Below are 72089 nucleotides of genomic sequence, written 5' to 3'. Positions count from 1 at the left end.
TCTTATGCGTACTATCCCGTACACTTAGCGTACAACCATCGAAAAACTGACACATATCTACGAATTAGATTTGACCATTGTTACGCTTCAAATATAAAAAGGCATCCGAGTACAACGAAGAATCTCTTGATCACCTAATCTCCTGACGAACTTGATCCTTTGATTTCTCTCTCTCTCTATAACAGTTAAGCATACATTTTATGCGTTGAGAGAAAATCTTTTGTATTACCTGATTTTGATGGAGACTTAGATTTTTCGATTCAAGGGCTTAGGTAGCTTCACATAGCTCCATGAACATTTATAACATCATCTTAAGGTATCAATCGACCTAAGTGATGATCAATTTGTTTAAAATAGTTTGTAGCAAAAAATTGGGATTTTAGTTTTAAAGATGTTTTGAGGTGAAAGAAACTAGATAATAACTTCATTATAACTCATATACTTAATTTATAGCAAAACAAGAACACTAACCGTTCGTTTGGACCAAATCAAGAACTCAAATATTTCAATTATTTTAAAAAATTTGATTTTGATCAAACATGATCAGGATGGATCAAACATGATCAAAACTGTTGTCTAGAATTATTACAATAATGTTGGGAAGTTTTATATGTAACTGTTTTTGAGAATTAGCCCAAGAACAGTAAACCCGATTTTTGGATTTTTCAAATTTTAATTTGAGTTTTTCTGTTTAAGGTCGATTGATTGATTCTAACCTAAACAGAAAGTTTGAAAATTATCCTAGAATCGATTTCCAATCCTAAAATTCAACAATTAGACAATATACAAACTTATGAAAATTAAAATATAAAAATTTCAATTTCAAACTGGAAGTATGAATTAAAGGGTGGTTGGAAGTATACCAAGGACAGGAGAACACTACTTAGACCTTAAGGAAGTTTTCTGGATACTCGGATCCAAGTTTTAAGGCCTGTAGAGAAAATTCCGAAAAATTAAGAAGCTTTGAGCTTCATTGACGAATTTATGTATTTTTCAGATTGGAAGCTTGAGGGTGGATATCTTGACTTTGGATTTGTCCGGGGAGATTATTTATAGTCTCCCGAAGTCGTTTGATCCATCAAAGTGGATCGAATTAGTAAAAAACACTCAATTGTGTTTTGATTGTTTTTGGTTCAGCTGGCCGGAATAGGGATGAATCATCCCTATTGCTGTAGAGGAAATGATTACTCTAGTATGGTGATTATTTCGTCTTTTGAATTAGCCGTTTTGGTTGAATGTGGAGAAAGTTCCATCAATGAAAAATCAAAGATGGGACTTCGTCTATATCTTTTATGACGTCGTGACGTAGAAGACAATGGCGCCCAAAACGATGCAGTTTCGAGTGCAGACGCAGAGCAGTCCGATAGCCTTCCGTCTGTGTTCGGGTCGTTCTATTGTGTTCTGGATGACAAAGCTAACGTCCGCGTTAACCGGTCATCTACAGCTCGGGAACGTGGGTCTTAGGCTACAACGGGCTACGAGGGATGCTTATGGGCGTTGGATGAAAATCCAATGCTTATCTGATGGTCGTGGTTTCAGCTGTAGCCATTCTACAGAATTTCGACTACACCCGATTACAAAATTTATTTTTTATTTAAAACCTTAAGGGATTGTTTGAAATTGATTTTTATTTCACCTTTTAGGCTTTGATTTTGATAATTTTAAATACACAAAATAATAAAATAAATATGGCAAATATTTTACCAATATATCTTTTTATTTTTTGGTATATTTAGGATTAAATAAACAATTTTTGTAGATTAAATGGTAACCTTTCATCTTAAATTATTTATTGTTGCTCTCTTAATTTTTTCTAAAATTGTTTTTAGATAAAATTACTATAACATTTATTTCAAATAATTTTATATTTTAGTTTGGCCATTTTCCTTAATAATTAAGCCGAATAATTAAATCTAATGGATTGTTTTAATTAGATTTTGACATTTTAATTATTTTAATTTTATTTATGAGTTTTTTAGGATTATTTTTGTATATTTAAATTATTTTTGTGATGTATATATATTTTGATTTTAAGAAAGTGACTATTTATAGTTTATCATTTCAACTAAAAGAATTTTAAATTTACCGGTTCAATTTCTGTTTTTTCAGCTCCAGGAAGACTTACTTGATTTGAGGAGAAATCATTTCTTGAGCGTAATGCTATTTGATCGGGATCATATAGGAAGCCGCTAGGTTTAGTTGGCTAAAATCTACACTTTCGAAACCAGTCTTAGCTCAAGTTCTTGGATCTTCGAGCACAAGTTCATGCACCACCCTTATGTGAGAGAGTAAAACTTATTAACAGAATAAAATGATAGTGTTTTTTTTAAGAGGGACCTAACACTTTTGTCCTCGTATAGAAAGATGGTTAGTTTTCTCTCTTAAACTCATAGAAGCTACCATAAGTTATATGACAGATATTTTTGTTGTTTAACTAATTTAGTTTAAAATAGAAGTTATTTGATGTGAATTAATTTTATGAAAATTAAAGGAGAACATGAAACTCACCATCGTTATTTTATGTGGGTTATTTGAATATTTATAAAAAATTAAAAATCACAAGGAAAAATTGAACTTAGGGCAGAACAAATGATTTAAGAAATTCTAGTGCAAACTAAACTAGCAAATAAAAACAAATTATTACTAGACTAAACTTTGATAATATTTCAATCTTTTAAAAGAAATAGTAACTTTTTATTAGGGGTACTGTGTTTTAAGATAAAACTATATATATACATTGTTCAGGGTTCAACTTCTCCCAAATGCATATTTTTATGGACTTTTTTCTAAACTAAACTTAAGTCCACCTTTATATTAAATTCAGGCTCACCCAAACGTCTAGAAACAGTTTTGATGACTAAATGAAATGAGTATAAGCAATATTGGAATGACTTAGATGTGTAATAGACTTTGAATCTAAAAGAGGAATAAAAAATTTGCAATTGTGGATGAAGAATATGACTAAGACGATCTTTGAATTTCGATAAATGGGAAGCCCATTTTTTGTTTATAATTCGGTTGTACATTGAAATAGAATGTTTTCTTAATCTAATTAATTTGAAATTTTGACAAGTTATTAAATAAAAATTTAGAAAGTGTTGAATCTAAATTTTATTTTCGAAACAATTTTGATGTTGAGAAGATTGATGCTAGATTTTGATATTTTGATACATACATCATAGTAGAAATTGGTTTCTAATATCTTAATATCTTGGTCAAGTTACTAAAAGTAGTCTTTCAAAACAGTGTTTGTAATTGTCTTTTGGTCATGGTCAGATGGTCTAATGATCCAAATGCCTTAAAAGTTATCAAATCACAATTCAATATTTTGTCAACTATGAGTGAACATATAGCTGTTTCTAATTTCAGTATATTGAAGAGTCGATTTTGGTAAGAACTCAAGTGTGACAGATTTGAATTTTTTTTTTTTTAAATTTGTCAACTTATCTTTCAATAAGTTTAATACTTAATTTCCTCTTCATAAAATACCTCAACTTTTGCAAACATTAAATTAATTTTTTTTTCAATGATGGAGTGCACTTTGCACAAAACCTAGTTAATTTGAACTTCAAATTTATCTAAACATAAAATGTGATAGAACATATTTCCAAATTTGAAATCTACTTTAATTTGATGTTTCTGCTTAAATGAGCTGGAAAATGGTTTGTCCTTGAATGACTATATTTTAAATTTTTGCATTTAAATTAAATCTAGAGGGTTCAGAATCGAATTAGTTCTCAAATTAACTTCAGGAAACTATTTATTTTTTATTTATTCTCAATCTAATCTAACCTAACCTATTTTATTATTCATACACAGTTAGTTTTTTTTTTTTAAATTTATTTCTTTACATTTAAATTAATTATTAATATATTTAAATTATTATTTTTATAAATTTAATTATTTATATTTTAATATTTATATATATAAATTATTATTTTTATAAATTCAATTATTTATATTTTTGATATATATATATACATATATTTAAATTATTGTTTTTTATAATTTGATTATTTATATTTAATATATATTTTAAATTATTATTTATATAAATTTAATTATGTATATTTTAATAATATTTACATTTCAGTTATTATATTATATAGCTTTTTATGTTTCATTAAATATTATATAAATGAGAATAATTTAAATATAAGGACAAAAAACACAAATTAAGTGTCACAAAACAAAGTCGAAACATAACGAAATTAACCATTCGAGAAACAATAATAAAAACATAAGTGTTAGATTAAGTTAAAGAAAAAAATGGGGAATTAATATTAAAAGAGAAATCATTAACTAAGTTGAATTAAAAAAACGCTTTAATTAATTAAAATGAACTTAGGATAATAAAAATCAATACGACATGTATAGTTTTGATGATGCGTTATAAATGAATAAAACTAAGTTCTGCAAATGTTTAATGCGCAGGTAGAGCTGAAAAGGCGCTGACAGCAAAACTGACGTCAGTAGAGCTAAAGAGGCGTTGGTAACAGTAGAGTTGAATTTAACATGTTGGCAGCAAACTTGCTTCAACAGTAGTGTTAAAGAAGCACTAGTAGCGGGCATGCTCCAACAGTAGTGTTGAAAAAGCGCTAGCAGCACCTTGCTCCAACAGCTGTTTGAAAAAGCGCTGGCAGCAACCTTGCGCTAACATCAGTTTGAAGAAGCACTGACAGTAGTCTTGTTCAAGCAGCAACTTTGCGCTAACAGTAGTCTGAAGAAGCGCTGACAACAGGTTTGTTCAAGCAACAGTCTGAAGAAGCTCTGACAACAGTCTTGCTTCTTTAGCACATCGAGTAGCGAACATCAATGTTGCACCAACAGCTGTGTTGCGCTAACAGCCGAGTAGCGAACAGCAGCGTTGCACCAACAACTATGTTGCGCTAACAACAGAGTAGCAACAATAGTGTTGCGCCAACAGCTGTGTTAACTATCAGCATACTACCACATCAACTTAATACGCCAAAATATACAACTGCCACATACACGATTATTCCACTAGCCTGTGCAGTACTATCCAGTACACCACGTTCTAACAAATATTCCGCGCACACAATCCCGTATGCCCATGATCTAAAGATATTATTCTTATGCGTACTATCCCGTACACTTAGCGTACAACCATCGAAAAACTGACACATATCTACGAATTAGATTTGACCATTGTTACGCTTCAAATATAAAAAGGCATCCGAGTACAACGAAGAATCTCTTGATCACCTAATCTCCTGACGAACTTGATCCTTTGATTTCTCTCTCTCTCTATAACAGTTAAGCATACATTTTATGCGTTGAGAGAAAATCTTTTGTATTACCTGATTTTGATGGAGACTTAGATTTTTCGATTCAAGGGCTTAGGTAGCTTCACATAGCTCCATGAACATTTATAACATCATCTTAAGGTATCAATCGACCTAAGTGATGATCAATTTGTTTAAAATAGTTTGTAGCAAAAAATTGGGATTTTAGTTTTAAAGATGTTTTGAGGTGAAAGAAACTAGATAATAACTTCATTATAACTCATATACTTAATTTATAGCAAAACAAGAACACTAACCGTTCGTTTGGACCAAATCAAGAACTCAAATATTTCAATTATTTTAAAAAATTTGATTTTGATCAAACATGATCAGGATGGATCAAACATGATCAAACTGTTGTCTAGAATTATTACAATAATGTTGGGAAGTTTTATATGTAACTGTTTTTGAGAATTAGCCCAAGAACAGTAAACCCGATTTTTGGATTTTCAAATTTTAATTTGAGTTTTTCTGTTTAGGTCGATTGATTGATTCTAACCTAAACAGAAAGTTTGAAAATTATCCTAGAATCGATTTCCAATCCTAAAATTCAACAATTAGACAATATACAAACTTATGAAAATTAAAATATAAAAATTTCAATTTCAAACCTGGAAGTATGAATTAAAGGGTGGTTGGAAGTATACCAAGGACAGGAGAACACTACTTAGACCTTAAGGAAGTTTTCTGGATACTCGGATCCAAGTTTTAAGGCCTGTAGAGAAAATTCCGAAAAATTAAGAAGCTTTGAGCTTCATTGACGAATTTATGTATTTTTCAGATTGGAAGCTTGAGGGTGGATATCTTGACTTTGGATTTGTCCGGGGAGATTATTTATAGTCTCCCGAAGTCGTTTGATCCATCAAAGTGGATCGAATTAGTAAAAAACACTCAATTGTGTTTTGATTGTTTTTGGTTCAGCTGGCCGGAATAGGGATGAATCATCCCTATTGCTGTAGAGGAAATGATCACTCTAGTATGGTGATTATTTCGTCTTTTGAATTAGCCGTTTTGGTTGAATGTGGAGAAAGTTCCATCAATGAAAAATCAAAGATGGGACTTCGTCTATATCTTTTATGACGTCGTGACGTAGAAGACAATGGCGCCCAAAACGATGCAGTTTCGAGTGCAGACGCAGAGCAGTCCGATAGCCTTCCGTCTGTGTTCGGGTCGTTCTATTGTGTTCTGGATGACAAAGCTAACGTCCGCGTTAACCGGTCATCTACAGCTCGGGAACGTGGGTCTTAGGCTACAACGGCTACGAGGGATGCTTATGGGCGTTGGATGAAAATCCAATGCTTATCTGATGGTCGTGGTTTCAGCTGTAGCCATTCTACAGAATTCGACTACACCCGATTACAAAATTTATTTTTTATTTAAAACCTTAAGGGATTGTTTGAAATTGATTTTTATTTCACCTTTAAGGCTTTGATTTTGATAATTTTAAATACACAAAATAATAAAATAAATATGGCAAATATTTTACCAATATATCTTTTTATTTTTTGGTATATTTAGGATTAAATAAACAATTTTGTAGATTAAATGGGTAACCTTTCATCTTAAATTATTTATTGTTGCTCTCTTAATTTTTTCTAAAATTGTTTTTAGATAAAATTACTATAACATTTATTTCAAATAATTTTATATTTTAGTTTGGCCATTTTCCTTAATAATTAAGCCGAATAATTAAATCTAATGGATTGTTTTAATTAGATTTTGACATTTTAATTATTTTAATTTATTTATTTATAAATAAATTAAAATAATTATTTTAATTTTATAAATTAGGTAGATAATTTTTTTAGTGCTTATACAAGTCTAAATAAACTTGGCCGAACTCAATTCAATTCATTTATGTATCCCACATTTATTACCCTTTATATATCTTGTTAATGTTACATCAAAATAAAATTTTGGAGAAGAGGCATGTATACGGTCTCCTTTTCGGAGTATAGTTAAACAACCAATCATTCTAGAATCTTTTCACCAATTTTATATCTATTTTATTTTTCGATTTGTATAGTAGGAAATTTGAGAACTCAACCCTAAAAATTGTTTCTCTCATTTTTTCCCCATTCTTTAGCTCTTTCTTGTATGATTTTTTTTATTGCTTATCTTATTTATCTCACATAATTAAGAATAAAATATTTAGCTATGTATTGATAAATTAGAAAACACAAATGAAAGCATTATTCTGTATTTACAAAGTTAAATAGAAGTAGCTTAAATTTAACATCTATACAAACTATCAATCTCTTAAATTAAAATAAAAGAGAAAATATTATAAAGATGAAAGATGTCAAAATAAAAAGTGCCTAAAAATGACACAGGTAGCTAAGCGGCTATTCAAACGAGTTGAAGTATGTCAATTATCATAAAAAAAATTAATTCACGGAAATTTGCCAAAATGATCCTTAAAACACGACAAATTCCAAAAATAATCTAGCTTCATAATGTTTTGCAATAATAACCTTTTGGGCCTGGAAAATGACCAATTTTCACCTAATATATTTTTCTTCTTTTCTGCTTCGTTTCTTTTTTTTTCTCTCTTCTTCTACCCTGACCAACAACAACCGCTTCCCCTCCCTGTGACTATCCCCGAAGCAAGCACCCGACGACATCTGCATCATACGCAACAATTGTAGCAAGGCGATATTACGAGCATTTATACATAGATCCTTCAAATTCTTTATTTTCGAAAACAAGCTCTTGGAGACGACGACGCAATGTAAAAAATCAAAACAGGTTTCTAGGATTGAACCCTGGCCACTTGTATGATATGCAAAATTAATTACTATACTACAATCACTTTTCTATATATTACGTTGAACGAAAACTAAACATTGTATCGAAGAAAATTATACATTGCACAAGCTATTTCATTTTATTCCACCAAACAAACTTTCAAACCACGAATAAGAAGAATATGGAGGAAAAAAACAAGGTGAACACTACCAAAAAAGACAGAACACGATGTAGAGTCAAGACCCTGTCGCATATGAAGAAAACTGTTCGTTGCCGCGCCCACAATGAATCTTCCTTGCAATCGGCTAAAGAGAAGAGAGAAGGAAGAGAATAAGAAATTAAGAAGAAAAGAAGAAGAAAAATGGGAAAAATATAAGACATTTCACAGCCCTAAAAGTTATATTTAAAATAAAAAATCTTTTCTTAGGATCATTTCCTCAAATTCCCCCATTATTCTCCTATATTCAGATATGAATAGTTTAATATACAACTCACAAATATCATTAATCACATTATTCTACAAAATATTATTATCAAAAGACATTACTAATAACATTATTATTAATACTTTAACACAAGTAACACCCACATAAACCACATTAATAAAACTATAAAAGCATTAGTAACACCATTATTAATCACAATAGTACTAACAAAATTTTCTAACATATGAACATTTACTCAATTTAAGCCAAATATATTACCCATCATTTAGATAAAATAATCATCCTCCCTTAACCCTCTCTAACATTATTTCTATCGTTGATTTATGTAAGCCTTAGTGAAACTCCAACTACGGTATATTATGACTTTTGATTGACGTTGAGTTGTATATATCTTCGTTTATCAAAGGATTCACCATGTTCAAGTAATGGATTCACACAACGATCTCTATGCATTTTTGGCAGGAGTGTTCAACTAAAAAGACACGGTTGGAGGTTATCGCATTCAAAGAAGCTATTAATGTTAGCTCTTTGAGAATGAAGGTGGTACGGAAATTTGCTATTTTGAGATTCATGACCGAATTGTATGAAGACGCACAAACTTTGTAAAATTTTAGGTGAAATAGATTATATGATAGTTGAAATAATGTGCTGGATGACCTCTCTTTCAATAGTTATATACTTATAGTGGAACAACTAAGGTTGTTTATTGGTTCGGTTTTCGGGTTTTCGAGTTTCTTAGTTCAGTTCCTTAATTTTTTTAAAGTGTATTCGAAAACCGAACTGAATTCGATTTTGATTTTCATCTAGAATTATAATAATACGAGTTTGAACTGAATTTGATTTTTTTTTTATTTCTCTTAGTCCCAATTCAATTTTCAATTCAAATGATACGAATTCAAATCAAAAACTGAATTCTAAACATACTTTTTTAATTAACTCATCAAATCAATATTTAAAAGTATCATTCAACTTCATTATCAATTTTGTGAGTTATCATCAATCAAATAACGAAAACAGAATCTTGGCGACGGAGACCAAAGATGACAACACAGAGAGGTTGATGTTGTGTGATTTGAGAAGAAGAAGCGGACAGTAGATAGAATAAAGGTGAGTGTGGTCTACTTGTGCCAGATTAACTAAAACAAAATAATTAAAACAAAAATGAATTTATTTTCTAACTCGAAAATCGAATTGAATATTTTTCAGCCGATGAATTCGAATTTGGTCGAATATTCAATACTTACGAACTACTTTGGAACAATGGTTATTTACCTACTTCATTTTTATTTACTAATGGATTATTAAGGAAGCATGTGAATAACTTTAAAAAATAGTTAATCAATTAATATATAAATGAAAATCGATAATAAAAGACTAAAAATTGAAGTAAAATAGATGGACAAATTCATTTTGTTAACTCGTTGAGTTTATTATGAAATTCTTCTTATAGGAAACTTTAACCTCTAACTTTGCGAAGTCGAAGTTCACTCAATAAACAGAATAGAAGACATTCTAAGAGAGAGAGGGCCAAATTAACAATACTTATGATATCTTAACGGTGGAGTATCATCCACGACCTTTTACTTGTGGGTTTTCAAATCCCCACAATGATCAGTTTTCTTCTCTATTCGAAGCCAATCTATCATTAAATATGTCATGTTCCCGATTAATTACGATAATATCAATTAATCAGAAATTGAATAAGTGCAAAAAGAGATTAGAAATACAGAAAAAAATTGATAGAGAAGAATTTAGAAGAGAGAAGATGCCTATAACTAACCCTCAATGGATTTTTTAGACAAGAGAGAGAGCGTGTTTTACATAAATTTCAATCTTCTTCTTTTCCAATGTTTACGACAACTTTTATTCTATTACAAATTAATTAAAAGTAAAACAGTTAAAAGCTCCAATCATCTTTCGCCAACCGTCCACCAGTCCTCAACCGCTTTAGACCTTTATTCCCTGAAACCAAAATACCGTAGTCGTGTACGTTACGTTCACGACAATCCTCACCTCTTAAAAAATGTCTAACCCCCTCTCAATTACCAGCAAATTGGTTCACCACAACCTTCACCTCTTAAGGCTCTTAAGGAGTGTCTAACTTTCTCTACACGAGTTTTGTACATTTTATCACTAATAAGATAAAAAGAGAAGTTAGAGTTTCTTATTAGCAAGCGTAAATAAAATATAATGAAAGAATTTATATAGTTAGTGATTACAATATACTGAAGTGTTAACATACTATAATACTCTTAATTGTTAATAAAGATAATTAAAATAATATATATATAACATCTCCTCTCAAACTCACGATACAACAACAATAAACATTAAGAGTTTGTTAATCAGAAAACGAAAACGCAAAGCGCTAATTTAAATATATCAAGTACATCGAAAAAAACGACCCATCAGTCTTTTTCAAAATGCACACTTCTGCAATGACTCCATTGTGACTCAAGAAACGACAGTTCTCCATTTATTCCCCAGTACCTCGATGGCGTTGCTCTACGCTGATATCACCAACAAAATATAGTATATCTATAGAGCATAGAAGAAGAACTACAGCGTTTATAGAACGCTTCTCAATGCATCTCAACCTCGAACGACCATAAAAGAGGTTGAAGAACATCAAACAAGGAGAATATGAAAAATTCTTTGTGTTTATTGAAAGATGGAAAGTTATCGCCGAGGAAATCGATTCTCTCTCGAGCGAACAACGAATGATCGATATGATCTTAGAAAGTATTAATGGACGATATTCTATAGGATTCGTCGTCAACACCTTTCAAAATATGATGAAGTTACTGAAAACTGGAACAACCTCGATGGCGCCATTGAGAAAGAAATGAGAGAGGGAAAGCAGTCAAAGCTACCCCACCCCCAAGTCGTTTCCCAAGAAAGGAAAAGACAAAAGTGCATTAGGTAACCACTTACTGGAAGGAGCAATCGCCTCAAAGACGAGCCCAAGTAAGCCTTCACAGACAAAGGTAGGTACAACTACCCCTACCAAGACCACACCTCCAAAGGAACCTAGAGCTCCTAGAGTCTTTGTCCACCTAAGAATTCCTTTAAGTCAGGTAATGAAGAGTCCTCCAGCTTTTCATTCTTTTAGAGAACTTCCAGCTATCAAGGAGACGAAGAAATATAGATTCTCCAGGAAAAGAATCTTATCAAACTTCTCTTGCCAAGAAAGGACATACCATTCTTGAGAAAGTATGAGAAAGCTTGGTACGACTACCACCAAGCAAAGGGTCACGCTACTAATAGTTGTAGCACTCTCAAACATCTGTTCCAGGAGATAGATTAGAACGTGATCGCCAAACCAGAAATAGCCAAGAATCCGTTACCGGATCACCAAGTCAACATGCTCATAACCGACGAAGTATCCTTTGATATGGATGCGTTACAGGTCCTAATCCATGACGCCAAACCATAAATTAACATGATTGATCATTGGCCAAAAGAAGTTCAAAATCCATTCCGGTGAAACTTCTAAATGGTGGAAGTCAAAATGATTGCCCACATCTACGCCTCGATAGACATCGCGACAACACGTGGTAGAACATATTTTCAACCCAATTTTATGAAAACCACACCGGCTAATGTGCCATCTACATCCCATCCATTGGTATGGAAAATAGGGGAAGACAAGCCTAGAGATCTTATCATAGGATACAACCTCCTAAATCAACTAAAAAGGAAAAATGCTAACATTTCTATCTGGGAATCCTGATGTACTCTATAACGCACATGAAAGCGGTCATCAATTAGTTATGCAAGGCTAATGTCTTTGCCAACACTACCCCAGAAGAACTAGTATGTATCATATCTTTTAGTTCTCAACATAACATGATTGACTTTGAAGACAAGAATCTTCCGACAGCCGAATTAGATCATGATAAATCCCTCTACATTTATGTCCGAATGGAGGGAAAGACTGTTTCAATGGTCCTAATAGACAATAGATCTGCTCTCAAAATATATCATTGGCAGACTCTTGAGAGGTTAGGCGTATCCCAAGACAAGATCATAACATCTCACCTATGTGTCAAATGCTTCAACAACTCTCACCGTGAGATAATGTGTTGTCTCACGTGCACCGTCTGAGTGTCCGACATACCCTTCCAAGTTAATTTTTGCGTCATCAACATGCAACATTCCTATAACTTGATCTCAGGAAGACCATGAGTGTATCAAGCCAAGGCTTTAGCCTCTGTACTTCACTAAAAGCTTAGGTTCATAGCCAACGACCATGTTATCATAGTCAACGAAGAAACTGACACCATAATAGTCATTGGGTATACCCATATTGACACCCTTGAGGTTGAACTAAGTGGGTTCAAGATATGTCCGATTTTCCCAAAAGATAAGAAATCTTCTAAACACCTTGACTTTAGTACATTTAACCTCCCCTCCATTAGAATGATGCGCATAATGAGATATTTCCATGGCATGGGCTTAGGCCCAAACACCAATGGTATGCCATCATTCCCATAACCATGTTGTAACATGGATCGCCATGGTCTAGGATACGTCCCTACATGACTTGAAAAAATTCACAAGGAAAGGATATCTAAACGACGCATAGTTGTCCACCAACCTTGAATGGATAGTTCATCAGCGAGGGACAAAGCATCCTATGCTTTGACTTCTCCGAACCCTTTACTAATCCAGATGTATATAGACATTTTCCAGGTCTCCAAATCTTTTAAGATTGTCCTTATAACCCTATCCCTTTTGTTTGCATGATTTGGAAAAGAACAGACTATTGGCGTGACGCCCTTGAAAACTTGGATCGGATTTCCAAGACAGCTGATCTAGCTCAAGAAGCTACCTCTTCCGATTTTCAAGAAACCAATGCTTTTTCATCCATCGATATTTTGATCGACGAAAATAGAACTCTTTCTCCTCTCATGTGTAGAGAGATGTCAAATACTGTACATTGTAAAAATCTAAAAACAATGATCTTGTTAGATCATATTTCCTTACATGTAAAAAACCCCTCGATGTAACACAAGAAGTCGACTTCGAATGTATGAGTAAAAATGTTAGATTAAGTTAAAGAAAGAAAAAGAGGGAAATTATTTAATTAAGATTAAAGAGGAAATGATTAATTAAGTTGAATTAAGAAAAACGACTTAATTGATTAAGATGAACTTAGGATAATTAAAATCAATACGATGTAGTTTTGATAATGTGTTGATAATTGAATAAAACTAAGTTATGCAAATATTTAATGCGCAAGTAGAGTTGAAGAGGCGCTAGCAGCAGAGCTGACGTCAATAGAGGTTAAGAGGCGTTGGCAGCAGGGTTGCCAACAACAGAGTGCACTTCAGCATGCTAACAGCAGGCTTGCTCCAACAACAGTGTCATAGAAGCACTAGTAGCAGTCTTGCTTCAGCAGCATTCTGAAGAAGCACTCACAGTAGCTTTGCTTCAGTAGTAGTCTGAAGAAGTGCTAGCAGCAGCCTTGTTCAGCAGCAGTCTGAAGAAGCGCTAGCAGATGCCTTGCTTCATCAACAGTCTGAAAAAGCGCTGATAACAGCCTTTCTCCAACAACAGTGTAGAAGAAGCGCTAGCAGCAGCCTTGCTTCGACAATAGTCTAAAGAAGTGCGCTTCAACAATAGTTTGAAGAAGAGTTAGCAGCAACCTTTCTTCAGCAGTAGTTTGAAGAACTGCTAGCAGCAGCATTTCTTCAGCAGCAGTCTAAAGAAGTGCTAGCAACAGCCTTGTCCAGAAACAATCTAAAGAAGCACTAGAAGCAGCCTTGCTTCATCAATAGTCTAAAGAAGGGATGACAATAGCCTTTCTCCAACAGAAGTGTTGAAGAAACTCTGGTAGTAGTCTTGATTTGACAACAGTACGTATGAAGAAGCGTTAGTAGCAGCTTTGCCTCAACAACAATCTGAAGAAGCGCTAGCAACAACCTTGCCTAAATAGTAGTCTGAAGAAACGCTGACAGCAATCTTGGTTCAGTAGTAGTATGAAGAAGCGCTAACAGCATCCTTGCCTCAGCAGTAGTCTGAAGAAGTGCTAGCTGCATATTTGCTTCAGCTACAGTCTGAAGAATCGCTAACAACAACCTTGTTCCAACAATAGTGTTGAAGAAGCGCTAGCAGCAACCTTGCTTCAACAACACTCTAAAGAAGCGCTAACAACAACATTGACTCAATAACAGTCTAAAGAAGCACTAGGAACAACCTTGCCTCAACAACAATCTGATGAAGCGCTAGTAACATCCTTGCCTCAGTAATAGTCTGAAGAAGTGCTAGCAGTCGCCTTGCCTCAACAGTACTCTAAAGAAGCGCAAGAAGCAATCTTGCTTCTTCAACATAATAGAGTAGCGAACAACAGTGTTGCGCTAATAGCCGATTAGCCGACAATAGTGTTATCGGCTTAATACAATAAAATGTACAACTGCCACGTACAAGATTATTCTACTAGCCCGTGTAGTAATATCTATTACGCCTCGTTCTACCGAATATTCCGCGCATTACCATCCCATACGCCACGTTCCAACGAATATTCTTTATGCGTAATATCCCGTACACCTGGCGTACAATGAACGAAAAGCTGACATGTATCTATGTTAAGATCGGGATCGCCGAAGGAGACTAAGGTCTCGCTAGGGTGAACGCTTACACAACACGTCGGTTGATACAAACCTTGTGAGAGGTTAATATCGGTCTCAATACTACACAAGTTGTCACAAACTCTTGAACCGAGTTCAAGTGCGGAACTATTCATTTCAACTCGAAGCAACCCAAGAATAGTTTAGAGAGAAACAAGAGAACACAAAGTAAAAGAGAAACACAACACCAGATTTATGGATGTTTGAGATAAATCTCATACGTCACCCCTTCTTCTCAAATTTGAGAAGGATATTCTCTCAGAATATTCAAACGGTTTACAATACGTATGTCGAACACCCGAGGCTTATTTACTACTCGTTTTCGAATTCTTACTATGTTCACTCTGTTGAATAAAAACAAATTCTGTCAACTTACAACACTCACTACTCACACAGAATATATGAACTTGTAATAAACGTGAAATGCTAACACACACTGATTTAAACACTTAAGAAATATGTGAGCAAGGATGGTTAAAAGTTCTTGTAAAGTTCTCAATTCGTAAGATATCCAGAAGGTTTCAAGGTTGTTAGGTTTAGACAGATTCTTAAGGTGTGCTTTTTCGGTTGAGCTGGGTTCTCTTAAATAGGAATATAACAACGGTCATATTCTTATTCTTCAACGGATATATTTCATTGATAGTACATCATTTCTTGGATCTGATTGGTTGAGGATAGTTGTAGTACATTCTTGGGATATCCTCTGATCTTGTTTGATAAGAAGTGAACATAGCCATTAATTGGGTTAATGATTTCCAAGGAGTAGATCATCATGCATATTTGTTTTCTAATTATTTGGTTATCTAGGGTAATGTGATAGATATCTACTCCTAGTGGGCTGTTTTGGACTTATACCAAAATGGTAGTCTGATCTTCTTTACCAGGCTTCTACTTCCCAAAAGAGTTTCATCAGACTTGTATTAAAATGATAATGGAACAGTCTGATCATGTGAAGGCTCCCTTTTATAATTGCTGAAACTGTTCTGTGTTGCACTAAAAGCGAAACTGCCGACTGCTCTCAATATAAATCTTTCTTAGCATAAAACTGGTTCCGCCTCCTAGGATCTGACCGGTTAAACTACCGATCATTTTACCGATTAACCCTTTTTGTAAATAATCGGTCAAGTTATCGTTGCATGAATATTACCGATTCTATGTCTTGTATAAGAACCGAAGATTTTACCGAATAAATTACCGGACAAAATATCGAAAGAATTTACCGGACAAAAGATTTTACCGAAAGAATTACCGGACAAATTACCGGTTCTGCTTTGAGAGTAACTGATCAATTTTACCGATCTTACTGAGCGGTAAAACCGAATTCTTCTACCGAACCGATCATATAGCCGATTGAAAAACCGATTGCGCAGCCTTTATGAAACGAAAGATATTATTGGTTAAACCGCTGGTCGGTTTACCGATTCTGCTTGATAGAATATATCCGATATTTTTACCGGTCAATTGATTGAGCGGTAAAACTGATTTCTCACTTCCGAACCGATTACTACTGGTTCTGGTTCTTTGACATATTACCGATAATTTTACCGAACAGCCTGCTGAGCAGTAAAACCGATTTCTTTCACTGAACCGATCCATTACTGGTTCCGTTTCTTATATAGATAGCCGAAGATAAAGTCGATAAGATAAGACCGATTTGTGCCGTCTTAATAACATCGGTCAGCCGTGCTGAGCGGTAAAATCGACTTTTATTTCCGAACCGAACATATAATCAGTTGCTTTTCTTTGATAAGTAACCAAGCATAATGCTGATTTGTAAAACCGAAGTAGTAAACTACTAGTTTCGGTTTTACCGATTCTTGCATTTTCGATTTTGATAAAAACCAAACTTCTTGGCTTTCTGGTTTCTTTTTATCCTGCACAAATGATGAATTTGGTTAAGTTCTTTAGATAATTAATTACTTACTAATTAATTATGTGATTTATCTAACAATCTACGAATTAGATTCGACCGTTGTTATGCTTCAAATTGTTTGGATCGGGATCGCCCTTGGAGGACCGGGGTCCGACTTTAAGGGAGAACGCTTAACAACACAACACACTGGTAATAGTCCGGTAAGAGACTAGAACCGCTTCTTAACACTACACAAGCTGTCACCAACCTCTTGAACCAAGTTCAAGTGCGGAAGTGGTTTGTTTCAGCTTGAAGCAACGCACACAGTTCAGTTTGGAAGGTGTTTTAGAAGGAGTTGGTTAAGATGGAGAGGGGAACCAGTTCGGTTAGCGAAAGTGAGTCGGAGAGTAAATGTAAAGAACACGAGTCAAGATTTTATGGATGTTCGGAGTTTAATCTCCTACGTCACCCCTTCTTCTCAAACAATGAGAAGGATATTCACTAACCGGAATATTACAACACTCACACAATGCCGATCGAGTCTTATTTACTGCTCGTCGGTTACACCACTCACAATGATGTAATACACTACTTTTTACTCAATGGTAAGATACACACACAATACAAGAACACTTTCGGGAATTTCAATCACTATTCATGGTCGCGCGTATGATTTCTTTTTGTTGTTGCTTGTCTCTCTGTATATGAGCTTTTTGTGGTGATTTCACTAGGTCGGCCGCCTGAATCAGATGTTGCTTGTAGATTTAGATAAACAGTTCATCATTGTTTTCGTTGCATGCTTATAATCCTGATCTTTTCTTCTTGTATATTTCTGAGAAATCTCTATATCATCATATTACGTCATCTTCTCAGATTCATTACCTTTCAAAGTTTTCCGTTGAGCTTTATGATCTTCAATAATGGAATGAGTCAACCGGATGATGACACTTTTGCTAGCCTATCCGGTTGAAGGAGTTCAGCCAGTTTCACAGATTATGATCGGATCATTGAGGCATGTGCTTCAGCCTGTATGATGCGGCTTAATCTGTACCTTTCAAAGTTTTCCTTTGAGCTTTATGATCTTCAATAATGGAATGAGTCAATCGGATGATGACGCTTTTGCTAGCCGATCCGGTTGAAGGAGTTCAGACGGTTTCACAGATTATGACCGGATCATTGAGGCATGTGCTTCAGCCTGTATGATGCGGCTTGATCTGTACCTGCACATGAAAATTGAGACTGATTAAGTTATTTGGCCGGTTAAAATTAATCTACTTAATTTTTCTAACAATTTCTCTCTTTTTGATTATTTAGAATAAATATTCAAAATTTGTAATGTATAGCCAGCTTAAAAATCAACTTCCTTAATTTTTCTAACAATTTCTCCCTTTTTGATTATTTAGAATAAATATTCAAAACATGTAATGTATGGCCGGTTTAAAAATTAACTTCCTTAATTATTCTAACAATTTCTCCCTTTTTGATTATTTAGAATAAATATTCAAAACATGTAATGTATGGCCGGTTTTAAAAGTTAACTTAATTTGACCGGGTTTTAAAAATATTTTTAGCAATTTCTCCCTTTTTGATACTTTTCAAAAAAAAGTTTCAAAATACACTGTTTTTAGGAAAAATAGTTTAAATATGTGTCGCATGATCCTAAGCTGTTTGAGAAATTTAATTTTTCAAAAACTAAATTCATCAACCATGAGAAAGTAAGCTAAAAGTCGAAGTGATAAGTTCATAAGTTTAAAAGAAATAAAAATTGAATTAATAATAAACTATGGGTCGGATGATCCTCCCTTTTCTTTGTGCTTTGCCTCCTGCTCTGCTTGCCATTCTCTTTCCCTTTTATCTGCGTCCATGCACCAACCGGTTAAGAGACTTGGTCTTTCGAAAGGGGAGCGGTTGAAGTTGAGGAAGCCACCTGCTGGTCTGGGTGGTTGAGGCGGGGGAACGGTTGATGTTCCCTGACTTGTTGATAAAGCGGATGAGGTCGTTGCAACTTTCTTTTTCCTTGGTTGTAGAGGATTGTCATCCTCTTCTTCTTCATCGGCGAGTGGTCTGTTTAGATGATCATCCGGTTGTGGACCTTGAAGACCACTTTGTTCTACCTGAGATATCAATTCGGTTATTTTCTTTCTTTTAGCCTGACGCCTTGTCACCATTCCTTCAGCTTGAATTGGTTCGATTTATTTTTGTTTCGCCTTTTCTGCCTTATCAAGTTCTCTGGCTACTTTGAAATCCTTTTATTCGAGCTCTTTTCTCAACTATTCTTGTTTTTCCTATTCGGCTTGGAGTCGGAGGGTTGTTTCTGCATCGGATCGGATCTGGTCTTGAGTGTTAATCGCTTTTGACTTTGTCAATTCCTCAATCTGAGCTGCCATAATTTGCATCATTTCTAGTAGCGGAGCGGTTGATGAATCAACTATTACTTTAACCGATTCAATCAATTCATCTTTGAGGGTGGTGGTTCTAGCTTCCGTGACGGTGTGCCATTCGCTTATTGAAGTGGCGACAACATTATCTGTTAGGATCGGGGTCGCCCTTGGAGGACCGGGGTGTTCCGGTTTTTGGAGGGGTTGACCGCTTACACAACACAACACACACTCTAATTGAAGATAGTCCGGTTAAAGACTACAACTGTTCTCAACAATACGCAAACTGTCACAGACTCTTAAACCGGGTTCAAGGGCGGAAATGTCTATTTCAGTTTGAAACAACGCACACGACTTGGATGAGGTTTATGAGGAGTCGATTTAAGGAGTATGTATATACCGGTTTTGATTATAGGAGTAGGATTATATTTCTGTTTTAGAGTAATAAGCATGAAATAAGCAAAAGACACGAGACAATATTTTTTATGGATGTTCGGAGCAAACCCTCCTACGTCACCCCTTCTTCTCAGATTATGAGAAGGATCTCCACTAACTTTCAAAGTTACAACACTTACAATGCCGGTCGAGCCTAACTCGCTACTCGCCGGTTACACCAATTCACTCTTGATGTAATACAATAATATAGCACAATAAAACTTTCGGTAAATGAAACAATAGTTTAGGATCGCGCATGAGATTTCTTTCTCTCTCTTAAGATATTTCAGAACCGTAATAAATGAAGTCGCTTTGTCTTCCTTTTATAGTGAATGAGATCCCATCGGTCATCTTCTTCTCTCACCGTGGGATTGGTCAGTTTGAAACCACGTCGGTTCAGAGATATTGCGTGCACGTTTCAACTTCCTGACACTTGGCAAGCATGCATATACCGGTCAGGTATTGATGACGCAACCGGCTTGCTGTTTTGAACACGTGTCAGACATGCACCTTTCGGCTGTCTGAGTCGGATCTTCGGATCAGCAGATCATCATTGTCTTTATCGCATGCTTTCTGATCCGGATCTTATCTTCTTATATTTTCCCAAGAAACATTTATTTCGTCATATTACGTCATCTTTGTAATTCTGAGTTTCTGGTTGACTCTTTCGTAATGTGGTCCGGTTGGAGTATTATCTTTTCTTTGCTAGCCGGTCTATCAATGATGTTGAAGCCGGTTCCTCTTGATCATGACTTGATCATCTAAAGCCGGATTGCTTTGATGTATTCTTCATCCGGTTTATGCAGTCTCCAGCCGGTTTATACGACTCGGTCTGTTCCAGCACATGAGAGTTAATAGTAGTTTAGTTTTCTGGCCACTTTAAAAATTAACTTACTTAATTTTTCTATCAATTTCTCCCTTTTTAATTATTTAGAATAAATATTCAAAAATCGTAATGTGTGGCCGGTTTGAAAATTAACTTACTTAATTTTTCTTATCATTATCAATGATACCCTTAATATTTTCGGAGATGCATTCAATTTCCTGACTTCGTTGAGAATGAACCGACATTGCGTTTTTCGATTCCTCTTGACCGGTCGAATGCTTATCCTTGGAGACAAAGTGAGGAATAGACTTACTTGGGGAGATATGACTGTCGGCTTTATCCTTATTTGACTGCGGTTGAGATTCTTCTTGCCGGTCCCTTGCCAGTTTGGAGGATTCACCGATTTAAAAAATCGGCTTACTTTGGTATTCTTCTGGATGCAAAAGACAATCTTTGAATTTTTCGTTTGATTCTTCCTCCAGCCGTTCGATGTTGAGAATGATGTCGTTTTTCACTTTACTAAACCGTTCAATCATTTTCTTTTCAATCTCGGTTGGTTCCCTTGAACGTCATTTAATGTTTCATTCAACGCTTTCAGCTTAGTGTATTCATCGACCAAATTTTTTTGGCCGGATTGATTATGATCTGATCAGTTGCACCAACCTTACCAGTTTTCTCAAGAACATTTGTCACCTCATCTTCAGTAGCACGATTGACATCTTGTACCACATTATCTATGGCTTTTGAAGTTCTCAACAAAACATTCTCTATCGTATTCCTAACAGATTTAAAGTGAACAGAGTGAATACTAACCTCTTCAGCCGGAGGAGGGGATGAGTGGACAGGAACCGAAATGTCAATATTTATAGGAGTGGGGTGTAATAGTGAATCGGATAGCCGGGGAGATCGTTCAAGAGATGGAGTTCTCTCAGAATCGTGAGACTTGCTTGCCGCTTTCTTCGCTGCAGGCTTTTTGGTTTTCTAGGCCGGTCTCTTGAGTCTCCCCTTTTTCTCTTGTTTATCCTTACACTTCGGTTCGGCTTCTTTAGGACCTTCGCATTCCGGGGCAGCCGGTTCGACCTCCTTAGAAGCCTTGGCCCTTGGAGCTCTTTCCTTGGCCGGTTTTACGATCCGGGTCTTTACACTCTCAACATTCATAATTTTTGAGTTAGAAAGAGGTGTACCTTTACCGATTTTGATCTCTAGGTATTGAAGAATTTTCCTGATCGGTATGGCGTAAGCTTAAACCCGATCTTTTGTCCCAACAACCATATCGCATAGTTGTTCGAATAATACACTACTCCAATCAATTTTGTCACCACGGACTATACTCATCATCATCTCGAGTTTCAGCTGGGTCATGTTGTCGAAATTTCCTCCTTTTCCTTGTAGGGATTTGAAGACGATATCTAAAAGCCACCGGAACTCTGGCTTCAGTTTATTCTTCCGGCTGGTGTGACTTACCAGGTCAGCTGTATCTTTCGAAATTGCTTTTCGAACCACCACAGAGTTGGCTTCTAATAAACTGGTGCGGAAATCCCTTCCGTCATTTGGCAAATCGAGAGCTTTAGCAAACAGCTCCTCGGTGATCTCAAAGGTGGTGCCGCATACGGTGGCAGTTATGGTTCTTTTCGTCAAGCTTGCCTGGCTGAAGAACTCTAGGACTTCATCTTGATGAAGAACGAAAGGACCAGATAAGAACGTCACCAAACCAGATTCCTTTAGAGATTCGATCAAGGCTTTATATTCGTTGGTTCCATTTTCTTCGATGTTTTTGAAATTGATTTGCAAAATGTAAGTGAAGAGTGCGTTATCTCGTCCCATGGTGATTGGATAGAGATATTCAAGAAGATCTTGAGAGATAAGAAGGTAGAACTGCTTTGGAAATTTTTAGAGAGAGAGAGAGCGTGGATGAATAATGATTTAACTTCTGATTTATATAGGAAGCGGTTTCTTGACGGTTAAGAAACCGAACCGTCGGTCAGTTCTTAGTTTTGGCGCCAAAATTTCCGTCCAAAAGTTATTGCGGCAACTTTTAGCGGTAAATTAGAGTGGTAAATTTGAGCAGTAAACTAGGGGCGGTAAACTGTTAGCGGTTGATTTTGAAGTTTAGCCGAGTTTTAATGTTAGGCCGAAAAGTGATGGTAAGCCGGAAAATTATGTTAAGCCGGAATGATTAGAAAGAGTGAAATATTTGAATTAAGCCGATAATGATGATATATGGAATGGTCACCCAGTCGTACAAAAAAATGACCGTGATGACCGGACATAAATCGGTACAAAAGAAAATTTATCGGCGGTGGAGGTTCATTTCCTCCATTTTAAATGCCCAATCGTCCACGGTGTAGCCGGTCCGACTTTCAATTCTTGCAATCTAGTTTTCCAGCATTTCGCTGGTAATCGTGTTTGTAGGGCCTACCGGGATTCTTGGTCCGAGATTTGGAATGACGGAACGAATGAACCGGGTGATTTGAGAAGCGAAGCCGATTCTTCTTCTGGGAGCGGTGATATGTCCCTTCAGGAAGTTGAAGATAAGAGTGGCCCAATTTATGGACGAGTAGTTTGTGATGGAGATCATGATATCACTTACTTGCCGAGTGTAATTTTGATTCGCCATTCGTCCCAGGATTGACCATTGGATCAAGTCCTGGAGGATTTGGAAATGTGGGGCTAGGTCATCTTTCAGACCGTTGTATCCAACCTTGTGTCTGTTGCCGGAGAAGATGTGCGCATATCGCTCATTGACTTCAACTGGAGGAGTTGGAAAATCAGAGAACCCTTCGGTTGGGAGGTTGAAAAGATCTGCAAATGACTCTTCAGTGAGCCGGTAGAACTCACAATCAATGTAAGTGGTGATGCTGCCATCATCTCTCACTTGTGCGTTGTTAAAGAATTCATGCACCTCCTCCTCGAGGATGGTGTCTGATCTTTCAAGAAATGTTTGTAAACCAGAATTAATCCAAGGATTGATTAGAACTCTATTGAGTCTGTGCTCAAGAACAGATTCGAAATCAACAATGATGGAGTTTCGAAGTTGGGCATTCATTTTGAGATTTTGAGAAGAAATGAATTTTAAGATTTAGAGAGAGAGATACTTTGCAAGGTGTGTTTATTGAAAAAGGATGAGGTCCTTATATAGTGCAGGCGGTTAGGTAGCATTTAATGAGAATATTTGAAAAATCTGACCGTTTATGTATTGTCAATAAATGTGTTAAATGTTTTATGCCTTTTCAAGAGAATAATCTTTTGGAAAGGTACGATGTAGGCTAACCTGCCTATCCGGACTAGGCACGCCTTTTGGGAAATAAATATGCATGTTCCTATGAATGATTTAAAATTATTTGGTGTAGGATATTTTTCAGAGTATTAATGTTTTTATGCCCCGAGATTTGGCTAAAAGAGGAAAAAATGATTTTCATTAAAGGTTAACCAAACCGGTAGTACAACAAAATTACCGGTTCGGTAGAGTGAGAGAAAAAGATGTCATAGTTTGGTTAAAAGCAAGATAAGATTAATAGTTGGATGACCCAACGGTTGGAGTCTTCTTGGCCGTTGCCTTGTCCCATCTGTCGATCATCTTTTGAACTCTCTCCTTGGTTAGCACATGCCTCGGATGGAGAGTGATACATGGGCCGGAGTGGATGTCGAGACTGGCGTAGAAACCGCTCAGCTGAGGAGCGTAGCCGTTTTTGTTGACGTTGAGCATCCTTTTCAGATTATTGAAGATAATCTAGGACCAGTTCACCAGGGTGCCAACCGTGATGGCAATCATCATTTCAAAGACTTTTTAGGTGTAATGGTAACTCTTTTCCCTACCAAGAACTGATTTTCCCATAATCTCGCTGAGAATCTGATACTTGTGAGAAAGATGACTCTTAGAACCCCAGGTTTTGACCGGAATGTTAGAGCCTGAGAATAAGTGACACATTTCTTCAATGGTCACTTGAGAGTACGTAAGATCGGTTACCCCTTCAATTGGAAAACCGCAATATTCAGCGAAATCCGTCTCACTGAATAAAAAAGTTTGACTGTAGACTTGCGCCAGGATAATGTTCCGGTGCACTTACTTAGCAGTCTCAAAGAATTCATCGACTACCTAATATTCAATGATGAAACGAATCTCTAAGAATCTTCTTAGCCCGGTTCTTTCAAGGGCAAGAAACAATCCCTTAATGCCGTGATCCTCATATTGATAGATTGATTCGAAGTCAGCTAGAAGAATCTTCTTAGAGAGAGAGAAGTGTTCATGTTCTTTAGATAATCTTTGCTTAAGTGTTTTTGTCGATAATGTTATTGTGAAATGTTTGAGATATAAGGGGTTGTTTAAATAGCCAAGGGTTCGGCTAGATTAGGGATGTGGGCGTTCTTAATGATGTCATCAAGTAATTAGTATAAGGTTAACTTATTTAGATGTACAATGGTTAATTCCAATGTAGTGGTAATGATGGCTAAAGATTTTTATGATTAAAATAAATATATGGAAGAAGTGTTAGTCTTCCTCTCTTGATGATAGACACGTGTCGTCATCTTGATTGAGGTAGACTGTTTTATGATTTATAGGTTCCATTATCAAGGTATGCATGAAAACCACAGTCAACTATCCCAAGTTAAGACGAAAACTCACTTATCGAAATTTTAATATATTTAATCGGTTGGTTTTCCATGACTGTTGTTATCAAGATATTTTATTCCGGTGTGAAGAAATGTCATGATTACCCGACATTTATTCAGCTCAAGGAACAAACCATCTGTTTTACTCGAGTCACTTTAACCGTTCGATTTATTTACATATAATTTGATAGAGTGAATTCATCAAGCTTACCCGGAGATATCTTTCCGGTTGGCATCCCTGATCACTTAATCTCCTATTGAGGTATGGCTTGAGAAGCGTGAGCTTCTCCTTGAGCTCATGCCCCGGTTTTTCATAATGATGTATGTTTGAAAGCATGCATTGGTGTTTATGGCATAAGTTGTTTACTATCAGTAAATCCTAAGATATTTCTGAAGTAAGAGAACTTATCTTCCTATAGCGGTTTAGTGAAGATATCAGCCACTTGATATTCGGTTGAGACATACTCCAGCCGGATGTGTTTTTGCTGCACATGCTCCCGGATGAAATGATGTCTTATGTCAATGTGCTTGGTTCTTGAGTGCAACATTGGATTGTATGTGATTGTTATTGCGCTTGTGTTGTCACAGAAGATTGAAGATTCTTCGGTAGTTACACCGAAATCCCTGAGTTGCTGTTGGATCTAGAGAAGTTGTGCACAACAGCTTCCGACTGCTAGGTACTTCGTCTCTGCAGTTGAAGTTGCAACTGAAGTTTGATTTTTGCTGTACCATGAAACAAGTCGTTCTCCTAAAAATTGACAAGTCCCACTTGTACTTTTTCGATCGATTTTGCAGCCTGCATAGCCTGCATCAAAGTAACTTATTAGATTAAAACTCGAGTCTTTTGGGTACCATAGTCCCACGTCTTGAGTCCTTTTCAGATATTTTAGAATCCTTTTAGCCGCGGTATAATGTGATTGCTTTGGATTGGGTTAAAATCTCCCGCATACTCCGACCGCGAACAGGATGTCCGGTCGACTGGTTGTTAGGTAGAGTAGTGAACCGATAATTCCTCGATATGCTGTTATGTCTACTACTTGACTATCCTCGTCTTTGTCTAACTTCACAGATGAGCTCATCGGAGTAGCCACCTCGGAACATGTGTCCATTCCGAATTTCTTCAGCAGTTCGGCTGTGTATTTTGGCTGGCTTATGAAGGTTCCGGTTTCAATCTGATTGACCTGAAGACCTAAGAAGAAACTCAATTCTCCCATCATACTCATTTGAAATTTATCAGTCATCATTTTTGAAAATTTATCACATAGTTTTGGATCGGTTGAGCCGAAGATAATATCATCAACATAAATTTGAACAAGTAATATGTGTTCCTTTTTCTCAAATTTGAAAAGAGTTTTATCAACCGAACCTATTGTGAATTTGTGATCAAATAAAAATGCGGTTAATGTGTCGTACCAAGCTCTTGGAGCCTGTTTTAAACCGTAAAGGGCTTTATTTAGCCGGTAAACATGACTCATTTGTTCTGGACTTTTGAAATCTGGAGGTTGTTCGACATACACCTCTTCATTTATTTTTCCGTTTAGAAAAACACTTTTAACATCCATTTGAAAAACTTTGAAATTTTTGAAAGACGCAAATACCAAAAATATTCTAATGGCTTCAAGTCCAGCCATAGGAACAAATGATTCATCGAAACAATGCCTTCTTGGTGTTTGTAACCTTGAGCCACTAGCCGGGCTTTGTTCATCGTAACTAAACCGTCTTCATTGAGTTTATTTCTGAACACCCATCTTGTTTCTATAACCGATTGTCGTTTCGGTCTTGGAACTTGGTACAAGACTTTATTTGTCTCAAACTTGTTTAGTTTCTCTTGCATTGCTAAAATCCAATCGGGATCTAGCAAAGCTTCATCCATCTTTTTCGGCTCAATTTGTGATATAAAAGCTGAATTTTCATATTCTTCCAAATTTTGTCGCCTAGTTCGGACGGGTGATGAGATGTTACCTATTACTAGTTCAATAGGATGATTTTTATTCTTTCTGAGGTTTATTCTGGATGTGTCTTCCAAGCGTCTGGTTGACTGATCAAGGTTAGACGGATCGGTAGGCTGAACTGAGTCAGACCGACCAATTTCCTTAGTGGAAACTGAAGCGTCAATTTTCTGAGGTAAGGCAGCTTGATCAGGCTGAGGTTCAACATCAACCGCTTCATTGACAAACCGTCTATAGACCGGAACCTCATCTTCATCATCATAATAGATATTCAAATTTTCCATTCTATTGTGAAGATCGAAGGGTACTGTAGTGTTTTTATTCAACCGATTCATCAAAAACAACATGAGATGTTTCTTCAACCGTTAAGGTTCTAGTATTGTAAACTCTATATGTTTTACTTACGGCTGAATAGCCCAACATTATTTTTCATCGGATTTAGCATCAAATGCGGTCAAATAACTTTTGCCGTTGATGTGAACATAACACTTACATCCAAGGATCTTAAGATACCGGATGTTAAGAACTTTGTCATGGTATATTTCAAAAGGAGTTTTAGTGAACCGTTTAGTAATTAAAGACCCGTTTTGAGTATAACAAGTAGTATTGATAGTTTCATCCCAAAATTTTTGAGCAACACCCGAATCGGCTATTATGGACCTTGCGTCTTCCTTGAGAGTTCGGTTTCTTCTCTCAGTCAGGCCATTTTGTTGAGGTGTTCTAGCACTAGAAAACTCGTGCCTAATACCAGAATTATCAATAAAAGTAGTTAGATTACTATTTGTGAATTCAGTTCCTCTATCACTTCTGATTCTGTCTACTCGAATAGATTTCTCATTTTGTATTCTTAAGAGTAGTTTCATCAGGTTTGGTGTAGCTTGATTTTTAGATTCCAAAAATGTTACCCAAGTGAATTTAGAGTAATCATCAACAACTACCATGGTATAATGCATGCCTCCTAGGCTTGTTACTCTAACCGGGCCAAACAGATCCATATGTACAAGTTCTAAACATCGTTCGGATTGATAGTTTCCATTGCTTTTGAAAGATGATTTTATTTATTTTCTCATTTGACATGCAACACATACTTTATCTTTCGAAAATTTGATGTTTGGAAAACCATGAACTAATTCCTTAGAGCATATGAGATTTATTGTTTTAAAGTTTAAATGGTTTAGCCGTTTGTGCTAGAGCCAATTTGGATCATTCCCAGCTATCATGCAAACATGATTTTCAATTTTAGTTTTCCAATCGACTTTGTAAATGTTTCTTATCCTGTTTCCGGTTAGTAGTGTATTATCTTGATGATTTTTAACTATGCATGCATGTTTATGAAATTCAACGGTGTACCCTACATCACACATTTGACCTATACTTAACAAATTGAAATGCAAATTTTCTACTAACAACACCTTATTTATAAACAAGTTACCATGAACAATCTTACCATTGCCCACGGTTCTACCTTTTGAGTTGTCATCAAAAGTGATCATAGCTCCGGTTTCATAGATGATATCGGCTAGTAGTCCATTGTTTCCGGTCATGTGTCTTGAACACCCGCTGTCCAAGTACCATTCTGAGTTTTCTAACCGCTTGCTCCTCCTAACCTGCAAAAAATAAATATTTACACCTTTTTGGTACCCACATTCAGTTGGGTCCGTGGTTAATTAGTCCCTTTGGGATCCAAACTTTAATAAGTCGGATAACTTTCCCGGTGATAGTTTTAATCGATTTTCCGGTACTCGGCTTGACAACTTCTTGTCTGCCAAATAGTACCTTATGTTGTCGTGATGGTGATGGTGTATTAGTTCTATTTGAACGTGTGTCAGTTTGTCTGTTAGCTAACCGGTTGACTTTCCTTCTCTCAGGATGAAGCCATTTTTCCGATTCTGTTGGACTTACATATTTTATTTCTTTTTCCGGTTTTAACTCACGTTCTGCCTCATTGTCGACTAAAGAGCTTTTGACAAATCCTACAAAGGGAAGATTGTCTTTTGTGAGTTTCATCCCATTTGGAGAGGTCTGGTTGGCGGATCTGTCGTTTTTGTATCCGAGACCAAATTTGCATTTGGGATGTCTTTTATATTTGCACATCTGATTCACCGTTTCACGAGATCTTTCCCAAGCAGCCGTGATATATTTTGTTCTCTCATCTTCTTTAGTTACCGGTTGAACTGTCTCCTTGAGCTTCTCATTCTATAAGGATAGTTTAGTCGGTTCATATATCGTGGTTTCGCATGGCTCACCAGTGGTACCACTTGAATCTCCGGTTTCATAGTTTGACCGAGTCGGTATATAGGTAGACATGTTTCTAAATTCAGCGACCATGTCGTTGAGTGCAGTAACTAGATCTTCTTTAGTAAATTCATCAGATGAGAAATCAAATACCTCTTCTTCGTGTGTCATGAAGCATGTAATTCTTTCTTCGTCATTTTCGGTTTCGGAGTTAGCCTAGTCACTTCCACCGTCAGATGCGATGAGTGCCTTTTGTATTTCTTTTCCTTCATCGGTTTCGGTTCGCTGTCGGTCATTCCTTTGATATCCGTTTCTCGGGTTGTCATTTCTTTGGTAGTTGTTTCCTGGGTAGTTGTTTCCTTGGTAGTTGTTTCCCGATTTTCGGTCGTCTCTCCTCGGTTTTCTGCATTCTGACATTTATATTGTCTTGCTGTGAGAATATTGTTCATTATATTGTAAGTTGAACAAAGGCTCTTCTGTTCAACAGAGTGTTAGCTAGTTTAGTAAACTGTATTTGATTTAAAGAAGTTTAGTGAAATCCTCATGTTTGTGGAAGAAGGGGTGATGTAGGAGGGTTTGCTCTGAACATCCATAAACAACCCCATGTGTTCTTTACTTTCTGTCACGCATTTTTCATTGGTTTAACACTTTAAATCCGACGAACACTTCTGCACTTGAAACCGTTTTAAGAGTTCGAAGGATTTGTGAAGAATAGAAACAAATTTTAACTTCTAACAAGTTAAAATCGAATCATTTATGATAAGTTGTTATCAATAGCCAGACCCTAGTCTCTATTGTTAGCACTGATCATATCAAGTGATATCAGAGCCTCGTTTTCTATTCTCAAGCAATAAGAACCTGAATCATGTTTATCGTCAACCAAATTCATGTGCTCTCAAAAGAAAACTACGACTATTGGATGATGAGAATGCAAGCTCATTTGGCTGCCCTTGATTGTGACATATGAAATGTCATCACTAATGGTCCTATAAAGATTGAGAAACCTAGATGTAGTTGAACAACTGAAGATAAGATGATGAACAATCTGGATAATGTTGCCAAAGATGTCTTGTTCAAGTTAATCAATATGAATATATTTAATGTGTTCAAGTCTTGCTCCTCTACTAAGGAAATCTGGGAGAAGCTAATTCAAATCTATGTTTGTAATCTTCAAACAAAGAAGAACCGAACAGAGCAGAAAGTTCTTATAAGTGCTGAAAGTAAGTCCAAGTGGGTTGATAGCGACTCAGAGGACTCATCTGGCGAAAGTGATAATGAAGTCGTCACATGCTTGATGGCAGATGACCAATCCAAGGTATTCGACTTCTCCTCAAATGATTTTACTAAAGATGATTTAACTATTGCACTCAATGACATGGTCATTGAGTACAAGAAGTTATCAGAGTCATTTAATGAAATGAAATCAAAATATGTGGCCAACAACTCTCCTTCATCTCAAGTTTATGAACCAAAAGTTTTTTAAAACAAAATAGCCAAGATCTCATCTGAGAATGAGACGCTCAAAGAAAAGGTTCAAACCCTATTATGAAAACAAATGTTTGACATATGTGGTTAGTTCCTAGGTGAATTTGAAATATAGACATTTGAAAATAATACATGGATTGGTTGAAATATAGACATTTGATTTCTTAAGTTTCTGTCGTCCTTGATCAAAGTAAACCGGTTTATTAAGTTTTTGTCCTTGATCTAATACATAGATTGGTTGAAATGTAGACATTTAATTTCTTAGGTGAATTTGAAGATCTGAAAGACAAACTAGAATTTGAAAACAATTCCCCTTTCATTTGATAATCCAGATTAGCTAGTATGCATTCTTTTGAAAATTATGTTACATTCTTTTGAAAATCACAAGGGCAGATATTAAGTCCATATTTCATATATATAAATCTTTATACTCCATATTGAACTAAGTCATATGATATTGAGTTTAAGATTTTATTTAGATTATTATTGATAGGATATTGAGCATACTTCAATTGATAATACAAAACTTGAAGGAAAAATATACAATATCATTCAATTTATGATCTAAAAATCGATAATCTAAATATAAAATGTCTTGGTTAGATGTCTGATTTATGATAGGATATACACAATTATATATTTATTTAGATCATGTGAAAATATTTGTAATCATATATTCTTTTAGTAATCAGTTGTTCTATATTTTTTTTTTATCTGATGTTCTGATTGTTATTAATGTTCTACTTCTTCATTCAAGCAGCTATGGAAGAGAGTTTGTGAAGAAATCACTACAGAGATCTACCTTCTATAGGAGAATTGGAAGTATCTTTTGGCAGAAATCTTGTGTCAGGTTTATATTTCAATGTTATTCTTTAACTTATTGAAATGTTACATTTCCAGAATATTTTTATTTGCTTGTGGATTCTATATCGTGTTCATTCCTTCTATGCCTTAGAATTTTATGTCTTTTTGTCATGCCTTTAGACCTTTTGAGCCCTATAAGAATTATAAATGCAATAGTGTAATTTGTCTATATTGCTAGTTTACTGTTTGTTATCGGTGAGAATCAATTATCCCTATCTCCATCCAGATGTATCTGAATCATGTCACCTTATAAATTTGTGCTAAAGATTGATATAAACTGTAAGTATTATTAACATTTAGATAATGTTTTTGCAAATTGGAATAACATTTGGAATGTTCCTGTATTGTTGTAGGTTGTGGTTCAGGACTGAGTATTATTAACATTTAGATAATGTTTTTGCAAATTGGAATAACATTTGGAATGTTCCTGTATTGTTGTAGGTTGTGGTTCAGGACTGAGTGGAGATACATTGTCTGAGAATGGTCACCAGTGGATTGGCATGGATATTTACAGCTTGCTAGAATTACAGTGTTTTTAGCCAGAGATTCTTTTCACTTCTGTATGAACTTTGACTTAGTTAGTTCAGCCTACTTTTTTTGTATGTAAAACTATGTTTTTTTCCACGTCGCTATATTAGGAAGACATTGTTATGTATATAATGGATTATAATTCACTTACAATATTTGGGCTTGAAAACTTGGGGATACCCAGTTCAACCTAAAAGGGTGGGTGGTAATTCGAGTTTATTTGAAATGCTTTATTTAATAAATAAAAGAAATTTCCGATATCATTTCAATAATAATTTAAAGTGATCTTCAAGAGCGTTAGATCTGCTCTCGGAATTAAAATCTGCTTTATTTCCGAGGACTTTTCATGCCCTCGGTTATAATTTTTCTCCGAGGACTTCATCGGGTGCTTTTTCCTTTTTTCTACTAGTGGATGGATCTGGCTGAGCTGAACATGTGTAGAGGAATGCCAATTATTAAAAATTTGCATTAAAAAAATGTTGCACTATTGCAATTTGACAGTTTTTATTAGTAAAATTTTTAATATAATTTCATTTGAAATCTCTATCAAGTGAAAATATGTTTTTAATTTTAAATTATATATCATTTTCAATCCTTAATATGCTCTTTTAGTATAACGAGAATGATTTACATGCACAAATAAATTATATGTTTAGGTATAAGACCTCAAATGATAACATTGAGGATATCAGTTTTTACAATTAACAATTGAACTAAGTGTCTCTACCAAATTAATTTTATATTTCTAAAATAATAGAGTTTAATCCATAAATTGTAAAATTGTAAGCATTACATAATTATATTTAAATTATAAAAAAAATATATCATTACATAAAGTTTCATGCAATCATTATATATTCAATTTTGAATATATAATATTTATGTAAATTTTTATTTTACACACACAAAAATTGTATAATATTTATATTATTATGGTTTAGTTTTATATTAACAATATATTTTAAGTTATTTATTTATGTCATTTTTATATATTTTTAAATTTATTGTTTGAATATTACTTTAAAATTATTCATAAATCTATAACAATAGATGTTTGAAACAATCATTTTAAACTCACTCTTTCAATTTATAATTTTTATATTAGAGAAACTAAATTTATTTTAACTATATTCTTATAATGGCTGATTTCACTATTAATTTAATTTAAATTTTTGTTTTATTAATTAGAAATAGAATTAGTTATTAAAAATATCGAACATAATAATAAATTTTGTATCATGGTTTAAATATTTGTTAAATAATAAATAAATAAAAACAATTAAGTAAATAAATAAGAATTTAGTTTATGTTAATGTTTATTTTATTGTCATATTGTGCCGAATTTAGGTTAATCAAAATTAAATAAAGGTGAAAGCCCAAAAAAATGCTCAACCCGATGTTAATTTAAGTGACACAACCAATATCGTAATATCGTTTTAAGTAAAAAAAATTCTAAAAAATGCCCATATGGGAAGACTGTAACACATACAATCTAAGGACATAAGTTTTTTTTTTCTCTGCCACTGAGACTATACTAATCTATATATATCTAATAACGCTTAATTTGACTGAGACTATACTAATCTATATATATCTAATAACGCTTAATTTTAAATGTTGAGGGTGTACTTCACGCTCTCTCCAAAATAATTCTCATATCACAAGGTATTTTTTCATATTTCTCTCTCTTCATTTATGAATTGTTTTTCTTTCCCTCAATGTAAATATATATATTAATTTTAATTTGTATATATATATTAATGTTATAATTATTATTAAAATATATTAAAATTTAATATTTTACATATACACATTACACCAAATATTTATCTATATTAATTGAGTTTAGCATTAAATACTAATTATAAAAAATTATATTAATTATAAAATAGAAAAAAAAAAGTTATCATGTTTAGTATTAAATACTAAATACAAAATATTAAACCTACAATAAAATTAATAATTTCAATTATATATTATATTAATTATAAAATTTAACTTTCAGTTATCATATTATATTAATTATAATATAAAACTTAACCTGCAATAAAATTCAAATATATATTATATTAATTATAAAATGTATCTTTCCTTATCCCATTAATATAAAATAGGAAAAAAGATGTAATTATCATGTTTAGCATTAAATACTAATTATAAAACATTAAAACCTATAATAAAATTAAGAATTTCAATTATATATTATATTAATTATAAAATTTAACTTTCAGTTATTATATTATATTAATTATAATATAAAACTTAACTTTCCAGTTATCATATTATAATAATTATAAAATTTAACACAAAAACAATAATTATGAAAAACATAAACCGTGTAACTGCAAATAAATCAATATAATAAATCAACCCAACTTTTCATCTTTTCTTCCATCTAAATATTTGTTTTACTATAAATAATTTTACATCAACAAGGTTCAATTTAAGAGAGAAGAGTGATATTCTGCATATTCGGTCTCCTTTTGCGGCTTTCACTGTTTTGCTTTTTTTTCTCTAGGCAACTACAACAACATTCTATCTTTTGAATTCCATCTTCGTTAAAGTGAGTAATAATTAAATTATATTAACATCAATTTCTCTATCAACATCATTATTTCATTCAATAATTAAATTGGTAATATATTATGTTTCACCAATGTGTATTGTTCATTGTTTTTTTTCCAGGAATTTAATCATTTCAGGCGCTGCAACAACGTCCTATCTTTTGAATTCGATATTGGTTAAAGTACAAGTAATAATTAAATTTTATGATTAATTAATAAAATAAAAAATTTAAATGCATATAATCTCTTTATTCTTAGCATAATATTTTTTTTCTATTCTCCAATTTTTTTTTAAATATTATTATTACTTATTATAACGTTTAATTAATTAATTTATTATTCATATTATTTTATAATATTTGTCATATTTAATATATTTATATTATATTAATAATCTTTTTATTATTATTCAATCTAAATATTTTTAAAATTACTTTAGTTGAAGTTATCCAATATAATATTCATCATTCTTTTTAGTCAAAGTAGGAGTAATGACTATATTTTATGATTTAATAAAATAAAAATAATTTTTTAGGTTAAATATATTTAATTTTTTTAAATACATATAGTTTTATTAGTTGAAAAAAAGATGATCTCTATCTTTTGAGTATAAGATTTTTTTTTCTATTCCAAACAATTTCACATGATAAAATTTAATATATTTAATAATATTTATTTTTAATCACGCTCTCTCCAAAATAATTCTCATATCACAAGGTATTTTTTTATATTTCTCTCTTCATTTATGAATTGTTTTTCTTTCCCTCACTGTAAATATATTAATTAATTTTAATTTGTATATATATATTAATGTTATAATTATTATTAAAATATATTAAAATTTAATATTTTACATATACACATTAAACCAAATATTTATCTATATTAATTGAGTTTAGCATTAAATACTAATTATAAAACATTAAAACCTGCAATAAAATCAAGAATTTCAAATATATATTATACTAATTATAAAATGTAACTTTCAGTTATTCTATTATATTAATTATAAAATAGAAAAAAAAAAGTTATCATGTTTAGCATTAAATACTAACTACAAAATATTAAAACCTACAATAAAATTAATAATTTTAATTATATATTATATTAATTATAAAATTTAACTTTCAGTTATCATATTATATTAATTATAATATAAAACTTAACCTGCAATAAATCAAGAATTTCAAATATATATTATATTAATTATAAAATGTAACTTTCCGTTATCTCATTATATTAATTATAAAATAGGAAAAAAGATGTAGTTATCATGTTTAGCATTAAATACTAATTATAAAACATTAAAACCTACGATAAAATTAAGAATTTCAATTATATATTATATTAATTATAAAATTTAACTTTCAGTTATTATATTATATTAATTATAATATAAAACTTAAATTTCAGTTATCATATTATAATAATTATAAAATTTAAAACAAAAATAATAATTATGAAAAACATAAACCGTGTAACTGCAATTAAATCAATATAATAAATCAACTCAACTTTTCATCTTCTTTTCCATCTAAATATTTGTTTTCCTATAAATAATTTTACATCAACAAGGTTCAATTTAAGAGAGAAGAGTGATATTCTGCCTATTCGGTCTCCTTTTGCGGCTTTCACTGTTTTGCTTTTTTTTTCTCAGGAATTTTATCATTTTAGGCAACTACAACAACATTCTATCTTTTGAATTCCATTTTGGTTAAAATGAGTAATAATTAAATTATATTAACATCAATTTCTCTATCAACATCATTATTTCATTCAATAATTAAATTGGTAATATGTTATGTTTCACCAATCTATTGTTCATTATTTTTTTTCCAGGAATTTGATCATTTCATGCCGCTGCAACAACGTCCTATCTTTTGAATTATCTTTTGAATTCGATCTTGGTTAAAGTACAAGTAATAATTAAATTTTATGAATAATTAATAAAATAAAAAATTTAAATGCATATAATCTCTTTATTCTTAGCATAATATTTTTTTTCTATTCATCAATTTTTTTTAAATATTATTATTACTTATTATAACGTTTAATTAATTAATTTATTATTCATATTATTTTATAATATTTGTCATATTTAATATATTTATATTATATTAATAATCTTTTTATTATTATTCAATCTAAATATTTTTAAAATTACTATAGTTGAAGTTGTCCAATATAATATTCATCCTTCTTTTGAGTCAAAGTAGGAGTAATGACTATATTTTATGATTTAATAAAATAAAAATAATATTTTAGGTTAAATATATTTAATTTTTTTAAATACATATAGTTTTATTAGTTGAAAAGAAGATTATCTCTATCTTTTGAGTATAAGATTTTTTTCTATTCCAAACAATTTTACATGATAAATTACATGATAAAGTTTAATGTATTTAATAATATTTATTTTTAATCACAAAAGAAATAAATAATTTTTTTTGAAATATTATTATAACATTCAATTAATTATTTATTATTTCTCATTTTTCTTCAATATTTATCTTTATTCTCATTTTTAATATATTCATATTATATTAATAATTTATTATTATTATTAACATATGATATATAAATAATTTTTTTTATAATAAATGTGTTTGTTATGTCCATAACATCTAATTTTTAAATATTTGATCATTTTTTCGCATATACTTTCGTTAATTATAACAATCCAATTATTCACTTAAATATTCTTAATGTTTTTATATAAAAAAATGTTTTGCATAATATATTAAATTTTCATAAAAATAAATAACTATTTTTACAAGGATGGTGAATCTATTAAAAGCTAATACACGATATTTATTTTTAATCATAAAAGAATTTTTTTAAATATATTATATTTATTATTTCTCATTATTTTATAATATTTGTCTTTATTCTCATATTTAATATATTATATTATTTAAGTTTTTATTATTATTCAATCTATATTTACATATAAATTTTTTTAAAATTTTTTTATTTTAAATTTTATTTTTATGTTTATATTTTATACTAACTATTATAATTATAATGTCAATTCATATCAAAATATCAGAAAATGGACACACAAGCCTCCATTGGATTGGAATTCTAGATTTGATTACGGATGACAACTACAAACATTTAGTTGCAAGAGTTATGTACATGTGGGATGCAATAAATACTAAAAAAAATAATGAATTACTAAGTGTTGATTTCTTATTAATAGACAAGGAGGTAAGTGTGCTTAATATTTTGTTATATATTAATGTATGTTAGTGCAAACTAACATGTAATTTATAGGGTGCGGTTATTCACGTCAGCATCGATCGTCAATTTGTTCTAAGACATCGAAACTTATTAAAGGAGGGTAACATGTACATATTTCAAAAATTTTGAGTTGTCAAGTCAAACGCTCAGTACAAACCAGTTCCAAACTCTTTGAAAATCTTGTTTAGCTACGGGACAACCATGAAGTCTGTTTCTGAGATTCTAAATATTCCGAGATATAAATTTAATTTTTCTGATTACAAGGAGGTTATTTCTAGAAGTGACAATTGCTCACAACTAACAGGTAGTGTTTTGATTAACTATTGTCTTTCATTTAATTTTTAACTTACATTTTCCTTTTTTATGTTATAGTTATTATAGCTCGTCTTATCAGTTTGGGCTCTAAGACTTTTAGCAAAACTGGATATAACACAGTTGCAAAACGTGGTTTAAACCTTCAATTTTATAGGTTGGTCATTTATAAATCTATAAGTTAAATGAGTTCTTTTGTTTTTTTACTCTATTAAATATTTTAATTTATTAAATATTTTAATTTTTACCTTTTCTATGTGTTATTTTATAGTGGAGAAGATATTAATCTAACTTTATGGGGAAACATAGCCGAAAATTTTGAATTTGTTGAAGGATCTAACAACCAAGATCCTATCGTAATAGTTGTGACCGGCTTACTTGTCAAGTTATACCAAGATATGGATTGTAAAAAAAATATGTTTATGTCTTAATATGTTTGTGTTAACCATTTTTATGTGCTTTCAATAGGTCATCATGTCCTTTCTTCAACAACGGCCACACAAGTTTTTCAAAATCTAATGATTCCAGAGGTGGTGACTATGCGAGAAAGGTTGATATTGTCTTTCTTTAAACAATACTCTTTGTTTAAATATTTGTTGTTTTAATGACTATTATTTTTGTGCCACCTTTACTCAACTAATTGTAGATTTGCTGTCCATCCATCTCAAGTATGTTTGTTGGATGATATTGTTGAAAGTTCGATGTCTTTACAAGATGAGATGATGAAAGATCGACACACAATTGAGGAATTATACAACCTATTGTCAAATGAGGAAAGCAAGGTTGGTAAAATTGGTATTTCAATATTTTTATAGTTATCTTACTGGTTTATTGGTTAACAGGAATGTATACGTACCGTTGAAGCGACAATCAATAATGTATGCAACTACAATGGTTGGTTTTACTACTCTTGTGATGATTGTCGCGGAAAAGTAACGCTCGAGGGCGATGTTTTTTTTTGCAACTCATGTGTTAAAGTTACAAAATATCCTACTCCAAGGTGTTTATTTTTGTCTCTTTGATCATTAACAAACTATATTCATATATTTAATTATATCTATTTTATTTTTTCATTAATTATTTTGTATCTATTTTAGATATAAATTAGAGATTGAGGTTGGTCACGAGTCAGGAGCTGCACTATTTGTGCTTTTTGATAGAGTTGTAAATAAGTTAGTTAATCTAACTGTTTCAGATTTGTTACAATTACATCCGAGTTGTGACAAAGATTTACCATTGCCGTTATCATCAATGTCATCGCGAAAACTTGTGTTCCAAGATAAAATTACTGATTACAACCTCAAGAAAAAATCACACAATTTTACAATTATAAAAGTGTTTGATCCAAGTCAATCACTCATTACTCAACAGGTAAACATATTTTGGATATCTTTATGCTCAACTTTGAAACGTGTTTTATATATTAAATTAAATTTTGTTAAGGGAGGAGCATCAATTTCAGACAAAATTGTTGAAGAGGTACTTTTTCAATTTTTTTGATCAAATAAATTGTTTTTTTAATCTATTTTAATGTCTTATTTAGATATTTGAAACGTTTATATATATTTGATTAAATTTTATAAGAGAGGATCATCAATTTCAAACAAAGCTGTTAAAGAGGTACTTTTTCAATTTTTTGTGATCAAATAAATTGTTTTTTTTATTATCTATTTTAATGTCTTATTTAAGTTTTTGAAATGTGTTTTATATGTTAATTAAATTTTATTAGGGAGGAGCAGCAGACAAAATTGTTGAAGAGATAGGACAAAAAAGACAAAAAAATTTAGTTTTTATTTTTTATTTTACAATTTTTTAATTTCATTTTATGGAAGTTGTTTTTTTTATTAGTATACATTATTAACTATTATTATAATATAGGATATCTTAAATTATACTAGAGTTATACATTTTTTTTTTTTTATGAATGTTTGTTTAATATTGTGTTAACTTAAATTTTTATTTTGCTTTCAATAATTTAAATTAAATCAAGCCTTTTGGTTTGTATTGTATTATTATTATTTTCAGTTTTAATCAATCATTCTTTTTTCTCACATCATGTATATATTTCATAATTAATTTTATATAAATATATTTTTCCTTACATAATTTTTCCACGATTATTTATATATTATTTGTTTATTATTTATTTTTATACAATTTACTTATATTATGAAACAATTAATAATAATTATTTTTTCTATTTTTTTCTCTAATTATATATATATATTATATATTTTCTCTTCATATAAATATATTCTCTTTTATTAAATTAAATATTTTATAAAAAATTCGTTTATATTTTTTCCGTACAACGTAGGGTTTCATACTAGTATAAAATAAAATAAAGTGATCAAATAACTTTGCCATTCAAATTGTGAAGTGGAATCTAGAATTAGAAACGGAATAAAATATATTTAATAGAATATTAAAGCTCACAATTGAGGGAGGAGTGAGGAACCACACAACTTCTTAGTCAGGCAAGAGGTCCATATGCATGTGCAACTGTCCGAATGCTTAACTATGGTAGTTATGCAGAATGATCAACACACCTTACTAATCATGAATCTAATGAACATCATTTCAAGAAATAAAAACATAAAGAATACAAAGAAAGAGGAATATGATATTCCTAAGGATTTAGATCTCCTAAACAAGTGGACAATTCCAAAAGTTGAACCTAGATTGATATATCAACTAGGAACATTTGAAAAAATGGGTTTAAAACAAGTAGTAAAAACTACTGAAGAGTCAGTTTCACTAGATAATAGTGATATGGTAATAAAACTACTATCAGATATGGATATAGCATATTATAAACGATCCTATAAATTTCTATATATAGGACTAGTGCAGGTGGCATTTAAACCTTTAACCTTAGAAGGTTTACCAGAGAGCTTTATGGCAGCCCTAAGAGATGGAAGAAACCTAAATTGGAAACAATCCCTAATGGGAATAATACAGTCCAGTTTAGCTCAAGGACCAGTTTATTTTAACGTTTTTCCAAACTTACAATTATCTTTATCTGACGCAAATATAACTGACTCCCTAACATTAAATGTTAAAACACATGGATATAATTATGCTCCCGGATCGGAAGTAATGTGTGTTTGTTATAGAATATACTATAAACCATTATTCACTTTAAATCCACTTTGTAGAATAATGGACAAACCCAATAATGAAATAATTTTGATACAAACAAATTGTGATAAATCAAACATAACTAGTAGGAGACCAATTAAATGAGAAGAAATATCGTTCCCAGATAACTGGAAAATAGAACAAGCTGTACCTGTAAAACCACAGGTCCAGAATCATAATAATATATTAGATATTTGTCAAAGTGAGGAAGGAAGTGTCGAAGTATGATTTGACACAAACCTAAAGTTATGTCCAATACAAAGACATAGCTCTATCAAATCATATATCTCACCATTAGATTATAAGGTTGAGTATCCTTCTAGGGCATCCACCTCTCAAATAAGGGAATCAACGTTTTCAGAAGATTCAACTCCAATTACAGAAAGATTATATATCAACAGACAAAATATTGTTAGGGAAAATAACACCCAAACTCTAAATGAACCTGAACCGACAATGTCGGAAATGAACTTTTCTATTTAAATGATTAGTACACCCAAAATAGATTTCAATACTGGCTCTACAGCCAGAAAAATAATTTCAAATGAATTCAAAAATCCGGGATATACCCAATTCAGGAAATGGTTTTTTGAATGTTTTCACACCAACAAAATAAAACAATTTGAAAAAGAATTTTATGAGTTCTGTACTGCGAAAAATGCTTTAATTCCTTTTACCTCTTGGTTCATAAGCACCTATGTTAAAAATTATATTTCGGTAATTGAAAGAACTTTCAAATTAGAATCAGGGAAAACCTATCTAGGGACATATCCACCTCAACAACCTTTCCATATTGAAAAGGGAGAAAAAATACTAAATTTCGCGCCATACAAAAATTTAATTGAAAATGATATGCTCCCAATAACATGCAAGCATATCAATAATATGTTTGAACAACAAAACTACACAAGTCTGTTCCTAAATATTCTAGGAGAACAGTTACAATCCATGGAAAATAAAATTGAAAAATTAATAAAATCTTTAAATGAAATCAAACCAGGAACGTCAAAAATAATTCCAAAAGAAAAAGAAGCTTTACCAACTTTCCAACCACCTCCAATTATATCTGATTTCAAACTAAGGCCAATGCAAGAGTTTGAGAAAATTCTTGAAGAAAAATTTAGCAAGCTAAGCATTAAGACCTTAGACAAGGAAAACAGAGATCATATTAATAAAATAGATAAATGGGCTGATAAACCTATACAAAGTAAATTTTACTACAATAGACCAACACCAATGGATGTTTTACATGAAGAATACACAGATACAATTGATATTAGTTATTCAGGAAACAAAATCTATGAATGGAATATTGATGGATATTCAAACAAACAAATTTATAATACAGTACATAGGATGCTAATGTACTCAACAGTTTGTAAAAATAGTAAAAATAGTGATAAAACAATAGCAACAATGATTGTTGCCGGATTCACTAGACAATTAAAGGGCTGGTGGGATAATTATTTTTCCCAAGAAAATAGAGATTTTATTCTTAACACTGTAAAACAAGAAAACAATAGCCTAACTGAACATGCAGTTTATACATTAGCAATTAACATCATTGAATACTTCACGGGAAGGTTCAGTGATAATAGTGATACAATTATAACATTATTACAGAACCTAAGGTGTAAGACACTCTCAGATTTTAGATGGTAAAAAGATACCTTTCTAAGTAGAGTAATGGAACTACCAGAATGTAATAATGTACATTGGAAATCCGAATTTATAGATGGCCTCCCTAGCCTATTTGCTGAAAGGGTTAGAAGAAATCTCAAAAAGAGTCATTCAATGATACCATATGAAAATTATACATATGGTATATTAATAGATACCTGTATATAGGAAGGACTAGCCTTATGTAATGAAATAAGGTTAAACCAACAAATTAAAAGACAGAGTCAAAATGAAAGACAACAATTAGGTTAATTTTGCCAACAATTTGGTATAGATAGTCCTACATCTAAAAAGAGAAAAGGGTGAAATATAATAAATTTCACAAATATAGAAAACCACCCCGAAAATACTCGGACATAAAGAATTAGAGGAGGGAAGAAAAGGTTAAAAACAAGTCAAAAAATTTCAAAAATAGTAAGAAATGCTACAACTGTGAAAAATTGGGACACACCTCAAAATTCTGTTGGGCAAAGAAAAAAATTAATAATCTAGAAATCCCAGAAGACACAAAAAGATTAATAATACAAACTCTACAAAACTCAGAATCTGAAGAATCTGATTCATTTTCAATACCTACTGATTCTGAAATAGATAACCTAGATAATGAAAATATTTCGGAATCAAGCTCGGAAGACTCTGAATGTGAGCCTTGCCGATCAGGATTAAGTTGTCCTAAAAAGGAAACAAATAACCTAGATCAAAATATTGACAAATCAGAATTATATAGAATCATATCTCAGTTTTCAGATATGAAAGTTAATGTTTTAACATCAAATCATGCTTTTGAATTACTAAAAGCCATCAAAGACCCAGAATTAAGAATGCAGATCATAGATCAGTTTAATTCTGAAGAAGGAACTTCATCCTCTAAATATGAAGAGCCAGAAGAAAAGAGATTCAATTATAATAATCATAATAAATCTTACACTATGAGTGAAGTAATGAATCAACTCAGACACAAGATTCAAAACAAAGAAGAGAATACAACACTCACAAATCTTTACAAAGAAATTAATAATTTAAAGGAAGAAATTAAGATATTAAAAAAGAAGAATGTTATACAAGAGTTTAGAATAACTAAGCTTGAGGATAACCATAGAGAAAATAATCAATATAATGACAACAAAGCAGAAATTGAAGAAAATATCTTCTCAGAAAATTTTTTATCCACAATAGAAATGGTTAAATCCCAAAAATGGCACATAAAAATATCTCTCCTAATAGATAATCATTATACAAGATCATTTACTGCTCTTGTTGATAGCGGAGCAGATTTAAATGTTATTCAGGAGGGACTAATCCCTACTAGGTATTTTCATAAAACAAGCCATACCCTGTGGCATGCAGGGGGAGATAAACTCCAAATCCAATATAAGCTTCCAAAAGCTTATATATGTACTGATAATAAATGCATTCCTCAAAGCTTTATACTTGCTAAAGATATATCAAATCAGATCATACTTGGAACCCCATTTTTAAACACAATCTACCATATTAAGATGATTAATAATAAAGGTATTACAGGAACCTTCCAGAAACATGATATTTTTCTAAAATTTATTGTGGAACCGTTTACTAAAATGTTACATAGTATATATGATAATATCAAAGCAAAACAAGATCAAATATATTTTCTAAAGCAAGAAATAAGTCTAATAACAGTAGATGAACAACTAGAAAATCCTAAATTACAAGAAAAAATAGCTCTGCTAAAAGACCAACTTTCAATAGACATTTGTAATGAACATCCTAATGCATTCTGGGATAGAAAGAAACATATAGTTTCACTACCATATGAGGAAGCTTTTAATGAAAAGAATATTCCTACAAAGGCAAGACCTTGCCAAATGAATTCAGAATATCTGGAATTATGCAAAAAAGAGATAGATGCATTATTGCATAAGGGATTAATAAGTCCATCACAATCACCTTGGTCATGTACGGCTTTTTATGTATATAAACATTCAGAAGTCGAAAGAGGCGTGCCAAGGTTAGTAATAAACTATAAACCCTAAACAAAGTATTAAAATGGATTAGGCACCCAATCCCTAATAAAAAGGATCTGTTAGATAGACTGTATGATAGTTTAATATTTTCAAAATTTGACATAAAATCAGGATATTGGCAAATCCAGATTAAGAAATCTGACAGGTATAAAACAGCATTCAATGTCCCTATAGGACATTAGGAATGGAATGTAATGCCATTTGGATTAAAAAATGCTCCATCCGAATTTCAAAAAATTATGAATAATATCTTTAATCCTTATAGCACATTTATAATTGTTTACATTGATGACATATTAGTTTATTCAAAAACAATTGAAACTCATTTCAAACATTTAAATATGTTCAAGACAATAATAACTCAAAATGGACTAGTAATTTCTAAACCAAAAATGGATCTTTTCAAAACAAGAATAAGGTTTTAGGTCATATCATTGAAAAGGGAAATATTACTCCCATTAATAGAAACATAGAATTTGCGGAAAAATTCCCTAATGTGATCACTGATAAAACACAGTTACAAAGATTTCTAGGTAGCTTAAATTATGTGGCTCCATACTATAAAAATATAACAGAAGATACATCAATCTTATATGAAAGACTGAAGAAGAATCCAAAACCATGGTCAAATCATCATACAGAGGCTATTAAAAGAATTAAAAATAAAGTAAAGGTACTTCCTTGTTTAATGATAAGTAACCCGAATTGGGAAAAGGTAATTGAGACTGATGCATCTGACATAGGATTTGGAGGAATACTAACTCAATTAGATCCATAAACAAAACAGGTCTATCTTGTCAGATTCCATTCAGGGAAATGGAACAACTCTCAAAAGAATTATGCGACAGTCGCCAAAGAAATTCTTGCGATAGTCAAATGTGTTTTAAAATTTCAAGATGATTTATATAATAAAAAATTTATTATACGAACAGATTGCAACGCAGCTAAATTCATGTTCCAGAAAGATTTTAAACATGATGTGTCAAAACAAATGTTCGCCAGATAGCAAACTCATTTAGCTCCATTTGATTTTGAAATAACATACAAAAAAGGGATAGATTATAATCTTCCTGATTTCTTGACCCGTGAATTTTTAAATTTACAGGAATGAGCGGTAGGGGTTATGAGTCTTTCTCTAATAGAGGAAGAGGACCCTCCTCTATCAGAGGTAGAGGTCGGGGCAGAGCACCAGAGATCATATCTCAGTATGGTAAACAAAAACTGATAGCAATGGATCTATCCAAAAGTTCGGACAGTCAAAAAGACAATCCAACGTACGCCAGAATACTGGGAGATGAAGAATCAGAATCCAATAATATTGGATTTATAAGAAATGAATATAAAGAAATTATATTTCTCCTAGAAGAGAAGGACCTCAAATGGAGGAATGAGCCATGGACAATAATGCAGAGGTATTTGGATAATACATCCACTCCGTCAAGGACTTACAAGACTCGGATATTTTACGAGCAAATACTTATTCAAAGTGGGTCATGTGAAATATCACATTTCTCTGGGGCAAACAAAGAAATTTATAATTTCAGCAAAATAATAATAAAAAAGACAATTTCGTTGGAAGATTGGGGAATATCCCCAATAAGAGAAAGAGAATTATCGTTTAATAAAACGACAATAATCAAATTTAATTATTGGGATTATTGTGATGCCTTTACTAAGGCACTATATTATGAGAATAATAAATATAAACATTTCTGGTTCATCAAGGTATGTGCAAATGTCTATAGAGGTGATATTCCCCACTGGTTCATAGACTGGTTTTACTGTTTTGGTCCCTGCCCAAAGATTTTACTAGAAGAAATCAAGGTCCTATTTGATAAATGGAGCAATGTATCTCCCCAGCTTCTGCAAAAACAAGAAACTAATTTATATATTGACGGAATAGTTTCTTGTTTCTTTTTTACTGAATTTTCCATTCCATGGATCTGGAGATGGATTCCTGAATTTGGTTATACCAAAACAGGCATTCCCTGTCTGTTTAGGTCATCATTTTATAAATTTTGGGATAAGATGATGAGAGTATATCAGGAAACAAAGGAGCGATTCGGGAAGGAGACAATGGACCTCCTACACCAGCAAATAAGTATGTATGAAGAAAAACGACAAGTAGCGGAAGCACCGCCCCCGTTTGATTATATCTCCAAAAAATTTCGAATGAGGTCAGAGAACTTATCAAAAAATCAGATGATATCTGCATATATTGAAGAAATGAAGAAAGACTTTATGTCTAAATTTGAAGATGATAATAAATCAAACAAATCAGATTCAACTATGGCATCCGATTATCTTCAAGACGCTCAAAGTGATGTCGCCATTGAAGACATTTTCGAAGCAATCAAAGACACCTCGGTTGAAAAAATTTCAAAAAAAGACGTTGGATCATCATCATCTAGCCAGTTCAAAATTTCAAGAGAAACAAGATCCGAAAGATGCGGAAAAAACTTATCCCGGGAATCCTGGGAATCACTGTTCAAGTTTTTAACTTTTATTTAAATGTTTTACTATAAATAGTTGTTTATGTTGGGTTGAAAGGGGAGGCGAAAACGACCCCTGAAATCTGTATTGTACTCTCTCTCTCTATTGTACTCTCTAGCACCATCATCCAGTTGTAATAAATTTGAAGCATCATCAATAAAAGTTTGGAGGACAGTGTATTTATCCTTCATTCCCGGGTACGTTCCAAATCTTACTACGTATTTAATTATTTGCTTTAAATGTCAAGCCTAATAGGCTAATCAAATTAGGTATTGATCATGACCGCTAACTACCCTTCATAAAAATATATATATATATATATATATATATATATATAGGGACGGACCCAAGATTTTAAATTAGGGTGGACTTGAAAATTTAAGGGGTCTTAAAATAACTAGTAAAATACCTTACGTTGTACGGGAAAAAATATAAATGAAGTTTTTATATGATATTTAATTCAATATGCTTATATATAATGAAAGAAAATATTTATATAAAATTAATAATAAAATAATAAATATTTATATTAAAAGAAAATATATATACATATATGAACTTACAATATTTAAATTTTTTATAAACAAACTTATATGAACTAAATATTCTTATATAAATATAAACATGAACTTACACTATTTTAATTTTTTTATTAATTTTATAAGGTTTGTTCTTTTTAATGTTAAAGAATGAAATTTTTTAATGTAAATTTAATAGTGTTCTGCAAAATGTGTTCATAATAATCATTAAGAGATACTAAATCGTTGGAATAAGCTAAATTTAACCTCTTCAACAAAAACGGTGTCACCCTCCTTTATACCAAGTTTAGACAAAGACTTCTATACCAACATGCTTCTAAGATGTGCTGAAATCTTCTTTTTAAATCTATGTAATTGTAATGAAAAGTGATCAGTTATGTTTACATGTTGTGTAGATGAAAGTTAAGATTTTAATTCCATTTAGGTCATCTGGTCCATTAGAGTCATTCCATGTCATCTCCATCTGCAAAATGTGTTTTCATAACTCAATCATTAAGAAAATACAAAATTGTTGGAAGAAGAAAAACCTAAATTTAACCTCTCCAACAAAAACGGTGTCACCTCCTTTACACCAAAATTTAGACAGAGACTTATATACTCCACATACTTCCAATACGTGCTGAAATCTGATACAATTAAAATTATTTCATTACACACTCTTCACAATTAACTACATTATAACTGTCACTTTATTCTCGTCACTATATTTAACCCTAATACCTTTCTCTCTTGTATCAAAATCTTCTTTCTGAATCTATGCAACTGTAATGAAAAGTGGTCAGTTATACAATTATCAATTCAAGTTTAGTAATGAAAAGAGAATCCAACATAAAAAAATAAAGGGTTTATGTTTTGTATCATCATCACAACCAAAAATATGTTTATAGGTTAATTCATAAACACTTTTGCATTATACTTCTGAAAAAACGTTAATAAATTTATGGATACAAAAATATGTATTTGGCTGAGATACAATGAAAATAGAAACCTCTCACTCTAAAAGAGAGTAATATTTGAAAACAAATTTGTATCTAAACATTAATATGATACTTCAAATATTCTAGAGACATTAAGATTAATTTCTTTTAAAAAAAGGTAAGACCTTGATTTATATTGTTTCTCTTTAAGCCAATATGAGTTTATAAGCTGCATATATCACTTCTAAGGTACCATTTCCCGTGACAACACTCATACAAAAACATTTAATACCACATCCTTCAAAATTTCCTTGAATGATTAGATAGTTTCTGGCTTTCAAGGCATGATTAAGCACGGGATGGAGAAAAGCCAAGCTGCGGTTAGAAAGAAAAAGAATCGTCCGCTCTCCTAGTTGATAAATAATTCGGAGCTCTCTACGCAGCTCTTCCCTCTCAGGTCTTTTCGTACTTGTGAACTTGAAGACAGAAGCTTGATTGATTTGCAAACAGCGGGGCTTATAGATAGAAAATGGTTTCAAGTCTTTTTTCCTTAAATGTTTTGAAAGAGCTATGCCTTTTGAAAAGGAGTTTATCTGTCGACTACGAGTGAGGGTCCGAGCGGATTCCAAACCCCCTTCCGAACCGAAACCCATTTTTCATGTGCTTCTGGATGATCCATTTTGTTATAAACTACCAAACATGTTTCTGAATCTATTTAACTGAAATGAAAAGTTGTCAGTTATATAATTATCAATTCATGTTTAGTAATGAAAAGAGAATCTAACATAAAAAATAAAGAGTTTATGCTTTGTATCATCATCACAAACAAAAATATGTTTATAGGTTCATTCATAAACACGTGTGCAATATACTTCTAAAAAATTACTAATAAATTTATAGATACAGAAAGATGTCCTTAGTTGAGATACAATGAAAATTGAGACATCCCACTCTAAAAGAGGGCAATATTTGGAAACAATTTTTTATCTAAACATTAATATAAAATTTTAAATATTCTAGAGATATTAAGATCTCTTTTAAATAAAGGGTAAGAACTTTATTTATATTGTCTTCTCTTTGAGCCAGTATGAGTTCATAAGCTGCAGGTATTGTGGGTACCCTTTCCAGTGGCAGCACTAATACAAAAAACATATAATGTCACGTCCTTTAATATTTTCCTTGAATGATGCCCATTTCTCATATGCTTCTGGAAGATCATTTTATTTATAATCTACCCAACATGGTTTTTCAGAAAGCTCTGGAATAAACAATTATATTTCAAGCCGAACTGAATCATATTCGTATTCTGACTATTCAGATGAACCATCAATAAGTTGTACCTGATTTTCATAATGGTTATAAATAAACAGTAGCATAGTATGATGACATTAATGAATATATAGTTTCATTTTACCAAAACAAAACATCTTTCTGTGTGACTAAGAAATTCATGGATTAAACCAAAACTTTGGTGAGCGCCCTCGAGTAAACCAGGCAAATCTGTGACAACCATTGTTATGTCATAATCGAATTAAACAATGCCTAGAGTTGGAAGTAAAGTGGTGAATTTTTATATAATCTCATAATTAACCCTAGATTCAATTATAAAAAAAGTTTAAAATTGGCTCAAACTTTAAGCAATTATGAAGAATAAAATTTATTTAGACAGCTTTTAGAATCAAAAGTTGAGAAAATGGTGGAAGGTGCACTCTCATCTGAAAACTATATAAAAGTTTTATTTATTAAAGGAGATGAGAAACTAAGAACCTCTCTTTGTCATTTCGTCCCACAACTATCACATCACTCCTCCGATTCTTCTCATCTTTCCTCTTCCTCGTCGTCTTCATCGCCACCGTCGTCTCATCGGGGAAAGAAGACGATGCACTCACCATCTACGATGTCCTGCAACAGAACAATTTTCTAGTAGATCGTCTACCAAAAAGTGTAACAGAATACAAAATCAATCAAAACTCAGAAAAATCAATGTGTACCTTAAGGATACCTGTAGTTACAGTGTTGAATGTTAGCGCCACATCCTCATTGCATCAATCTCATCTTCTCGCACAATTGGCTTCTGCATTACTTCTTTATCTAAAAAATTATGGATTGAATTAAACATTAAAAATAATTGGAGTCCGGCGAAATCTATCAAATAATATAAAGAGAAATAAAATATAAATTAATTATTAAAGTTATAAAAGAAAATAAAAAAATATTAATTAGGAAGAAAAAATTAATATATATATAAACGGAAAGAAAGAGAAATTAGTAGTTATGAAATTAGAGTTAAATTCTTAATTATTATAAGAGAAAATCTGAGAATTATTATTATTATTAGGTATATTATATATATATATATATATATATATATATATATATATATATATATATATATATATATATATAAAAGATAAGAGAGAAAAAAAATTAGGAAAAAAAATTAATATATATAAATTTTAGGTGAGAGAAATGTTATTTGTTTTTAAATATTTAATTTTTAGATAAATTAAAATATATATAATTTTTTTTTATTAAAAAAAATATATAATTTAATTGTGTGAAAATATATAAAAAATATTATATTTATATAAAAATTATTAAATATAAAATTATTAATAAGGTCATATATATTTTATGTAATTTGTGTGAAAAATAATATATTTATATGAGGGAGAAATTAAAATAAAAATAAAATAAGAAAGAGAAATTAATAGTTAGGATAAGAGAAATATATATATATATATATATGAGAGAGAGAAAATAATAAATATATATATAAAAAAATAGATAAAATACACAAATTAATTATGAGAGATAAATTATATATATATACATAATAAATATGATGAGAAAATAAATATATATATTTTAAATATTTTTTTAAAATTAATTTAATAAATATGGAGACTAATAATTAAAAAAAAAACTTTTCATTACTTCTTGAAAGAAACTTAATATATAAATGAAAAAGTGATAAAATAAAAAACAAATTAATTATTAACTATACAAAATAAAAATTAATAGATATTTAATATTAAATATAAAATTATTAATAAGGTAATATATATTTTATGTAATTTGTGTGAAAATAATATATTTTATATGAGAGAGAAAATAAAATAAAAATAAAATAAGAAAGATAAATTAATAATTATGGTAAAAGAAATAAATTAGTATATATATTAATTATTATAATAGAGAATTTGAGAATTATTATTAATAGGCATATACTTGCAGAATAATATGGGAAAAATATAAATAATTTTTTTATAAAATATTTAATTTAATAAAAGAGAATATATTTATATGAAGAGAAAATATATAATATAAATATATAATTAATTATTAATAATTGTTTGATAATATAAGTAAATTTTATGAAAATAAATAAATATGTAAACCAATCAAATTTCTTAAAAAAATATAATAATTATTAATTTATCTCTAATTTTGTAATTACTAATTTCTTTTTTTTATCAAATTTCTTTTTCATAAGACAATATGAAAAAAATATATATATAAATGAAAATAGGAAAAAGTAAAAAAAAAAAATTATTAGAGATATAAACTTAATATTAAGTGTCTCTCCTAAATTTATATATATTATTTTTTTCTTCCTAATTAATATTTTTATATATATAAATTTGGTAACCATAATAATTAATTTATATTTTATTTTCTATTTCATCACATATATATATATATATTATTTTATCATTAATTTTATAATAATACAAAAAAAAATTATATTATTTTACAAATAAAATTTTAAAAAACCAATATTAAAAAGAATTTCTCTCTTCTAACATAATTACCTATACATAATTACTAATTTATTCCTCTTACTATAATTATTAGTTTAACTTTTCTAATTAAATTTTACTTTATTTTATTAATTTTTCTTTCTTAATTATATTTTTTATTATTATATGTCTTATATATATTATTTTTATTCATTAATTATATTTAAACTTATATTTAATATTAAATATTTATTTATATAAATATTTATGATATAATAATAATAATATATATAATAATAATAATAATATATAATGACGTTTAATAGAATTGATTAAATTTACACTAAAATTACAAATTTCTCCTCTTTCATATTAATAATATATATTTTCTAATTAATTTTTTTTTTTATTTTCTTTCTCATCATATATATATATATATATATATATATATATATATATATATATATATTTATATATATTTATATATATTTATTATCTTTCTCATTCTCTATATATATTTCATATATTTTTACACATAATTTTTATATTTTTTTAATAAAATAAAAAATTATAAATACTTTAATTTATTTAAAAATTAATATTAAACTGTTCTCTCTTAAAATCTATATATAACGTGGTCTAAAAAGAGAGTGAAATCGCCTTCGAAATTCATCAGCTCCAATTCGAAATTGGCAACGGTCATATGTTAGATTTAACACAAATGGCCAATACGACCATCATCTAGTTAGCAATGCATCCCTTTAACCGTAAAAGATAAATAGTTTAGGGTTCGTAAGATATATGTTGTTTATTTTTTTGAAAAAGAAAAAGAATAGAAAGTTTATCAAAGGCCGAGGAGAGAGTGAAATTGTCTTTAAAATTCATCCGCTCCAGTTCGAAATCCTCAACGTTAAAGCTGTCATTCAGCGTCTGCGGATCGAAGATCGCTCATCTAATGCATGATAGTGTCTCGCACTTCCAAAATCCTAAGTAAAAAATGAATAAATGAGAAATATTAATATTAAATTGTTCTCTCTCTTAAAATCTTCTCTTAAAATCTATATATATCGTGGTGTAAAGAGGGAGTGAAATCGCCTTCGAAATCCATCAGCTCCAATTCGAAATTGGCAACGGTCATAAGTTAGATTTAACACAAAAGGTCAATGAGACCATCATCCAATTAGCATTGCATCCCTTTACCCGTAAAAGATAAATAGTTTAGGGTTCGTTAGATATATGTTGTTTATTTTTTTGAAAAAGAAAAAGAATAGAAAGCTTACCACAGGTCGAGGAGAGAGTGGAATTGTCTTTAAAATTAATCCAGTTCGAAATCCTCAACGTTGAAGCTGTCATTCAGCGTCTGCGGATCGAAGATCGCTCATCTAGTGCATGATAGTGTCTCGCACGTCCAAAATCCTAAGTAAAAAAAATGAATAAGTGAGAAATAGAAAAGTAAAAAAGGAACATGTGAGAAAAAGAAAAGTTCACAAATATTTATATTATTTTTCTCTTATTTATGTTTAATTCTCATTAATTTATCATTTATTAAATTTAACGTTTTTCTCTTATTTATTTCTAATCTTTCATTTATTAAATTGAACGTTTTTTATATTAAAATAAAATAATAAAAATATTAATTAGGAAAGATAAATTAGTAAAATAAAATAAAAATGAATTAGTAAAAATAAATTAATAATTATGGTAATTATGATAAGAAACAGTTATAAAATGTTAAATAAATATAATAAGCATATGTGAACTGTGGTGAGAGCGTGAATGTGACCCTATATTTATTTTCGTCATAATATATTATATATACAAAAAGAGATAAAATACACAAATTAATTATGAGAGATAAATTATATATATATACATAATAAATATGAGGAGAAAATAAATATATATATTTTAACTATTTTTTAAAAAATTAATTTAATAAATATGGAGACTAATAATTTAAAAAAAGACTTTTCAATTTAATATATTAATAAAAAAGTGATAAAATAAAAAATAAATTAATTATTAACTATACAAAATTAATTAATTATATATATATATACAATGAAGAAAATAAGAACTGAAATTAATTAGAAATATATTATAGATAAATTAGTAATTATGGAAATACAATTCGATAGGAGAGAGAAACAAATATAAAATGAGGAAACTAATAATTATATTAAGGAAGATAAATATATATATATATATATATTATGAAATAAATGTATATATATATATATATGAAGAGAGAGAAAATAATTAATATAATTAAATTATGAAAGAGAAATGACTTGATTTGTGGATGATTGTGGAGAGAGCGTGTTTTTCACCTCCAATATTTTAAATTAAGCGTCATTAGTTATATATAGATAACGATTTTTTTTTTAAAAAAACAAATATATAAAAGTAAATTTTACCATTTTTTAATAATTATATAAAAATAACAACGAATTATATTAATTTTTTTTAGAGATTAAGGGTAATGTTATATTTTTATCGTAAAATTTTTTTTGGAGAGAATAATCTCTTGTAATTATAAAAAAAAATAATGAGATGATGAAAAAGATTAAATATTTACGATAAATGCATTTATTAATCTAATAATGGCCAATAATACATTCATTCAACTACTCACATTTCATGTTTTTGGCATTACATATTGGCTCTTCATATTACAATTTCATTAAAATCACACAAAACAATCATAACACAAAACAATCATATTTGAATTTTGTGTGAATATATATTTATATGAATTAAATTTTATTTAATTTATTTATCAACATTCTCGTCATTTAATCAATTGAATTAGTTTAATTCCAACCATTATTTTGTTAAAGAACCATTTAAAAAAATAAATAAATAAAATAAAGGAAAACATTGGTATAAAATTGATAGGATCATGATTTATAAGAATTTTTCTATATTTTTTTCAATGATAGTGAGAGATCATGTAGGGAAACCTGTTCCTATTTCTTCTTATTTGTATTTGAGATAGCAAATAATAAAAATATTTGCCTAATCACATTAATTTCAATAAAATTTGAGTTTTTGTAGAGTTTGAATGATAATTTAGATTTTTTTTTTAATTCTATCTTAGTCCCTCTATTGTGAAATGAATGATATATTTGAAATATTCTTTCAAAAAAAAATTATCTTCGTCTTAGATAGTTTTTGATTAAATTATTCTATCAAATTCCCTTCTTTACCCTTCAATTTTTTTTTGATTTAAAATAACAAAAATGTAAATGAAAATTTAAACTAAAAAAGTGCAAATTCTAGAAATAAAGTAAAAAAAAAATATTTTCTTCATCCTCACCGTTCTAAATCAAGTTAGGTTTACTAGACAATGATCTCTACTCACCGAAAAAACTCATGTCAAAAGTAAAATAAAATCAAAACTGAGTTGAAGGGATATCTTTAGGTCTTAACTTCCAATAAGAAAAACCGCCAAAAATATATATGTCGATCAAAATTGTCTTCGCAAAGATGACAAGTTCAGGTGTAGTTCTATTTGTGACACTAAATTCGATTCATCCTAAAACGTTCATTCTACCATGTTAGGAATAGAGTGAAAATAACTTACATACATTGTTTTTTTAAAGTTATTTTCATTTCATTGATACATAATATATTAAAATATTGCACAACACAAGATAAAATTTGTCAAAACAGTTAATTTCAAATAAGACAAAAATTGTCATAAGTTATCTCAATACATCTCAATTAAACATAAAACATTCCAAACATTTATAATCATAGATAAATAAGAGCTCAAAAATAAAACAACTATAGAATTATGAACTCACATGAACCTCAAATTGGTACTCTTTTACCAGCATAATTTGTATCACTAAACATTATGTATACATGTATCTTTTCCATTCTCCATTGTCTAGCCAAAGAAAACTACTCTTTAATCATTTGTGAGTTGAACTTATAATTTTCCTAAAGAAATAGTTTTCAAAGATTAATATTTTATAATTTTAGTTTTATACTATCATATGAAATATACTTTAAATGTTTGTGGCTTTATTGTCTTGTTCATAATGAGTGGTAGTTTACATTACATGCAAGATAACATTTGAAAGTGCTCAATTGTGATTTAAACTTCAAATGTATTTGTCTAATGCAACAACATAAAGATAATAATATCTAAAAGAAACTTATAAGCCTTTACTAACTCTAAATTTAATGATCAATACAAAACTATAATAATCCAGTTGTCTCACATTTAAAGTTCTCTCCACATTCCGTTACAACACATTGTTCAACTTTCTCTATATCTGTCAATAGAATTGTAAATGAATTAATATTAGTAAATTATTTAAACATATAGGAATTGATGTAGTCTATAAATGATCACAAAGTTTTCATACCCGGAATTAATTTAGAGCATTGGTCAACGGAACACTTGATGTTGCAACCAAGTGCCCCTTGCATCAAAGATGGTGGGTTGGTAATCATACATTTTGGAATACATAGTGCACCACATATAGCGATTACAGTCGGGATGGGATTAATACACCATATTAAACAATTCTTTAGACAATACTTGAAAGAAATTGTATTTGTCAAATCCCTACATGAAATATGCATCAATATAAGCATAACCACGATTCTATGAATCAATGTCCTTGTCGCCGTCTCTTTCTCGCTTAATCTATTATTGTGAGAATGTCTACTCTATAAGAATGAGTATATGAGTAAGTGTATATATATATAGTGGAATGGATAGACTTTTTCCTTATGAGTACCAAAATACATTTATGAACTCTTGATGTTATATATCTAAAACATTATATATAAGACTGTTTTTTTATTATATAAAAGTTATGTATTATACAAGATACTATTAATATCTCTTCAGGATAAAAGTCAAAAGATTGACTATGGAACAATTCTCTAAAATGTAGAAATTAGGAGCATAAACTTGTTGTATTGAGATGTAAATAATATTTGTCATTCCAAAAATTAATAAGTATGTAATTGAATTGAATAGAAATTACATGAATTAATTTATTGTCATGTGATAATATTAATATTTCACCAACCATGTATATGTATTACATTTAGATTATGCCATCGATGGAATTATATATTTTACATTTTTGTTCAAAGCTCAACTTAGATTCTAGAGTTTAGGTAAGTGAATATGAGCTTATTTAATAAGACTTTTGTTTATGTACCTAATTTAAAACAGAATAAAAATAGTCACAAAATTATTAAATGTTTCTTTGACTAAATTAAATTTTGGAATTTAATCTTATTTGAAATATTGTATGAAATGTTTCTGAATTTGAATTATAGTTTTTGATTAATTATATGTGTATTTTTATTTAGTCTAATCCAAAAGTCATAAAACAAACAAATAAAAAAAAATAAAAAGAAAAGAAAAGTGGAGAATAATAATAGTGAACAAAAAAAGGCTAGGCCCAATTGTCAGACATAGATATGGCTCCTAGCTTTTACCTTTTAATTTTTTCTGCTGGGTCAAATTATTTTGACTATGTGTTGAAATAATTTAACCACTAATATTTTGATAATGAAATAACTTATGAGTTTTGATACAGGTGTATTGAGACAATATGTTATAAGACTTGGATCTAATGAGGGTCATTAGACCGATTTTGACTTGGATATAAGAATTAGACGCAAGTCTAATGAATACACAGAATTAGACGTAAGTCTAATAGAATTAGACGTACAGTCTAACTCATCGGAGTTAGATGTGTAGTCTAATAGATGTAAAGAATTAGAAGCAAGTCTAATGAATACACGGAATTAGACGTAAGTCTAATAGAATTAGACGTACAGTCTAACTCATCGGAGTTAGACGTGTAGTCTAATAAATGTAAAGAATTAGACGCAAGTCTAATGAATACACGGAATTAGAAGTGAGTCTAATAGAATTAGACGTACAGTCTAACTCATCGGAGTTAGACGTGTAGTCTAATAGATATAAAGAATTAGACGCAAGTCTAATGAATACACGGAATTAGACGTAAGTCTAATATATTTGTAATTAGACGGGTAGTCTAATTAATATTCGGAATTAGACGTGCAGTCTAACTTAACAAAGTTAGACGTGCAGTCTAATAGAAAGTGAAAGTTAGACGTTCGTCTAACTCCTTTAGACAAGTCTGTGGTAGAACCGAAATTAGACGTGTAGTCTAACTCAGTGGAGTTAGACGTGCAGTCTAATGGTTATTGAATAATTAGACGTGTGGTCTAATTAATCAAAGTTAGACGTGCGTCTAACTCCTTCAGACAAGTCTGAAGTAGAACCGGAATTAGACGTGCAGTCTAACTCAGTGGAGTTAGACGTGCAGTCTAATGGTTATTGTAATTAGACGCGAGTCTAATTCTATTAGACCAGGCGGTCTAATAGACGTTTTTCTATTAGAAGGATATGACCTATTTCATTAGACTGATTTTCACAATCCGTCTAACTGAAATACGTCTAATGCACAGTTTAAGTAGTACGCTTGAATCTAGCATCTCACCTACCCACGTGCTATAGTTGTACCCTACTTCTACTCCACTTTCTGGTGAAGATTAGTACAGCATCTATACGCATCCAATCAAGGAATGCCACGTAAGAGAATTTTCCTCAAATTACTTGTTTTGCAGGTACATCTCTGATGGAATATTCGGCGCACTACCAGTTCTGTACGACCACGATCCTTGTGCTCAGAACCTGCTGTGTACAATGGAGGCTTTCCAATGGAAGAGTGTCAATTATCATTCTTGAAGTTTCGACCGTTATCTCCTGCTCAGTATTTAACCAATCCTAAGGACAACGGACGAAGCACCGATTACTTGCCAATCTTGCTTACTGAAACTACCGAGAATTCAAGCCTTTGAATATTGTGAAGCTTCTTTCTGATTGTACTGTGTGAATCGAGAGAGAGAGCTAGAATCAAAACACCTTTAGTTGAGTGATATTCTTCATCTTGTAATTGAACAGAAATTGTTCTGTTCAATAGTGAGCTAAGTGTGTGTGCAAACTGTATTTGATTCTAATCATTTTATAGTGAATTCTTCCGGTGGATAGAAGAAGGGATGACGTAGGAGAGTTTCTACGAACATCCATAAACAAACTGCTGTGTTCTTCTTTTCTGTCATCTTTTCATATTTCATCTTGTGTGCTTCAAACCCAAGTAAACAATTCCGCCTTGAATCCGTTTCAAGTGTTTACACAAGTTTGCGTAGAATAGAAAGCGAATTAAATCCCTAACATGATTTCTTTCAAACTGTTTTTCATAAGCCTTCATCCTTAGTCAGACGCCCGTCTCTATCGATAAAGTCGATCCTATCAATTAGTATCATAGCTAGGTTTCTATTCTCAAGCATCAAGAACCCAAAGCATGTCTTGCATCAATGAAATTCCTCTTCTGTCAAAGGACAACTATGATTGTTGGATGATAAGAATGCAAGCTCACTTGGCTGCTATTGACTATGATATGTGGAGTGTCATCACCGATGGCCCCATAAAGATCTCAAAGTCAAGAAGTGAGTGGACCACTGAAGATAAGATGACCAACAACCTGGATAATGTTGCTAAGAACATTCTGTTCCAGTCACACAACATGAATATGTTCTGTGAGATCAAGTAATGTTCCACTACAAAAGAGATATGGGATAAGCTCAACTAAATCCACGATATGAATTCTCAAGCAAAGAAGAACCAGAAAGAATTCATTTGCAGTCAGAACAAGTCCAGATGGGCTGACAGTGATTCGGAGGAGCCTCCTGCCGAAAAAGAGAATGAGGCTGTAACATGTCTGATGGCAGATGACCAATCTAAGGTAAATGATATCTCTGCACCAGAATTTATAAACGAGGAGTTAACTAATGCACTCAATGAAATGTCATTGAGTACAAGAAGTTAGCTGACTCTTTTTATGAAATGAAAGTTAAATATGAATCAACTGTTCTTTCTCCAAACCAAGAATTTGAACCAAACGTTTTTTATGAAAACTTAACAGAGATCTCATCTGAGAATGAGATACTCAAAGAACAGATTTAAACTCTTTCTTCCGAAAACAAAGACTAAACTATATTGTAGTGCATGGATAAGATCAGGAGATGCTGTCAAATATCAGATCAGCATGTTGAAACCTGCTAAATCTAGATCCGGTTTGGGATATAACATCAATGATCCTAATCTGTCATGCAAAAAGTCAAAACCAAATGACAAACTTAAGCCAATAAGTTTTGTCAAAGGAATTATGACTGACATTAAATCTGATCCTATTCATGAAGAAGTTGTTTTCAAAAATAGGACATTTTAACACCAAATTTGATGAACGTGGGACATTTTAACAATATAAGTTCAATTTTTTAACTAACTAATCTATAGATATAACGATGCTTAATTTAAAGTGTCTGGATTGCCGGGTCAAGAGATGTGGTTAATTTGGATATATATGTGAGAGTAAATGGATACTTGTGTCGGATTGTGGGTTGAACCGTCCATAAACTAATATGGTAAAAAATAAAATTAAAAATGCTTTAAGTAAGGTTCAAACTTGCAACCTAACAAAACAAATACAACCCTTTAACCAACTAGGCTAATAACACTTTATATTTCAAATTCAACACTAAATTTTATGAACGCGGGACATTTTAACAATATAAGTTCAACTTTTTAACTAACTAATCTATCTATCTATCTATCTATATATATATATATATAATTATGCTTAGTTTTAAAATTGTCCGGATTTTCGGATCGAGAGCTGTGGTTAATTTGGATATATATGTGAGAGTAATGGATACTTGGGTCGGATTGTGGGTTGAACCGCCCATAAACTAAAATGGTTAAAAATAAAATTAAAAATATTATCATATTTTTACCGTAATATTTTTTTTACGATTTTTTTTATTATTATTCGTGCAAATACTAGTCCAAAATTAATAAAACAAATAAAAAAAATAAAAATAAAAAGAAAAGTGGAGAATAATAATAGTGAAAAAAAAGGCTAGGTCCAATTGTCAGACATAGATATTGCTCCTAACTTATACATTTTAATTATTTTCTTTTATCTTTAACACGATTAAAAAGACATATTAATAAAAAAATAAATTGAAACATTTGGATTGAGGCCAATTTGATATCTTATTAATCGCGATAATACTGTAACAAAGTATGGAGTTTCATTTATTACACATGGTTTAGGTTATTATGATTTATTTTGATTAGCAAGTGGTTTTGATAACTTTATTAAGTTTAATTATTTAAGTTTATCTTAAACACATTATATAATTTAAATTAGGTTAGACATCATAACGGTAACGTTTTGCCTTTAGTATAGAAATTTATAATTTCAGTTACATCACATTTATTCTACAATTATGCTTATTAAGTTAGGTGTTTACGTTTCTTCTTTTCTGAATTTAATAGTTGTAATCCTTATTCATTTACGGTAATTCTTTTATCTTTATCTTTGACAATTAAAAATCTCACTTCATTTGTTTTTTCCACATTTCATTGTTCATCACTTTCTTGCATTATGCACAATAATTGGTATCAAATCAGGTTAGATTCGATCAGATTATCACTATTTGTTTTCTGGAGATAAGATGTCTTCAATGAATCTGAAAATCGAAAAATTCACTGGGTGAAAGAGTTTTGGTCTTTGGCAGATTAAAATGCGAGAATTACTTAAACAACAAGGCGTTTGGGCACCATTGTCGAAGGAAAAGGCGGAGATAGTTGCAGGTCCTGCAAAGGAGTCTACCTCTGGTAAAATCACTACTGAGCTTGAGGCCTTTGAAGAGAAGGCACACTCAACGATTTTACTTTATCTGGCTGATGAAGTGATTACTGAGGTATCAGATGAAGATACCGTAATCGGTCTGTGGTCGAAGTTAGAGGCTTTGTACATGACACAGTCACTAACTAACAAGTTTTTATTGAAGCAACATATGTTCAGTCTTCGTATGCTTAAAGGTAAGTCTCTTCATGAACATCTTGATGAGTTAAACACTATATTACTTGAATTGAGAAATATAGATGTTAAGATTGAAGATGAAGATGCTGCATTAATTCTATTGGTATCTTTACCAAACTCGTTTGAAAATTTTGTTCAATCGTTCGTTGTGGGTAAAGACTCCGTAACTCTAAAGAAAGTTCGGTCAGCACTTCACACTAGAGAACTACGTCATAAGGCGAGCGGTGAAATTGTAGACAGTCAAGAATTTGGGTTGATTGTCACCATAGTCAACTACAAAGGGTCTGGAAAGTAGAAGGATAAAAAATACAAAGTTAAGGGACCTAGTGATAAAGACATCTGCAATTACTGTAAAGAACCTGGTCATTGGAAGAATAATTGTCCTAAGAAAAGGGGAAAATATTATACGGCTGCTATAGCATATAAAGAAAGAGACACCAACTCAGAGGAGTTCATTTCCCTTGTAGCTAACGCTTCTCTACACCCTATTGATACGTGGGTGTTGAATTTAGGGTGTTCATATCATATGAGTCCGAACAAAGAATGGTTTGATACCTATGAAGATTATGATGGTGGAAACGTTGTCATGGGAAATGATGCCATATGTAGAACGGTGGGTATTGGGACTGATAAGATCGGCTTGATCAATAGAGACGGGGGTCGGGTGATTGATGAAGGCTTATGAAAAACGGTTTGAAAGAAATCTTGGTAGGGATTTGATTCACTTTCTATTCTACGCAAACCCTTGTAAACACTTGAAACAGAATCAAGTGCGGATATGTTTACTTAGGTTTGAAATTATAATCAAGAATGAGAAGATGACTTGAATGAACAACACATCAATTTGTTTATGGATGTTCGGAGCAAACTCTCCTACGTCCGGATTCTTCCAACCACCAGAAGGATTCACTATAATATGATTTGAATCAAATACAGTTTGCACACACTTAGCTCACTGTTGAACAGAACACACTCTATTCAACTTACAAGATGAAGAATATCACTCAACTAAAGGATGCTTTGATTCTAACTCTCTCTTGATTAACACACAGTACAATCAGGAAAGCAGCTAACAGTTTCAGTAATTTGGATATCAAAAAGATCGATTGAATTCTCTCTCTGCATTTCCGGCAGTTCGTCCGTTGTCATTAAGAATCTTTAAATAAGGCACAAGTACCAACAGTCGAATCTTCATAATTATATGCGGCACTCTTCCATTGGAACGCTTCCATAGTACACAGCAGACTCTGAATACAAGGATCGTGGCCGTACACAACATGTAGTGCGCCGAATATTCTTCAAAGATATACCTGCAAAACAAGTAGTGGGAAGGATATTCGCTTACGTGTCATTGATTGATTGGTTGCGTCGGACTGTCATACTGATCTTCACTAGAAAGTGGAGCAGGAGTAGCGTACATCTATAGCACGTGGGTAGGCGGGTGCTAGCTTCAAGCAACTGTTTAAGCAAGGCATTAGACGTATTTCAATTAGACGACCTCGTCTAATGAAATCAAACGTCCCCGTCTAATAACAGAATCCATTAGACCACCTAGTCTAATGGGAGTAGACTTACGTCTAACTACAATTACTTCAGACTAATCTGAAGGAGTTAGACTGCACGTCTAACTTTCACTTTCTATTAGACTACACGTCTAACTCCATGAGTTAGACTGCACGTCTAATTACGGTTCAACTTCAAACTAGTCTAAAGGAGTTAGACTGCACGTTTAACTCCATGAGTTAGAATGCACATCTAATTACGAGTCCATTAGACTGCATGTCTAACTCCATGAGTTAGACTGCACGTCTAATTATGAGTCCATTAGACTTCACGTCTAACTCCATGAGTTAGACTGCACGTCTAATTACGAGTCCATTAGACTGCACGTCTAACTCCATGAGTTAGACTGCACGTCTCATTACGGATTCATTAGACTGCACGTCTAACTCCATGAGTTAAACTACACGTCTAATTCCTCCAGTTAGACTACACGTCTAATTCCTCCAGTTAGACTGCACGTCTAACATCGCTTAGTTAGACTACACGTCTAACTTCGCTAGTTAGACTGCACGTCTAACTCAGTGGATCTAATACCAAATTTGTCAAATGAACCTCATTAGAACCAGTTTTAATGAAATCTGATTTCAATACACCTGTATCAAAAACAATTAACCGCATATATAATCCACTCATCATTTCATCATCAAAATTCCAATAGTCAAACTATTTCAACACTTAGTCAAAATAATTTGACCCAACAATTTCCCCCTTTTTTATGATGAGATTGAAACTTTGTATAGATAACAAATTAAGAATTCATCATATAAATGCAGGGTAAAACTTGTTCATCCATCACACATAACCACTTTCAAAAACCAGTATTCCATAAACATAATCAAAGAAACATAGTTTAAAACATAACAAAGTAGGAGAAAGGAGATTATTGTTCTTCCCTTTTCACTCGAGGATCGATGAGGAAACGAGTTCCTTCATAGCTTATCCCTTCACCAGTTAGCAGGTTTTGAAACGGAGGAAGAGCACGACCACCACGGCTGCTTCCATTGGATCTCCCACCACGATCACCGCCACTAGTACGACCTCCGCGATCACTACCAGATTGCCCACCACGACCACCACTACTGTTTGGCCTCCGCGATCACTACCACTTATACCTCCACCTCTTTTGGTTGGCCTTGGGTTTTCATCGTTGGTTGGTGCACGCTTAGATCTGGTACCTGTTGATATACTATCACCCCTTCTACTGGGCTCACCTTGAGTGATACGAGATTGTTCTCTTTCAGCATTAGCTTTCGCATTCTCTTTCTCTTGAAATTTCCTTGCAATGGAGTCAGCATACTCCAGTCTTTCAGCATCTGTTCTTCTCATGCTTCCTTGAATTTCAACTAGCTGATTCTTGTATAATTCCATTGATTCCATGACCTCACGATGATTATGAAGATTGATTTGTCTTTCAAGACTCATCATTTCCGATGGACGACTAAAGAGCTGCTTTTCAAATTTGGAGAAATTTGAATTTGAAACATGAGTCTCATACGTATTCTTCTTTAGTGTATTATCCAATTCTTTAAGGATTTTGACACATTCAGCATCTTCTTTTCTATCCTCTTTTTGGGTCTTCCAAATCTTTACCATATTTGATCCAATAGTTATCACATTTGTCTTAAGAGAGGTGAGCAGAGATGTCATCGACTTTAGAAGCTTGGTACCATCAGTAGAAGATCCTTCATTGGATGAATTATCTTGTGAGTCTGTTGCCATGCTCTGAATAGGGTTAACTTCGGTGTTAATCTGCAGGGATTGCTCATGTTCATCCTTCTCAAACTGATTTCCAGTTTTATTCCGCTCTTCTTCTTCTAGCTCCCTTTCTGCTCTCTGAAATCTTTCATACAGATTTCCCTTTCTGTGAAGAGGATTTGTAATATTTTCATGGAGGTTACCAGCATGAATCCTAGGAAATGGTAGACGCTTTACAGCTCTAGCATTTTGATCTTGTTCCCCCTCAGACGAGGAACTCTCTTCTTCGGCATCTTTGTCATTTGAAGGTTCCCCCTCAGAGCTGATACTTCCTGGATGACTAACTTCAGCCTCATTTTCTTGAGCTTCCTCTGTTCTGACAACATGGGATATCACAACCTCTTTTTCATTTGGAGTTTGAACGATCTCCACAACAATTTCATCTTCTTGAGTTACAAGAGCTTGGACTAGCTCTTCAATAACAACTTCTTCTTGATTTACAAGAGCTTGTTCTGTCTCATGAATAATCTCTTCTTCTTCTTCTAAGTATGGATTCTCTTGAACGGGTTCCTTATTTTGCTCGACAATGGCTTGAGCTAGTAAACGTCTTTCTTCTGTAGAAAGATTTCCAAATTCTATTAGAAGAGCAGCAGCTTGCTCATCTGTATCAGTATTATCAACAGAGACATCCATTGGTTCGTCTTCATCGGAGAAAATACCAAAGTAGCTAACTCCTGAGCAGTAAGCTCCATCAACGTATCGAGTGACTACAAAAAGATAGTCAGCCATGATCTCGTCTAACCTCTTTAAGACTTTCACTTCCACTTCAGCACATTTCTCAATTGGATTAAAATTAGCTTTTCTGGCTACAAAAAGATAGTCAACCATGCTTTGATAAGGTCTTTTCTTTTCAGAGCTTCATACACCTCCGGAGTTTTAGCCCATTTTCGAACCTTCTTTTCATTTGCTACAAGCTTACGCCATTGAGTACTTATTCCTGAACCCGTGATGACTTCATCATACTGGATTGACATTCTGTTCTAGATCCACGAGTCGAAAATTTCCATCTTCTCAGCAGCTATGTATTTGACTTGATTCATCATGAGGTCAACAATGCATGTTGCCTCAGAAACATCTTCTCTTTCTTCAGTTACAACTTCTTTCCCTTTTCCAACAACCTCAACAGTTTTTGGAGAGGGTCTTGGTTCACCAAACACAATTTCACAGGGCTGTCTTGTGGAACACATTAATTCATAAGCTGATGGTGGTTTTTTGAAGAGTCTAGGAGGAAGCTCGCCTCGAGTGACCTTCTCGGTTACTATGGAATCTTTTGAGATGGGATTTGAGGAGGAAGTCTCTCTGACGGAAAAGATGATTCCTTTTCAGTAATGTCACCAGCCACAAGGGTAAGAACTGCACCTTGTTCTGGTTGAGCAAATTCTATAGCACTAGAGGCTACTTGATCAGGTTGTTGAGCAGAAGACTTAGTCCTATCAATAATCTTAATATTTGGACCAGCTGACTCAACAGCAGGACTTGTAGCAGATTCCTTTTCAGAAATAAAAACAGATTTATCCTGTTCCATCACAGGAACATCAAATTTAGGCACATCGGCCAGGGGTAGAGAAGAGGTTACCTTCGATGACGCCTTCATCGATTTAGACGCACAGGGCGCCTTTGACTTGTCACCTTTTGAGACAGATGACCTTGAAGATCTCTTCAACTGACTGCCAACTGGAGATAGGGGAGACATGGGAATGGTGGAAAGTTCAACTGGACCTTGCCTGACTCTGGAATCAACTATTTCAGAATCCTTCTTTAAAGAGCTCCTTAGGATAGTAGAACTAACCTCTGATTCGTTGACTCTTTTCGATCTCTTTGCTCCTGTCGACAGGATGGAAGCGGCTGGCTGTTTAGATTGGGTAATCGATTTTCCACCTGTCTGTTGACTAGAAGCACTATAAGGAGATTCTTTAAGGTTCTTCATTCTAACTAGGGAGTTGGCGACTGTGAACACAGTATACACCCTGTTTGAGTTGATCGGTTGAGGTTCACCAATCGGAACCCCCAAATGCTCCAACAAACGACTTAGTTGTGCAGCGAATGTTATACTTTCCTTGTTCTCCTGGTTGATGGAGAAATAGAGATTCTGAAATAATGTTAAAGCCCAGTTGACCTGGATCCCCTTTGAAATGGAACACATATAGTCAAATCGATCTTGACTATAGAGATTAAAAGAATCAACCTTCCCCTGAAGCACTTTTGCCACCACATCATTTAGAAAAATAAACTGTGGTTTAAGGACTTTCTTACTTCCATTTAGATGAATCGCCGAGCCATCGGCAGATAGAACCTTCTTCATTTATTCCATTATCTCAGGTGATAGATTCTTGTTGAAAGTATGACCCTCCGACGGAAGTTCGAAGAACTCCGCGTAGAAGGCTTCGTCGAAAGATATTTCCATCCTGTTTACAGTCGCTAAGATGAAATCGTCCACCATTGTTGCAGATTTAAAGAACTCTCGAACTTCCTTCTCGTAAAAGATGAAAGGACCGCCAAGATATTTTCCGAGACCAGAATACTCGAGGGTTCTGAACATATCTACCACTTCTGGTTGATTGAAAGTGTAGACCGACGGAAAATCCACCTGCAAAGTACAATGACCCAGCGTGATTCTCTTGTTCACCATTTTCAGTAGAATATGAACAGACACAAGATTAACACAAATTTTTGAGAGAGAAAGGCAAAGAAATCTAGGGTTCTTAGAAATCTTGAGAGATAAAAAGCTTTCAATCTCATGCAAAAATGTCCTTATATAGACCATGAGAAGTTATACAAGATAACCGTCGTTTTTCCTAGGGGTATGGCCCATCATTTAAAATTAGACGTCCTTTCCAAAGAGTCATCATTAAAAATGAGGGTATATCAGTCATTCTTTTTTAACTTGAGAGACACGTGTCTTCATGTTATTATGAGATGACTGTTTTAATGTTTGAGCGGGAAAATCATATATCTCCTCACGTGGACAACTATCCTTGATCAGTCTAAAAGGCACGTAGTTAGACGTTTTTCTTACTGCACAAATCTATAAAACTAAACGTCTATTAGACATGTACGTCTAATTATGCATAAACACCACGTGTTAGACGTGTGTTTGGTTAGACGTGAGCATCCTCTTGCTCATGACGTAAAAACGTCTAACGTCTATTAGACGTGTACGTCTAACTACGTTAGTTTTAAACCACGACATATAGACTTAGATGTATATATTGTAAGCAAAAATACGTCTAAGTACAGACCACTTCCTTTAGACACCCTTGTCTAATAGACCGATTAAGGTCATTCGTCTTGAGAGTAACTTTACTTTCAAAATAATTTTTCCTCTCATTTTGTACAATTACAAAAATGAATAACCAAATGTTTTGAGATCCTTCGGACCAAAAATATTTTAATACAAAAGCATAGAAAAACAGTTATTCTTCTGAAATGGCAACAACCATTGTTGATCTTTTAAACTGTATACTCAAGAGAGTATTCTCCATGCTTCCTTCTTGCAATCCTCCTACATCACCTACATACCAAACTATTTACAAACTTGGTACCCATATTCAATTGGGTCCTTGATCAATTAGTCCCTTAGGAATCCATATTTGAGTTATTCTAATGGATTTCCCATTTTGTGTTGTGATTAATGCGTATGTTTTTGACTTAACAGACGACTTTCTGCTAGTCAATGATCCCTTAGCTTTTGAAGAAGATTTTCTTTTAAAACTCCTTGAATTTGAGTCAGATTTCATATTGTCAGACCTGTTGGATGCTTCTAACTTATTTTTCATCCAACTAATAGTCGGCGGAACATAAATTATTTCATTTTTGAAAGCTACTTCTTCGTGAATAGGATCAGATTCACTATTAATCAAATTCCCTTTAACAAAGATTATTGGCTTAAGCTTGTCATTTGCTGAGTTTGACGTTTTGTAGGACAGGTTAGGGTCATTGCTGTCAAATCCTAGACCGAATCTAGATCCAGTAGGTTTTAACATACTGATCTGATGTTTGACAGCATCTCCGAACCTTGTCCATGCACTAACAACATAGTTTAACCTCTTGTTTTCAAATGAAAGAATTTGAATCCGTTCTCTGAGTATTTCATTCTCAGATGAGATCTCTGCTATGTTTTAGTCAAAAATAATTGATTCAGAATCTTTGTTAGAAAAAAGAACAGTTGATTCATATTTTACATTCATTTCGTAAAAAGAGTCACTTAACTTTTTGTACTCAATGGCCTTTTCATTGAGTGCATTAGTTAACTCTTCGTTTATAAATTATGGGTTAAAGACATCATTTACCTTGGATTGGTCATCTGCCATCAAACATGTAACAGCTTTAGTCTCTCTTTCAACAGGAGACTCCTCCGAGTCACTATCAGCCCATTTGGATTTGTTTTCAACACATATGAAAACTTTCTGATCCTTCTTTGCTTGAACGTTTCTACCATAGATCTGAGTAATCTTATCCCATATCTCTTTAGCAGATGAGCATGACTTGATTTCATAGAAGACGTTCATGTTGATCGACTGATACAAAATGTTCCTAGAAACATTATCCAGGTTGTTGGTCATCTTGTCTTCAGTAGTCCACTCACTTCTTGGCTTCGAAATCTTTACGGGACCATCAGTAATGACGCTCCACATGTCGCAATCAAGAGCAACCAAGTGAGCTTGCATTCTCATCATCCAATATTCACAATTGTCTCTTGATAGAATAGGGATCTCGTTGATGATAGACATGATTCAGGTTCTTTAAGCTTAAGAATAGAAAAATAGTGCTCTGATACCAATTGATAGGATCGGCTTGATCAATAGAGACGGGGTCTGGCGATTGATGAAATCATATGAAAAACGGTTTGAAAGAAATATTGTTAGGGATTTGATTCACTTTATATTCTACGTAAACCCTTGTAAACATTTGAAACAGAATGAAGTGCGGAAATGTTTACTTAGGTTTGAAGATTATAATCAAGAATCAGAAGATGACGGAAATGAACAACACAACAGTTTGTTTATGGATGTTCAGAACAAACTCTCCTACGTCACCCCTTCTTCCAACCACCGGAAGGATTCACTATAATATGATTTGAATCAAATACAATTTGCACACACTTAGCTCAATGTTGAACAGAACACACTCTGTTCAACTTATAAGATGAAGAATATCACTCAGCTAAAGGATACTTTGATTCTAACTCTCTCTTGATTAACACACAGTACAATCAGGAAAGCAACTAACAGTTTCAGTAATCTGGATAGAAAAAACACGATTGAATTCTCTCTCTGCAATTCTGGCAGTTCGTCCGTTGTCCTTAAGAATATTTAAATAAGGCACAGGTACCAACAGTCGAATCTTCATAATTATACGTGGAACTCTTCCATTGGAACGCCTCCATAGTACACAGTAGACTATAAATACAAGGATCGTGGCCGTACACAACAGGTAGTGCGCCGAATATTTTTCAGAGATATACCTGCAAAACAAGTAGTGGGGAGGATATTTGCTTACGTGTCATTGGTTGATTGGTTGCGTCGGACTGTCGCACTGATCTTCACTAGAAAGTGGAGCAGGAGTAGCGTACAACTATAGCACCTGGGTAGGCGGGTGCTAGATTCAAGCAACTACTTAATCAAGGCATTAGACGTATTTCAATTAGACGACCTCGTCTAATGAAATCAAATGTCCCTGTCTAATAACAGAATCCATTAGACCACCTGGTCTAATGGGATTAGAATTACGTCTAATTACAATCAATTCAGACTAATCTGAAGGAGTTAGACTGCACGTCTAATTACGATTACATTAGACTACACGTCTAACTCCATGAGTTAGACTACATGTCTAACTCCATGAGTTAGATTGCACGTCTAATTATGAGTCCATTAGAC

At 32.0% G+C, this 72089-nt stretch overlaps 1 protein-coding gene across 1 annotated transcript; it reads left to right on the top strand.

The window, feature by feature from the left end:
• The first annotated feature begins 38303 nt into the window (after window positions 1–38303).
• Window positions 38304–63187, top strand: LOC124913240 (replication protein A 70 kDa DNA-binding subunit A-like). The gene is made up of 9 exons (XM_047453836.1): window positions 38304–38406; window positions 38475–38571; window positions 38686–38819; window positions 38883–38964; window positions 39061–39196; window positions 39257–39414; window positions 39512–39785; window positions 62585–62891; window positions 63051–63187. Exons 1-9 carry the CDS (start codon window positions 38304–38306, stop codon window positions 63185–63187), a joined length of 1428 nt encoding a protein of 475 aa, XP_047309792.1.
• Window positions 63188–72089: the final 8902 nt, after the last annotated feature.

This window comes from Impatiens glandulifera, chromosome 8 (assembly GCF_907164915.1).
Source record: "Impatiens glandulifera chromosome 8, dImpGla2.1, whole genome shotgun sequence".
In the NCBI taxonomy this organism is placed as follows: Eukaryota; Viridiplantae; Streptophyta; class Magnoliopsida; order Ericales; family Balsaminaceae; genus Impatiens; species Impatiens glandulifera.
The sequence above is the reverse complement of the archived record's forward strand: the minus strand, read 5'-3'. Positions and strand labels throughout refer to the sequence as shown.

Excerpts from the sequence above, each read along its gene's own strand:
- LOC124913240 (XM_047453836.1), top strand. The coding sequence starts at position 38,304 with ATGAAGTCTGTTTCTGAGATTCTAAATATTCCGAGATATAAATTTAAT. Across the intron at positions 38,572-38,685 it reads TTAAACCTTCAATTTTATAG|TGGAGAAGATATTAATCTAA; the intron begins GTTGGTCATTTA and ends GTTATTTTATAG. Across the intron at positions 39,786-62,584 it reads AATCACTCATTACTCAACAG|ATTAAAATGCGAGAATTACT; the intron begins GTAAACATATTT and ends GGTCTTTGGCAG.